The sequence below is a fragment of the Alexandromys fortis genome, unplaced genomic scaffold, assembly GCF_014885135.2.
Source record: "Alexandromys fortis isolate MF-2015 unplaced genomic scaffold, M_Fortis_MF-2015_v1.1 scaffold_0, whole genome shotgun sequence".
In the NCBI taxonomy this organism is placed as follows: Eukaryota; Metazoa; Chordata; class Mammalia; order Rodentia; family Cricetidae; genus Alexandromys; species Alexandromys fortis.
Genome location: NW_026067949.1, coordinates 29,001,728 through 29,054,924, shown reverse-complemented (window position 1 = coordinate 29,054,924; position 53,197 = coordinate 29,001,728). Strand labels below are relative to the sequence as shown.

The 53,197-nt window shown below is 46.1% G+C and overlaps 1 long non-coding RNA gene across 1 annotated transcript; it reads left to right on the top strand.

Annotated features, from left to right (window-relative positions):
- Positions 1-4,500: 4,500 nt before the first annotated feature.
- Positions 4,501-13,101, top strand: LOC126506200 (uncharacterized). The gene is made up of 3 exons (XR_007593148.1): positions 4,501-5,113; positions 10,556-10,659; positions 11,211-13,101. It is a non-coding gene; the product is annotated as an uncharacterized lncRNA (long non-coding RNA).
- Positions 13,102-53,197: the final 40,096 nt, after the last annotated feature.

Sequence of the window (53,197 nt, the reverse complement as noted above, 5' to 3'; positions counted from 1 at the left end):
TCTCCCCACAGGCTTGAGAGCAAGGGAGTCACCAAACTGTGGGCTCACAGAGACCTTTTCTCTCTGCAAGTGGATTCTCTCCAGGAGTGTCCTGCAGGAACAGAAGAAAGCTAAATCAGGCAGTGTCCTCCCAAAGAGGCAGAGAATGTCTGAAAAAAAAGAAAGGAATCGACCATGCCTTTCTTACAAGCACTTACAGCTCCTTTCGTTCCAGTTCCTAGCTGATTGGGCAGTTACTTAATCATTAGCTTTGATTGCTCGCCTTTATTTGGCTTGAGGATTTTCTAATTGTTGTTTGCTCTCGTTGTTTGCCTAATATGTTGAGAGTGTTTTCTTGTGGCACTAGATGATCCTTTCCCATGTTTTTAATGTGTGTAGTAATTCCATGGCATAGTAACATATAATTTACTCAATTATTCCCCCCCCCCCCCACACACACACACTTTGAAGTCTATTTACACGACTTTATTTACGGCGATGCATTTCCGAACTAGAAAACACTAACCCTTCTCTGTCGCCATGCAGATCATTCAAATCAAAATCCACAGGTCTCCCAGCTCCACCAGCGAATGAAACCCATCCTCCTCCACATGCTGCGGAAGAAGAAGGGGAGGAGGCTTGGGTGGAGAACACAACCGAGGAAGCTCGGAGGTGCAGAAGGAACGAAATCAATGAGCATGCGAAAGTTCTGACTCTCCAGGGTGATTTGGAAAGAACTGTAGAAGAGCGTGCCAATGTCCTGTTGATTTCGCTAAGAAAACGACGTTAATTCATCTGATAAAGAAATCATTGCTGAGGAAAAGAGGCTAGATGTAGAGGCCGGCACGGGTCCTCTTGTTTTGATTGACATTCTCTTTAATGAGAAGCTAAGAGCAAATCAAGACACACAGGCACCATTTCCTAAGATTTTTGTCATAACGATGAAAGGCTCAGTGGTGTAATGTTATTTCAATTGTATTTTAATAATTAAATTTTGCCTGAAGATCAGAGACTAAAACAGCCCCACTGGTCAGCCTTACAGCCAGGCAGTGGTAACACACACCTTTAATCCCAGTAGCCACAATAGTTGCTATAGAAACCAGGCAGTGCACCAGGCAGTGGTGGCGCACGCCTTTAATCCCAGCACTCAGGAGGCAGAGGCAGGCGGATCTCTGTGAGTTCGAGGCCAGCCTGGTCTACAAGAGCTAGTTCCAGGACAGGAACCCAAAGCTACGGAGAAACCCTGTCTCAAAAAAATCCCCCCCCCCAAAAAAAAATGGAGCCCAGAATAGGGCAAGGTGAGAATTCCAAGCAGACAGAGGAGGAGACAATAGGTAGAGTCAAAGAGAAGCCATGTTGCTGCCGCAGGAGACAGATTCCAGACACCGGTACCAGTAAACCCTGAGCCTTGTGGTAAAATATAAAATAATATAAATGGGATAATTTAAGATATAAGAGCTAGCTAGAAAGACGCCTAAGCTATTGGCCAAGCAGTGTTGTAAATAAAACAACTTCTATGTGATTATTTTGGGTCTGGGCAGCTGGGAAACGAATGAGCAGTCTCCACCAACACCCTGCCCTTTGTAGTCTCTTCCCCTTCCTCCCCCTCTTCCTCTCTGTTTTTTGAGATGAGGTCTCAGTATGTACTGGCTGGCCTAGAACTCTTCATGTTGCCCTGGCTAGCCTTGAACTTGCAATATACTTGCCTCAACTTCCCAAATACTGGGATTATGGGCATACACCACCACCCCACATCTATCTTTTTTTTTTGTAATATTTATTTATTATGTATACAATATTCTGTCTGTGTGTATGTCTGCAGGCTAGAAGAGGGCACCAGACCTCATTACAGATGGTTGTGAGCCACCATGTCGTTGCGGGGAATTGAACTCAGGACTTTTGGAAGAGCAGGCAATGCTCTTAACCACTGAGCCATCTCTCCAGCCCCCCCCCCCCCCACATCTATCTTAAGCTACCAGTTCTACCATCTCCTCCAAAGAGGGTGGGTCAGTGCAGGTCGCTAGGAAACAGGCCAAGGCAGAATTAGAAGTGGTAGAGATCTTTAGGGACAATATCCGTGAGAGGGGTGGAGCAGAAGTAAGGGCAGAGCCTGTGTATGTGTTGAGTGTGGGGGTGGGGGTGTTCAACCATAATGCCGAATGACTAAACAGACTGAATGAAGCCTCTGACCTTCATGACCTCTGAGTGCTCTGCAAAACTGAGCAGGAGAGTGGCCTCGCTCTAGGAAGAGCCGTCTTTGCCTTTTCATGAGTGCCACTCTCTAGGCTCAAGCGAGCCCACGGTGAGTCTGAAGTGGGAGCCAGAGGCTGTAGGTGGATCTGAGTCCTTGTAAGTGTCTTGGAGGCACAGCAAGGGCACACTGCTGTGATGACCTCACTGGATGGTGAACACATAGCGCCCCCTAGCGGGTGTCTATGTAAGGACACCTAGAGAGCCCCCTAGCGCATGACTGAGTGAGGCATACCTAGAGAGCATGTCAATTTACTACATACTTATAAAGGTTCAGGACATGGAATATTTCAAATTACATTTCTCTTGAATCAGCACCAAAACGTCTTTAGTTTCTATGTTTCTCAGTGTCATAGTTAGGACTTTATTGACGTGAAGAGACACCACGACCAGGCAACTCTTAGAAAAGAAAACATTGCATTGAGACTGGCTGGCAGTTTCAGAGACTTAGTCCATTATCATCAAGATGGGAAGCATGGCAGCGTGCAGGCAGACTTGGTGCTGGAGAAGGAACTGAGAGCTCTACATCTGGATACACAGGCAGCAGGAAAAGACAGTGACACTGGGCCTGGCTTGAGCATTTGAAACCTCCAAACCCACCCCCAGTGACACACTTCTTCCACCAAGGCCACACCTCCTAATAATAGTGCCACTCCCTGTGGGCCTATGGGGGCCATTTTTATCCAAACCACCCCACTCAGTTTTCAGTATAAATTATTTCTGATACAAATCACAGACCCAACAGCAACCTTTAAAGATGCAGCCAAACAATTCTCAAATACTCTTTGAAACTAAGATGGGGGATTTAACTTGAAGAACATTATAGCAGATGCCGCGTTTATTGTTGACTCTGTATTAGGGAACACCTGATGTCTCACACAATGAAGGCCCTGTGACGTAGAAACATGAGGATGTTACCAGAGCCATTTAGACAGAGGTGAAGATCACAAAGCCTCGCACAGCTTCAGGGGGTAGTGGTAGACACTTGTGCTCCAGATAACCTCACTATGCAGTTTCTTCCCAGTAGATCTTCAGCTGGTGTGATACAATTCACAAGGAGGCGTTCCAGGGGGCCACTCTCTCTACTCCCAGCAGCAAGACGCAGGGGCACAAACACAATAATCTTTGAAGAAAGCTTGTGGTTAAACTGAAGAAATGTCTAAATCTGGCGGAGAGGGACATCACTAGGGCAAACCTTACTTTCAGGACCTGCCCAGGGCCGGTTCCTGCCTGCAGTGTCTGGGTTCAGTGTTACACAAGGAGTACAAAGCACCTTTCTTTAGCCTGGCCTTTTTCATCTGCACTTGCTCTCCAGAGACCGCCATCTCCCGGGCTTGATGGAGGTGGGTCTTGTATCTTATCTGTTGCTTTCATTGGCTAATAATAAAGAAACTGCCTCGGCCCTCATAGGACAGAAAATTAGGTAGGTGGAGTAAACAGGAGAGAATGCTGGGGAAAAGAAGCTGAGTGAGTGAGTCGCCATGATGCTCCCACTCCAGACAGACGCAGGTTAAGATCCTCTCTGGTAAGCCAGCTCATGGGCTACACAGAATATTAGAAATGGGTTAGAACAATATGTAAGAGCTAGCCAATAAGAAACTGGATCTAGCCGGGCCAGGCAGTGTTTGAAAGAATACAGTTTCCGTGTAATTATTTCTGGGTATAAACTAGCCATGCGGGCGGCCGGGTGCCGGGGACGCAGCCCTGCCGCTCCTATTTCAACACGGGCTATCACTTCAATGTTTAATTTCAAACTAAGCTTTTCTTGATTTTGAAATTTTTTAAATTATTGATTTTTTTTTTATCCTATAAGATTCTAAGCCACCACTTTTGTGCCAGCTGCCCTCATACACAACGGCACACACCCCATTATACCTCCTCCCTTTTGGTATAGCTGATCAGTTCTCCCATAAAAATGCTTCGTGACATTTTGGAATTAGGATTAATGATACGTTATTGCATTCAACATGCGTCCCTGTGATGTGGAGATGACTCACAATTCCCGCATCTGGGTCTTGACTCACTTATACCAACAGCATCCGACAAGGAATGTGGTCAAGCGTGTCTGCCGACTTGTCTTAACTTTATGAGTCTGCAACAGTCATCATCCCACCATGCGGCTCTCGGCACAATTCATTCAGACTGATACATTATTGGAATGGAAAAAGCCCTTCTCGCAATTATTGTTCGTTGCCAGGTTTGGCTGTGTGTAAAAGAATGAGCTCCCACAGTTCCAGCTCCCAGGGATCCGGCACCCTCTTCTGAACTACAGTCTCACATGCAAATAACCACACATGGATATACACACTCATACTTAGAACAGAATCTAAAAGTCATATCATGACTATACTATGGCTGAGAGCAAAATGCACATGAAGTTTTAGGGTGAGGCATTCGAGCTCATGGTTTACTTCTCTGACCCACATCTTTCAGACAGAAGTTGGACAAACCTTGCTCATTCTTTTTGCCAGCTATGGAACCTCCATAGTTAAGAAAGCGTTTGAAGGGACACAGACCACAAAGCCCTCTGAGTGCTGGCCCACAATGTGAGCCGAAGCAAAATACATGAAACAATAAATCAGAGAGCTATGCATAAGTGAGGCTTGTGAGAATGGGAGATGGCCTCCGGGTCTGGGAGATCTCAGGGCAGGCAATGCCTACCAGGCCAGAGCCATGGAACAGCAATGCAGAGGGGATCTCGGGAAGACAATGAAATCTGGCTGATGGCTCAGCGAGGAAACAAAATCCAAAACAATGGAGGAAGCGAAGAAAGGCTCAGAGGGCACCGATGCTGGAGGCAGAGGGGAGAGAAATGGAGAGGGGCTGGCCGAAGGATGTTCCAGATGGCAGGTGACCCCTTGAGAAGCAATGATTCCAGGGAAAGGTGAGTCTATTGTTTGGAGGTCAAGGATCAATGTGTTTCAGAAGCAGGGCTCCCCACGCAAGTAGGCACAGACACCCATAGGGTCCCTCAAACCAATGACAAAGAATGGTAAGTGTACCTGCCACACCACAGGGGGACGGGGTGTTAACTGAGCAGGGCCGTGAGCGCAGGTGGGAAATAACCTTGGCAAGTTCAAACCAGTTCTGCACCAGAGCCGCCCGCTGTGCTTCAGGCTTGCTAGTTCCCTCTCTCCCCTACCTCTTCTCCCCACAAGTACCTCCTCCTTCCCTCCTGTCTACACCCTAGCTTCCCTAGCTTCGTTACTGTAGGGAAGTGTGTGCCAACTCGCCAAAGGGTGGGTAGCTCTTGCTGGGTGGAAACAGAAGTTCCCCTCTGCCCAGCATTTGGTGCCTTACCTTGTAAGCAAGTGCGGTGAAACCACCAAACTAGACCATTCCGTAAGTACATTCCGTAAGTGAGGGCTGCCTCACGGGAGCAGAGAACAGCAGCAGGGCAGGAATGCCAGTAGATTTGATATGACAGACAGTGAGGTGGGGGTTTGCTCATGCAGATGGTTTGGCTTAACTGGGAACTAGGAGCAGAGATCGGAAAGAGTGGCTTTCCCGTCAAACAGAAACCTGCATCACAGGGCTTCTGAGAAGGCCAACTGTAGCTTCCTGTTCAGCGGGTAAGAACTCTTCTGTTTACCTGGTGAGAACCCAGCCCGAGTTGGGCCTAGACCCTCATCTCAGGATATTGTCAGCAGCACTACCATCTTGGGGTCCAAGGACTTGAGTTTGGATACCAGTCTGAGTTACTTTTCTATTGCTATGAAAAGATATCATGACCTAGGCAATTTATAAAGGAAAATATTTAATTGGAGGCTTGCTTACAGTTTCAGAGGGTGAGTCTATGATCACGGCAGGGAGCAGAGCAGTAGACAGGCAGGCATGGTGCTGGAGATGTAGCTGAGAGATTTTGATTATTTGATTTACGAGCATTGGGCAGAGAGAGTGAGAGACTGAGCTGGGCTGGGCCCATACCCAGTGACACACCTCCTCCAACCAGGCCACACCTCCTAATCCTTCCAAAACAGTTCTGCCAACTGGTGCCCAGACATTCAAATGAATGTAAAGGGGCATTCTCATTCAAGTCACAACCCCCAACACCCACATAAAAAGCCAAGAACACCCTGCACCTAAGTCAGAGTATTGGGGAAGTAGAGACAAAAGGGTCCATGACTTGCTGGCTGGGCAGTCTGGAGGACTCCAGTGAGGGATGCTTCCTCAAAGGATAAGGTGGAGATGGGCAACAAGATGCTTCATCAGCTAAAGGTATTTACGGTGCAAACTGACAGCCTGAGTTTGATTCCTGGAGGTGAAAGATGAGAACCAACACCAATTATCCTCTGACCTTCACCCAGGCTCCCTGGGGCATGAGCACCTCTCCCTTCCCCCAGCACACACATACACAATAACAATAAATATAGTTTGAAAAGTTAGGAGAAAAGTGAAAGAAGACAAACATCATTGACATCTGACCTCTGATGCATACTCGGGGCCACACACACACAAATGTAGCCCTTAAAGACTTCTAAGAGTTGAACGGGAGCAGTACCTTAGCTATACAACAACTGATGTCTGAATAGCTGGGTGCGAGCATTCGTTCACCATCAGTTTCTGTCCTAGAAAACAGCAGGGCTCACTCGCCCTTGGACAGTGGTACCAAGGGCAAAACTAGAAGTGGGGAAATGGTGAATAAAACAGACCGACCACTCCTTCCCAAGCCATCCACCCATCCTGGGGAGACTTGAACAAGGTGATCTGACAGGCAGTAAGCCCGCCCTGGTCAAGGAGGATTGAGAGCTCTGTGGCATCGGTGAACTCAGTGTGACTGGTTTCTAAGGCCAGCTCCAACAAGAGGCTCATTGTAAGGGAGGGGCTCTGACTATCCCAACCAGCCCAGTGTGGGGGTGGAACATAGCAGCCCAGCCAACGCCTGTGTTCTGCTTCTCCAGTCCCAGGTGTGTTGTCCTGGAGACACTGGTGTGGCAGGGAGAATCCTGGCACCTCCCTCCAGAGAGATCTGAGATGCAAAGCAGGCTCCTGGAGGCAGGAATGGATTTGCATAGGAGCTCAGGGCCTTCTGGAGAAGGAGGGTGGGGAACACATGCTTTTAGAGAGCTGGAGCTGCAGACCTGGCCGGTGGCAATGTAGTCCTTTCCGAGTGACAATGGCATTTAAGAATATGAAGCAGATCATAGCAAAAGAAAGCCTTTTTATTTAGAAATAAATCTAATAAATCTAGGCAAGTTTTTTTTTTTTAACAATAAAGAATCCCAAGGACCTACTGTTGTCTGTGCTCATGAATATGTAGGACCCAGCCACGACAAGCTAGATAGAGGCCTGAGTCTCAGTAGTTTTCCCTGAGGCAATACCTGGTTGCAAGAAAGACCACAAACTGAGACCACCAGGGACCACCCAGGAACAGACCATCCAAAGGAAATTTCTAACATTTCAACCATTGTAGATAGGATCACCTGCCAGCACACACCCAATCGCTTTTCACCAAGACACCCCTAGACAAATGTCAGCTAATCAGGGGTCCTGAACCTTAGAAATCCCTCACCCCTACCTTTGCTACTACAAAAACCCAACCCTAACGGAGTTCAGGACTCTCAGATCACTCCAATACATTAAACACATAGAGAGACCGAGTTTGCAAGCCTGCGTAAGAATAAAGGCTCTTTGCTTTACATACAGGACTTGACCTCCTAGTTGGTTTTAGGGGGACTCTGTGATCTGGGCATACAAATACATGCTTGTAATATTAATTTAACAATACTGAACCCATGATCATGACCACGGAGCAAGGCTGTGAGGAGGAAACTGAATTTGGGGACCTGCAGTGTTTCTGTCGCTGCAGCCACTTGGGGATCCACCGCATTTTTACTTTTACCATTACAGCATGGTTTACACATAATTACAACAAGCTCGCGTTTAAAGCTCTGGTGTGACCTCTCCCAACTTCAGTATAGCACAGTGGTTGTCAACCTTCCCAATGCTGCTTTAATACAGCTCCTCTTACAGTGATGCCCCCCATAATAAAGTTATTTCCGTTGTACTTCATAGCTTATTTTGCAACTGTTATGAATCATGATTGAATAGTTATGTTTTAGGCGGTCTTCGGCAAGTCCTGTTAAAGGGTCGGGTTTTTTTTTTTGTTGTTGTTGTTGTTTTACCCCCAAATGGGTCATGACCCACAGGTTGAGAACCACTGGTTTAGCGCATACCCCACATATAAGGTCAACTGTGTTAGGTTTAAATGGCATCTTAGAAATTTACTCATCAGGTGTCCTGGGCTTCTTAATGTACCCAAGGTCAAATCATTACCGGAGCAAAAGTAAGCCAGTCTCTTGTTTCTAATGTACATTGTTGCAGGGAGGGAGTGGCTAACCCTGAGTTCTCTGTTTTCCACACAGACAGAAAGAATAGGGTCCTAGTTGTTCCTCCTGGGGAACAGAGGAATTGCAGCCAGCGGTGGAAGATCTCCCATGGTGCCTCTACTGGGGGCCCCAGCCATGTTCACATGGCCATGTATTTACATGAAGTTTTCAAAAATAAAATATTTTAACCACATTCGATTCAGACATCAACTTCCCTTCACATTCTCTCATATCAAGGTCACTGGAGTAATTGCAGAACAGTTTGGGAATTTTGAGATGAAGAAATTGATTGAAGAATGCTTTAGCTGTAATTTGGAAATTTGTGGGGGGAGGGGGTCATAAATCAGATTAGAAGCCACGGGTATTATTTCTCATCATTTTACTCAAGAGATGAGATTTTTATATGACTAAAAAAAAAAAAAGAAAAAGAAAAAAAGACCAGTGGGACATAAAGTGAAATGATTACCGTGAAGAATCGGGGCAAGAGCGATTAGTCCAGAGAAATCAGTCTGACAAGAAGAAGCAGATTATAAATGAAGAATTTCAGATCACCCTAAAGGCAATAATTAACCAAGAAGAAAATAAACTTCAAGTAGAAAGTAACGCATAGATTTTTGACTGTTGGATAATCCCATTAGTGCAAAAGCGTAAATCAACAGAACACTGAGATAATATTTAAATTTTATGCTAATTTTGCACGGCTCCGTGGATAACGACACTTGCCTCTGAGCCCAAGAACCCAGAGTCCACAGGGCGGAAGGACTGACTCCACTAACCATCCTCTCACCTCCGCAGACATGCCAGGATATGTGTCTACCCACACACAGGTGCTGTCCCCAAACTAAAACAAACACATGCTACAATTAAACAAATAACAATAATACGTAAATTTTACCACGAGAAAGGTATTGGCATGGACTAGCTCATAGGTACACCTGGCTTAGTGTTCAGGATTAGGTACTGCACAAGAAGACCAGACAGGGCCGGAGAGATGGCTCAGTGGTTAGGAGCATTGCCTGCTCTTCCAAAGGTCCTGAGTTCAATTCCCGGCAACCACATGGTGGCTCACAACCATCTGTAAAGAGGTCTGCTGCCCTCTTCTGGCTGCAGACATGCACACAGACAGAGTATTGTATGTATAATAAATAAATTAAAAAAAAAAAAGAAGAAGACCAGACAGCATCCTAGAGTCTTATGTGGATGACAGCCATGTCCGCAAATTGGACCACAAACCTCTAAATATACATGCTACTGATGAATTAATCTGGGGGAGGATTATCTTCAATTTTAAATGGCAAACAAGTTTTGATGAACCAAGACAGAAGAAAATCTAAATTGACTGACTTCCTATTCTTGCTGTAAAATAGTTGCTATATCATTTTTAAAGATTTATTTTATGTTTAAGTATGTATGTGAACATGCACACTTGTGAGTGCAGATGCCTGAAGAATCCAGAAGAGGGCGTCATCAAATCTCCTGGAGCTGGAGTTACAGGCCGTTATGAGTCCTCCAATTTAGGTTCTGGGAACAGAACTCTCAGGGCTCTTAACCACTGAGCCATCTCTCCAGCCTGGATATTATCTTCTAAATGAAGAGACAAAGAAGTTTTAATATGGGGGAAAGATAGTTAGGTGTATGAGACAGTTCATCTGTTTAAAATGGTCTCTCTGAGCTATTTGTGGTAGTTACCAGTCTTTGGAAATGTATAACTTACTGTAATTTCCTTTTCTTACTCTGAAATGTTTTCTCCACACCTGGTTTTGTATTTGTGGTTGAGAGAGGAGAGATAGAGAGAGAGAGAGAGAGAGAGAGAGAGAGAGAGAGAGAGAGAGAGAGAGAGAGAGAGAGAGAGATTGAGAGCACCCTTAGAACTGAGTGAGCCACAAATTCCTCAAAGTCTGAGCCTGCCCCGGAGTATCAATGATCATACTGTAGCTCCTAAAAATGAAACCACTGTGGTCACCAGGACCTAAGTGATACTGAATGCTGGCCAGCAGGTGGCAGTGTGGTACAGCAAGTCCAAATAACAGGACGCTTTGTAGTGGAAAGTGTAGTCAAGATGAAAGACTACTTACTTATTATCTATCTACGTGCTTTTGAGGTAAGACTTTTTTTCAATATAGTCCTGGTTGTTCTAGAACTCACTATGTAGACCAGGCTGTTCTTGAACTCATAGATACCCTCCTGCCTCTACCTTCCAAGTGCTAGTATCAAAGGCGTGAGCCACTGTGCCCCAGTGAAAGGTTATTTTTTGTTTGTTTTTGTTTTTTGAGACAGGGTGTCTCTGTATAAAAGCCCTAGCTCTCCTGGAACTAGCTCTTATAGAGCAGGCTGGTCTCGAACTCACAGAGATCCACCTACCTCTGCCTCCCTGGTGTTGGGATTTAAGGCATGTGCCACCATTGCCCGGATATTTTTAATAGTACCTTGTACTGGATGCTTCACTTTTGGCTTTGGATATATTTTAGGATAAGGTAGGAACTGTGCCTGTAACTCTCCTGTGCAGTTAGGATGCTGTGCTCATGAAACAGCCTGCCAACCTTCACCCATGGTGCAATTGGCTGCTTTTTCTCAGTAGGCACACTTGGCTTTGGCCATGTCTGATAACATCAAGTGATTTTAAAAGAAATCTTCTTCCTTATTACTCCTCAGGAGAGATCACTGTCCTTGCATCTAAGGACAGCTTCTTGCTGATCTTCAAAAGCAAATACTCATTTGCAGAGTCTGTTACATACAACACTAAAAGCACATCCTGCTGATGAACAGTCTGAATCACTACAGTGACCTGTGCAGTGGCAATACAAGGGTCAATTCCAGGCTACACCCCCAGGACCTTCTCAACACGGAGGCACAGAATCCAGAAAACCTGAAGTATCGACAGTAAGAGCTGACGCGACCACGGGGCTGCACAGTGTACCACCACGTCTTATGCAACTGGATTGACTTGGATGATGCTCATGGGTGATGCCATTTCCTGCCTTGTGTGAAGATGAAGAAACCAGGTCACAGTTATTATGTAACTTACTGGTGGTGTTTAGATCCTCAGTGTCCCTCAAAGGTCCCAGGCCAGGGCACTGTTGAGAGGTGTGAGGAAATTAGGTTGCTGAGTGAGGAGGTCCAGGAAACGTGAGCCCATTTCCCTGTCAACCAAAGGTCAGAGAGCCGGGACTTCCTCTAGTTTCTTCAAGGTTATCGTGTTTCCGCCTCAAACAAAGATCCTACCTAGAGTTAGAGCGGAGAGTTCCGTTCTCTCAAGGTTATTGTCATTAGGGGCGGCTCATAGCCAGCCTTTGTGCTTCAGGAATAGAGAAGTAGATGTGTTCTTACCTCAAACAAAAAGTCTAAGGATCCCACTAAGTTCCAGTTCCCTTAAGGAGATAACTCTGGATTCCACCCAGAGAGTGGTTTGCCTACTGTTTTGGTCTAGGGTGTGAGCGTGACTTATTTTGTTCTAACAACAGACCGTTTAACTATGGTGGCCCGCGACCTTCAATTGGTATGTTCAGTTCCTTGTTTCATGGTAAGTTAACGCAGTTTTTTGTCTTACTCCTACCTTTTGGAGTCAGGGGTATTTTAAGCAGTTAGAAATTAAGTAAGGGTGAATTTCAGTACTCACTAGAGTTCCCTCCTGATGCTATCCTATATTTTTCTCTGTTTTATTATTTTCATTCCTGTCTTTATATTCTTCGCTATATTTCTAAATCCCCACACCTCTACCCTGGCAAGAAGTATTTTTGTCAGGACTGGTCCCCAACAACTGAGGCATGCTGTTTAAGGGCATAACGAGGGGCTCCCTCCGTCCCCTCTCCTGGCAATGAGGTGAGTGGTTTTGCTCTGCCACCCTCTTTCCTCTGCTTAGTCTTCACACTGCAGCCACACTATCCTGACTCACCAGGAGCTCAGAAGCAAAAGCTGGGGCTGGTGAGATCAATAAGTGTTTGTCATGTGAGCGCGAGGACCCAAGTTCAATCCCCAGAACCCAAGTTTAGCACCCAAGTTTAAAAAGAAAGATGGACATTTAGTAGCTTAATATCTAATACGGCATTGATGCCAGGGGACAGGAAGAGCCTGAGGCTTGCCCAGTCTAGCCGAATCAGTGAGCTCCTGATTCACTGAAAAACCCTGTCTCCAAAAATAAGGTGGGAAGCAATTAAGGAAGAGACACACACACACAACATACACACAATACACACACATACCTACATACATGCAGACACATGCACATACCCCAGACCTGACCAACCAATCACGAACTGAAGCAAGCAAACAAAATAAACCTAGGAGCCAAAAAAAGGCCTTTTTGTCTGTGTAAACTGGTTATTTTAGATGTCACAGGGCTGGAAACCTGAATTCACGGTTTCAGTGGCTGAGTTCAGCTGGGCTATGTTTGTCTGTCACAGAGCTGCCTAGCTGTTCTGCCTTCTGCTGCAAGCCCAGTCTGCTGCCTGGCTTCCATCTTGAGAGCATCACTAGTTAGTAGGCCGTGCCCACGAATGAGAGCTGTGCAGCAGTCTAGTCTTTAAACAACGGGGGGGGGGGGGAAGGGGGGCAGGACTGTTTGCACCACCCACCCCACCCACTGAGATCACTACACTGCCCCCGAGAGAAGAGAAAGATCTCTGTGCTGAACCTGAGACTCTTCTTGCCCACTGCTCCCCTCTTCTGGGCAAGCTCTCTGAGACCAGAGCGCACTAGTTATCCTTGCCCAGAGCTCACCACAGCTTCAGCCTGCGAGCTCCCAGGAAGCCTAGCTCGGGGAGGTCTCCAGGTACCTCCCATCAGCTACCCTGTCCCACCAGCTACCTCTTCCCATCAGCCACCTGTTCCCATCAGCCACCTCTTCCCATCAGGCACCTCCACCTCTCCAGGTCTCGTCCCTGGCCTTATAGTGCCCACCCCCATCAACGCTTCTTCTTCAGAGTCCCCTTGCTCTGTCTCTCTTCTCTCTCGCCTCCTCTGGGTCACTCCTCTCTCTTTCTCGTCTTTCTAGCCTCAGTTGCTCCTCAGAGCCTGGAAATCCCGCACTGTGTTGTTCCAGTCGCTCTTCTTTTCTCCCCTCATTTTTCTTACGCTCCACCACACATCCATCTCGCGTTGACGCTCATCTTTCCTACGCTCCATCACGCATCCATCTCGTGTTGACTTATTCGCTCGCCGAGTCCACAAACTGTTACCACCCACATTCGCTTCTTGATTTGCCCATTTTGGTGATGGCAGTGCCATGCTTCGACGCTGAAAAGCAGCGCACCACCTACACCCGTCCTTTCCCTGGACACCATGCCATCAGCAAGGGGTGGGGACATTTCTTCCACTACCCCCGGGCCCCGTTAGCGTGTATTCACTGCCAGTCTCCTGACTCAACCTCCTGATCCTCTACATTAGCTCTGAACACCTTTTCCTGTCTCTAGCCTTACAACCCCACTACCCCACTACCCCACTACTCCATCTGCCCCCAGCTTCCTCCCCATCACACTTTTCTTCCTAATACACGGGGTGAGCAATCCCTGACTCTGAGATCCTAAGAGGCTTCCCTGGTAAACCATGTTCTGGTAATGATGCCACTTAAGGGCTGCCCAGCCTTTATTGTTTCTAGGCTCGCCTCTGCCTATAGCGTCCACTCTGTTCCTTCACTCGGACTTAGAACACTTGAGGGACGCCCGGGTACCTTTATCACAGCTAGACAGTGGAGAGAACCTAAGCCTGTTAGTGACCACCTGTGGGTCTGTATCTTACTCTGTCAACAGCGGTGCCCTCTCCCTGTCCTTGCTTCCTTGACCTGTGAAATGGCCACAACAGCCTTTTCTGAAGGAAGGTTTGCTGCGCACCTTGTGCCCCCCGACTGCGCTCTATGCGCTAGAACCCAGTTCTCGAGCTTCGGGCAAGGGTCTGGAGGTTGAGGAAACACACGCAGAGACAGACCGACACACGGACCTTCAATCGCTGGTACAAAAGCCTTTCTTTAGTAGCACCTCGGAGGCTTAAGCGCCCTGCAGTCAATGGCCAACAGGTGAAAATCCCATCCTCTGATCCTCTAGGCAAAGCACAGCTTCTACTAACTTCAATTAGAAGGCTCTAGACAGGGAAAAGCAGCTGAAGGCCAGGACTCAATTGCTCCCAACAAGGTTAGTCACCAAACAAACATTTCCAGAGTGTCTGCTGATCACGAAGCCTTGCCTGCTAGGACTGGATAAATATTTGTTTCTTCTGCCGTGATTCCTCCACACCCACGGCCTCTCCTTTCAAATGCTCCCTCTCCCTCAGCAGAGTAACACATCCCTCGAAAACAATCCTTCCAAGGGGGCTGAAAAGTTCCTGGTGACATCATGAAAGCCTCCCCACCTCTCAAGGCCAGGCTCAGCACTTCCACACTGAGTACCCGGAACCAGAATTATCAGAGAATTGTCTTACCTTCCTGCTGGATCTGTTTCCTCCTGTGGAGTGGAACATTGTTGAAGTAGACCAAGAAGTTGGGAGGCGGAGGCAGGGGGATCATGAGTTTCATGTCAGCCTGGGCTTACCTTGATGTAATAAAACCTTTTGAACTCCATTCTCTTCTAGAGAAGGTAGCTTTGAAACCCACTGCGCTTTTGTTGTACTTGTAAGGAGACTAGTGGAAGTAGCTGGCCAGAAAGTGGCCATTGTCTGTGCTTGCTCATTATTTTAATGAAGCTTTCTCCAAGGTGGCTAGCCACACTAGTTTCTGCTGATGCTACTTTCATCTCCACTTCTTTCTTTTTCTATTTGTCTCCCCTCACTACAGTGCAAACGTCCAAAGGCTGAAAGTGTGTCTGACTTACTGTTGTGTTATCGAAGCCTAAAGCAATATGTAATATTTGTTGGTTCGGGGTTAGGGAGATGATTGAGTGGTTAAGAGCAGTGGCTGCTCTTCCAGAGGACCTGAGTTTGATTCCCAGCACCCACATGGTGTCTTACAACTATCTGTAATCCAGGGAAACTGGGGCCCTCTTCTGGCTTCTGGGGGCACCAGGCATACACATAGTACACAGACATGTATGCAGGAAAACACCCACACCACACACGAAGTAAAATAGTAATAATAAATACTTGACTAAGTTTCAAACAAATTAATATATGATGCCTTTTAATGTTTAGTAGACTATAAGTCATGAAAACATTGTGCTTACCAAGATGCTTAGAAAATTAATGGAATTGGGGCTGGAGAGATGGCTCAGTTGTTAAAGGCTAGGTTCACAACCAAGAATATAAGAAATCAATGGAACTGCAATTTGATGGTCTAGTATTTGCTCATCGCTCCAGTTGCTCAAATCCTCATGTCAAGTGTCTGTTTGAGCTTTTGAGCCTTACTCTACACTTGTGCAGAGTACGGGTTTCACCTTTTCCTTCCTTGCTTGAAGACAGTACCTATTTCTACTGCAAAAAGTAAGCAACCTAACTGGTGTGGGAGTTCCTTCTGTCTGTGTGTTGCTTTCTTCGTTAATGAATAAAGAAACTGCCTTGGCGTGTTGATAGGGCAGAACTTAAGTAGGCAGAGAAAACTAAACTACTAAATGCTCGGAGAAAGAAAGGTGGAATCAGGGAGAAGCCATGGAGCTGCTGCCAGAGTCAGACATGCCAAAACTTTTCCGGTAAGCCACTGCCACGTGGCAATACACAGATTAATAGAAATGGGTTAACTAATATGTAAGAGTTAGCCAGTGAAAAGCTAGAGCTAATGGGTCAAGCAGTGATTTTATTAATACAATTTCTGTGCAATTATTTTGGTTCTGGGCAGCCAGGACCAGCCTCCACCACTTAACAGGGCTCTTCTTGGCTTCCCTTTCCCATTTGAGCTGTCACCATACTCAAAGATGCTGCGCCATCCCTCAAACTGTTGCATGTCTGCACTTTCTCCTTTCTAGAATTCTCTTTCCAGCCTTTGTGCCTGAGTCCTAGCACATATGCCATGTCTTCTTCTCAGGAAACTTTCTTGACTATATTCCGCAAACTGTCTTCCATGACACCTTGGGTGCGCTCTTCTAGGGGATCCTAATGAAAACAAGACAGACCCTGTGCAAAGTATCAAGGGCAGGGTCACTGAATGTGGGCTTGCTTTCTTGAAGGAAAGTCACACTGTATGCACAGTTGCAAACAAATAGATCTCTAGAATGTCACCATCCCACTTTAGAACATATATATCCCACAGGCCAACTTAGAGTTCTGTGGCTGTGTAAAAGTATGTTTCAGAATTGTTTCAGAACATTCTTGTTTTCTGAGCTCACCCATGCATGTGGCAGGGGGGGGGGGAGGGGGGCAGACATGCTTACCTGCCTTTCGCATAGCATTACCCTAAGGAAGCCCTCTACCTTCATTCCCAGAACAAGGTCAGTTTCCCTGTGACCAGTCAGCAGATGCAGAAGACAAAGCTATGTGCTAAAAAACAAGAGATGGCTCTTTCTTGCCTTTTTTTTTTTTTTAATTAGCCCAGAAGGAGGAGGGAGAAAGAGGTGAAGGGTGAGAGAGTTAAAATATCCTGAGATCTGGAGAAGAGGCAGGGCGGGCTGGAGATGGGTTCCCAGAAGAATCAATTGTTGCCACATCTGTCAGAGGCACCACAAAATGGTCTTGGTTTTTAATGAAAAGAATGAGCAGGCCCGGGCTGTTTTCTAATCACTCTCGGAGTCCCGTGGGCCGCAGAATGGACACACCTGGAAACATCTCACTAAGTGAAAGAAGCCGGTCACAGTGGTCACAGTGGTCACAGTCACCTTTATCTTGAAATCCTATTTACAGACAATGAAATGGCCAGAGCAGGCAAAGCCAGAGAGACAAAAAGAAAGACTTGGATAGCCATGGGGATGGATAATAGCTGGTAGGAAGTATCTTCTCTTTGTGGTCACTGTTAGAGTTACATTGCCATGTGATGGCACACACACACACACACACACACACACACACACACACAAACACAGGAAGATCAATGCTAGCCTGGGCTGTTTTTAGTGAATCTGAGATCAGTCTGTGCTACAGAGAGAGATCTTGTCCAAAAAAAAAAAAAAAAAAGCAGAGTTGTACACTCAAGGTGAATTTTATACCATGTAAATCGCATCTCAATAGAGCTGTGTTTCTTTTGTGTTACTGTTCTGAGTTGGTGCAAAATGATGGAATCTTTATAAAACCAAGAATTTGTGTAGGCATGGCTGATTTTTCTCAAGGAACTCACAACTGATGAGATAATGAATAATCTGCTTGTATATGAAATGCTAGAGAACATGCAAGTTACGCCATGGGGGAGAGGAGAAAATGCACCAAGAAAATGTCTCCATTCATGAGGAAACCACTCCTAACATTTTTATTATCATACAAAAAACTAGGTACAACTTAAAAACCCAGTGTAAGAAGTGATTAAATTGTGGCACATTCTTCTATGTGGAAAAAAGTGTTGGTGAGAATCTGGAATAACGTGAGGAAAAGACCATGAAATCCCCTAAATGGTCCAAGGAGATAGGAAAAGTGTTTGCCTACTCTGACTCCAGCATCACCAAACGCACCTATGTGCGAGTTCAGAAAAGACTAGAGGCAAAAGCTCAGAGACACAGGCAGCACTGCAGGCTGAGCAGGCATGCAGACCTCGCTCCTTGTGCCTTGAAATGTTTGTATTTTCACTGTGAGCAGAAAGGACCTGCCTATCATAAAGAATAATTTAAGAAGTACAAGTGGCAGCTAAGGACTACGTGGTTGCATGGGTAAAGTAATGGCCTAGCTTGAACCAAGCCCTGGGTCCCATCCCCAGCAATGAATATTCTTGCCTGGTCACGGTCACACAGGCCTGCAACCCAGAACTCAGGAACTGGATGCGAGAGAATCAGAAAGAAGTTCCAGGTCAGGCTAGGACTGTAGCTCAGTGGTAGAGTGCTTGCCTACCATACAGGACATCCTAGGTTCAATATTCCATCCTGGAAAAAAGTTCAAAGTCCTCCATGGCTGTATAGGGAGTTCGGGGGCAGCCTGGATTACATGAGCCCCTGTCTCAACATTAAAATAAACAAAAATAAAAGATACACAAGAGTATATAATCAAGTAAGATATTCTTGTTCCTGTACTCGTCCCTTAGTTCTTGGTTCTCCGGCCCCAGAGGCAATCAGGCATTTGCATGGAAAATCAGCGAGCACACCAGGGCAGCAGGCCTCCAGTATCCCACGGCTAGGATGGTTGCCTGGGTTAGCAACTGCCACAGGACAGAAGGAAAGAAAATGGTGCTTGTAGCTTCCTCTCCTCCCAAGCAGTGCACCCAAAGGATCATACACAGCGCATGACTTCCCCGAGCACAAGGCCCACGCTGGTATGTCGGGGCTCCTTTGATCCTGTAGGCTTTTTTCCACTTTTCTCTCTAATCCTAAAATCTCTTTAGCTGGAACTTTTATGCGTCACCGAAGATAAAAGGCTGAAAATGCCAGCGCTGGGTGGACTGGGCATGGAAAATCCACTGCGCTCAGAACAAGACCAGTTGGGATCTGCCGTTGCCAGGCTGACTTTGGGATCCGAGCTTATCCACCTGCTGCGTTTCTCCCTCTAAATCAACTAACTTTCTTCTTCTTAAATATGTTTTAAAGAGAATTTTTTAAAAAAATTGCCTGGTAGTTTTGCTTGTTTTTTGCTGTTATTTTGTTTGTGATGGTGAAATCATATTTGGTGCCCAGGGTCTCATGCAGGCCAGGCAAGCACTCTACTGCTGATCTACAACCCCAGCCCATGAGGGTTTTTTTTTTTTTAAATAGATTTGAGGGGCTGGAGAGATGGCTCAGTGGTTAAGAGCATTGCCTGCTCTTCCAAAGGTCCTGAGTTCAATTCCCAGCAACTACATGGTGGCTCACAACCATCTGTAATAAGGTCTGGTGCCCTCTTCTGGCCTTCGGCATACACACAGATAGACTATTGTATACATAATAAATAATAAATATTTAAAAAAATAGATTTGAATATAGCACTTAGCATTTAAAAACACGTCCATGCCCCTCTAAACAACACAGAGTAAATGGGGTGGCCCAAGTGACAACTGTGACCACTGACTCAGTCCCCAAGCACCAACCGCACACTGCCCACCTCACTCACTCTGTCTGTCTGCTTGTGTACTCACCATTTTTCTAGAAGCCACTGGAATCCACACTACTTTTGGTTGCTAAGTTCACCTCCCAAAAATACAAATCTGCTATTACTCCCCTGGCAAATCTCTTGTTCACCGCTCACTGCCCTAGGTCTGTTCACAGAAAGACATCCGAAGCCCTTTAATTTGGCAATCAAACTTCTGTGACAGGACCACAGCCTCTTTTGGTCACTGTTGATTTGTTGAGCATCTACGATGTGTTTCTCACAGCTTGGTCACTTTTGCCTGGAACGCATCTTAACCCCTGCCAGGCCTCGACCCCAGAACTAGCTGGAGTCCTTCCCCACTCTGTCCCTTTGTGCACGCTCTTCTCTTCCTCCCCACTCCAGCACAGTTCCTATCCCACCACCTCCATCCGCCAACCCGCAGCGAACACATGCTTTAATGCTAATATCCTGTCTTCCACACAGCTATCCCACATCCGTGTGGACCAGACAAAGTCTCTCCATCTTAGGCCCTCTGTAGCCTTTGAACACCTAACTGTGTCAGAGAATAAAATATTATATTCATATCTGTCTTGATGCCTTTACAAAATGAGTGTGTTCCTGAAAGTGAGCTTGCCTGACCAGCCTCCCCAACCTTAGCCCATGTCCAACCCCATCCCTCACATCATTTAATGGTGTTTTTTGGACTCAGCATCTAGACTGTATCCTAGCAACAGCCTACCCATTCCCCAACAGCTCACGCCTTAAAAACACAAGTAGCTCCAGGAACAGGCATGCATTGGGCTGTCACTCATGCAGGGGTACATGAGGAGGTTTTCCAAGTTGGTCCAGCTCCAAGCCCCTCCCCATGCTGTTATTCCATTCCAGCCACATAAGGGAGCTAGGAGGGGTGTATCCAGAGACATCAGAAGGAAAGCAGGGAAAATTAAAAGATGGATAAATCTTATCTGTACTAACAAGTTAAAACTTGTGCTCAGTGTAAAAGATGCCAAGAGGTGGGTCCCGAGTGAGTTAACATAAAAACAAGCTCATGAAAACAAGCAAAACATTCCCGGATGCCCCTGGGGAGATGGCACCATTGTCCTGAACTTGTGAGGTGACAAAGAGGCCTCAGGGTGTTATGTGTACTTATTTCTGGGGCTTTTAGCCCTGTTCAATGTCTACTCTTTGTATTTACTTCTCAGCTTAAAGTCGTAAGACTCTTACCAGGAGAGATGCTTCAGTGGTTAAGAGCATTTGCTGCTCTTCCAGGACCAGCTTGTTCCCCAGCACCTATTTCAGGGGGATTACAGACACCTGTAACTCTAGCTCCAGGGGATCTAGAGGCCCTCTTCTGACCTCTGAGGTACACAATCACACATACACACAAATAAAAGCAATCAAAGTTAAGCCTTGAAGAACAGCAGTATATAGCTCAGCTCTAATTGGGCCTCAATAAGGTGACATCACATTTACTCAGGGCTTCCTATATGTGCACCAGCCTCACAGTGGGACAAACATCCCAGAACTCAGGGGCAGAACAACATAAAGCAAAGCCAGACTTGATCTCTCCCCCTTCTCTCTTGTCCTCCCTCCCTCCTTTCGTTCATTTTTTTGGGGGGAAAGTTCTCGATATGTACCTCCAGCTAGTTTGAACTCACTCGCTAAGTAGCCCAGGCTAGCCTCAAACTTCCAATCCCCCTGCCTCAGCCTCCTAGTGCTGAGATGACCATTTTGCACCACCGTGCCCACCAACATCCTCATCCTTATGAATGACGGCCAGTCACCGAGTCTCATTTTCCTTCAAGTCTCTGTGGCTCTGATTTCTCCTACCTCAACAGCTCCTTAAGCTTGCTCCTCCAGTAAGGATGTGGTTGATGCAGAGACAGGAATCCTCTCCTTGCTCCTTAACATGGGTGAAACAGAATAGGATTTCCTGAAAGAATACAAAACACCGAAGTGGCACAGTGGATGAGAGACAGAACAGGTAAGAAATAGTTTTGTCCAGCATCCCTTTACTCGGGTCAGCATGTGGGGTGGGGGAGGGTCTCTGTCACACTGGGGAGGGGGAGTTCTCTGTCACACTGGGGAGGGGGATTCTCTGTCACACTGGGGAGGGGGACTCTCTGTCACACTGGGGAGAGGGATTCTCTGTCACACTGGGGAGGTGCTGTGCAGAAGCACTGAGAGGAGAACCCCTCTCCCTCAGTTGTGACTCCTCCAGCACAGATCTGCTGGCCTTCCTGCTTCCCTGGATGTCCCCCTACAGCAGGAACTGTCTCGTACAGATTATGGAGAGGTGATGGAGTCAGAGTCCCTGGCCAGCTCTGTTCCCCTCTCTGAGTCCCAGTCCTATCTTACTCTAACTGCTATCTGAGATCACTGCTCTCTGGTTCCACGGGGCTGGGTGGAACCTCCTCCTTCTTGACCCTTTATCTGTGCTCACATGGAGGATGATGTGTGAAGACCCCCTTCCCTTTGTCTTTAGTTCTCTTCATACCTGTCATAGAGTCCAAGAAAAAGAAAGGCTCCCAACATGTTAGCCTACCTTTTTCCCATATGATGCTGAAACAGAGACATTTCGCCTGGTTGAGGACACATGCCCACACATGTGGGACCTCCTCACACGTATCACACAAAGCACAGTGCTCCCCTCAGTGGGGAATGAGACATGGCTTATTCAGTAACCAACTATGAGTAACTGTAGCCCAGGGATACAAATTCAGGTTGTCCCAAATAACGCATTCCAATGTGGGAAGTTTATAATGAAAGTTTTATAGTTACAGAACAAAAGGATGTCATCAATCAAGGTGCAAGATGAGGAAAACATGGGGTAGGTGGATCACGACACAATGAAGTGAAGAAACCTGCTATAGTCCTTAGATGCTACCTGGTGACAGGTTTTCCTCTTCAGCTGGTGGCAGTTAGTGGCCTGTTAATACATTTCGAGAGTTTTCACCTAATGATGACCAGGACCCTAAACCCAGAGGTGGGCAATGGATGGCTAGTACCAAATCTAAAGCGAGCCCAAGACAATTTGACTTTGCGTCTACATTATTTGGGTTGTCTATAGTCACAAAATTCTAATCAGCCAATGAGCCTTGCAGAATCTTTAACATAAACATGGTGCTTCTTCTTTCTGGGAACTTCGGTTCACGCATGTATCTGTGACTCTATCTTTATATCCAATACCTTATACAAAACTATCTCTGTAACATCCACAGAACACACGCTACACAAGAAAGTCATTCAAGTGCAGGGTAGCAGCAATAGTTCCAACAGCTGAGGAGCAGTGACCCAAATATCGTCACCAATAGCTAAAGAAAATCTTCCAGCAAGTCCTGGAGCGAGGCCTGGCTCTGGGCAGAAGATACATACCTCTGGGAGCAAAGGTAGAGAGGAGCTACACACACACAGTCACGCACGCACGCATGCACACATGCACGCATACACGCATGCGCGCACACACACAATTACAAACTAGCCATTACAGTGAACTATAAAAACTGACCTCTGGAAATAAGTAAGAAAATATTGAGAAAATAGGAACAGCGATATCAGAAAATGTTCCCAAAGTCATGGGTGCCTTAGGTTGTAGAGGTAAGATCCAAATCTCGTTTCCCCTCTTGGGAAATGCCAGGGGCATGACTAGAGTTCAGGCATCATGGTCTCTTCGGTCCCATCTGGATAGCACAGATCCTACATTCCTTCAAGGGCAAGGACAGGAAGGGAAGCGGGTGGGGGGAAAGCACTGACTCACGCCTCCCCGCCTCCCCGTGCTTCTCCAGCAAATGCATCCATTCATTTGCATGGGTACAAACTTACTTTCAGCATCCAAGATTGTATCCCCAGAGAGCAGTGGGAGGCCTCCTCCCACGCGGACTCACATCTGCTCTTCTGCTGCCAGCGAATGCGTGGCTGCGAGATCAGAAGATAAAGATGTAAATGTCCCGAAATTACGACCAGACTCGGACAACAGAAGGCATTCAAGTGTCAGACAAGAGGAGGAAATGAAAGCATACAGAACTGAGTCTGCCACCAAATACGTGTCACATACATCCCAGAAGAGCCTGCCCAAACGTCCTTTACAGATGCTGCAGAAACGGAGTGGGAAGGTGGCTGTCAGTATAGTGCTTGCTGTACAAGCAGGAGGACCTGAGTGTGAGCCCCAAATCCTTGTAAAAAAAAAAATAAAAAGTAAAAAAGTAAGACATAGGCTTGTAATTCCAATGCTGGGGGGGGGGGGGACGCAGAAGCAGGAGGCCCCTTTAAGGTTCGTTAAGCGAATTGGCAAAGCTCTAGCAAGGGTCAGAGGACACCTCCCTGTTTCAAAAAGTAAGACTCAGAGGGTAAAGGCAATTACCACCAAACCTGGTGATCTGAGCTCCCTTCTCAGGACTCACATGCTGTGAGAGGACCAATTCTTACCTTTAAACTTGGGCGCCATGACATCACACACACTTACATACACACACACACACACACACACACACACACACACACACACACACACCTACAAGAGCAGTCATCCATGGGAGTCACATGAACCCCACAAGCCTGGGCCCTGTTGCAAATCCCGATGACACTGAGATCGTGAGGGCTTAACCCTGTCCTGTTTAGCCACAAGGCATTATGGGATGGATCCCTGTGGCGGATAAGCTCCTCCAACTCTGAGAGACTCCAAGGTAACAGAGATGAAGAAGTAAAGCAAAGGTCAGGAGCTAATAGTTTTTCGCCCACTTCAGGATCCACCTTTGTTCTCACCACGACCATCTGCTCAGGGTTTAATAGCCAGGGCAGAGAAAATGGCAGATTAGAACACGGGGTAGATCAGACTTGTCACTTAAGTTTGAAAGGTGCCATTGCCACCTGACCCGTGATTTTAAGTTGCAAAGCATAAGAAACATCGGACAAACGTTTAGCCCGTGTTAAAATATTTGCGGGAACACAAAGAGAGCTGCTTTTGTAAACTTGGCTCCTGTTCAGGCACTAGCCGAGGGCTCAGAAAGGCTTCATTTGGCAGGACACACATTTGATTGTCAAACATTAGAAGCACTTAAGAAATTAAGTACATTTTATGTGTACATGAAGCTGAAAATGTTTAAGGGACTTTAATTAAATTTGTGAGTGGAACCAATGTTCACGGGAATTGAGTCTGTTCAAATGGGCTTCCTTCAACACGTGTCTAAAGACGAAGAAAGAGGAAGCTTACTCCACCAGCTCTGTAAAGAAATCAGATAAGACTTCTGAATTCAGCATAGCAACCTGAAAACTCAGATTTTGCATTGTAAAATTAAATATTCATAACTTTAAATACAACATAACCGTCCCAAAGCAGGTATGTGCAAATAAAAAGGCTCCTCTTCAAACATTAAAAAAAAAAAAACCCTGGCGACAGGTCATGTGACTAGGAATGCTTTCAGAATGTGTGTATGTATGGCAGATGTCAATGTTGTGTGCTTTTCTCTCTCTTCGCCTTATTTTTGTTTTAAGATTTTATTTTATGTATATGTATTTTTATTTTAAGTATATGGGTAAGTTTTGTCTGAGTCTTAGCTACTTTTCTAACACTGTGATCAGTCATCATGACCAAGGCAACTTACATAAGAAAGCCTTTAATTAGGGACTCAGGGTGGCAAAGGGCTCATGTTTGTGACCATCGGGGCAGGGAGTATGGCGGCAGGCACTGGAGCAGTAGCTGAGAGCTTACAGCTCAAGATGTGTGCAGAGAAAGTTACCTAGAATGGCATGTGGTTTTGCAACCTCAAACCCATCTCCTCCAACAAGGCCACACCTTCCTAATCCTTCTCAAACAGTTCTGTCTACTGGGGCCCAAATATTCAAGTATCGGAGCCTGTGAGGTGGCCTCTATCATTCCAGTTACCACAGCTTGTATGCCTGTGCCTGCAGAGAACAGGAAAAGGCATCCGATCCTCTGGAGCGAGAGTTACGGGAGATTGTGAGCCACCATGTGGGTGCAGAGAACTGAGCCCTGGGTCCCCGGTGAGGTCACTAGTTGGACTTATCAGCTCACCATCTCTCTTGCCCCAGCCATCTTACCAGCTTCTATATCTGTTATTTGAAACAGGATTAAGAGAAGGTCAGTTTTATAATAGAGGATGGCTTAAACGAGGAAAGCCCCCATAGGCTCGTAGGTCTGCATGCATAGTCCCCAGCTGAACTAGGTGTAAGATCAGGAGGTGTGGCCCTGTTGGACAAGGTACGTCACTGAGATTGGGCTTTGAGGTTTAAAAGCCTTTGACAGGTCCAGCCCATCACACGCACACACATACACACACACACACACTGCCCAAGAATCAGAATGTAAAGTTCTTAGCTACTGCTGTAGTACCATGCCTGTCTGCTCCCTGCCATGATGATAATAGACCAAGTCTTCGAAACTGTGAGCCAGCCCCCAAATAAATGCTTTCTTTGATAAGAGTTGCTTTGGTCATGGAGTTTCTTCCTACAGCAATAGAACAGTAGCTAAGACATAATACAAGTACACATTAGAAAGAAAATATATATATATATATTTATATAGTTTTACTGTGTAGCTCTGGCTGCCCCGAACACATGTAGATCAGGCTGGCCTTGAACTCACAGTGAGTTTGCCTTTCGTGTCCCCAGTGCTGGGATTAAGCTTCAAGGACGAAGAATAGAAAGAGGAGGAAGACAAAAAACCCTATTGTTGTGTAGCCAGAAAGCTTCAGACTCTAAAAGGATCTCATGATTTCCAAGGAGTCATCTGTCGGCCTCAGCAAATCTTCTTATGGAAGAAAGTGCCAGAATTGATACACACACACACACACACACACACACACACACGGTGATTGCCCTAAAGTATATGACTATATTCACCAGCAATTTAAAAGAGGAGAAAAGGAAGAAGGGAGGAGGGAAAGGTAGATTGTTGAAAAGAACTGTATTCTTTGATGATGGGGTGGAGAGAAGGAACTCCTATGAGCTACATGTGAAGGCAGGAACCTCAAATTGGTCTGTGTGTTACAGAACATACAAAAGCACACAGCCTCCTCTTCCCATACAACAGCCAACCACAAAGCAAAAACCAACAAAAATTCACAGCTTCATGTCTCAGGACTCACTTCTTCCTGCTGGGTGCCAATGTCAGCCCGAAACCCATAAAAGAATTATTGGAAGCAGTAGCCAGGAAAGAAATGCCTGAGAGAAACAGCTTCTGGAAATGGACTTTGGCACCAAGTGGCCAATACTGTCGCTTTCAGCGAACAAGTATTTCCAGTATGATATACAGTGTTCTAGAATGCGAGAGGAGCTATCTCATTTGCCTTATGGAGCTAACGTGACTGACTGCTCACCCCAACACAGCCAGAACAAAAGGAGAAAACTGGGAAAAGGTTGTTTTCTCTGGAGAGCCTTTTGGCCACTGCTTAGCCTGATTGAACACGCAGGTACCCTCTGACTCAGCTGTTCAGTGCCCAGCACAGAACCTGAGGACATTTCCACACAGTCCCAGGAGGGCAATGCCCACTGCAGCAGGGAGGACGGCCACTTAACATTTGCCCAGGCACAGCATTTTGCAGCAGCAGGTCAAGGTCACTGGTCAGACACACGACAAAACACATACAATTTCAAATGTGTTCTTAACGACAAAGCAAGAAACATAAAAGTATTACTATGCTTTATTTAGGCTCACTGAGGTCTCATGCGGCTGGTGTTTTGAAAGTTTGGCCCCCAGCTGGGCACTATTGAAAGATGGTGGAAACCTTTAAGAGGTAGGGACTTGTGGGAGGAGCTAGGACACTGGGGGCTCTCCCTTAAAGTGATAATGGGAACCCAGTGTCTTCTCTCCTCTCTTTTGTGTCTCAACTATAAAGCAAACCACTCACTCCACTTGCCATGGTTGACCTCTTAGCCAGAAAAGCTTGGGACTGAAGCTTCCAAAGCTGGAAGCCTAGACTAACTTTTGATCTTTGTAAGTTGATTACCTCAGGCATGTGTTACAGTAACAGAAAGCTACTCTTAGGAGCAGAAAACATAGTATCATTTAAATGGAAAACAGCACATTGCTCAAACCAAGAATCTACATTTTATAAATAGGCACATTCATTACAAAAGTTCATGCTTGGAAGCATATCATAATCACTGTTCTATTGTTATAAAGAGACACCATGACTCAGGCAACTCTAAAAAAAGGAAATCATTTAACTGGGGTTTGCTTCTAGATTCAGAGGCTTAGTCTATTATCATCATAGCAGGGAGCATTGGGGGCAAACATGGAAATGGAGCAGTAGCTAGTCCTATAACCTGATCTGAAGGCCACAGGAAGAACAGAGAACTGGACCCAGCATGGCCTTTGGAAACCTCAAAGCCCACCCTGAGCAACACAATTCCTCCAACAAAACCACGCCCTCCTAATCCTTCTCAAATGGGGACACTCCCTGATGCCTAAGCATTCAAATATATTGGGGGGCATTCTTATTCAAACCACCACAGAGCCATAGGATTAGGTTCCAGGACAAAGAAAACAAAGCGTGCAGGGCTGTGTTCTCACTTCAACGGCTGCAGCAGCAAGGCCCCTGCTTGCCTCTGTAGGTCCCACCATCCCTGCAAATCAGTTTTGATGGGTATGACAGTATGACAGGCCCCTCAGACCTTAGCACAACTGACACCATGATGGACGTATCATTCGGGCCTCGGGACCCAGAACATAGACAACAACACCTGCCAAAATGAGAATAAAAACCTCATCCATCAAAGCCCCTTGTTCTGGGAAAGTCCCTAAATGTGCTAGCCCTGCCTTTTGGCTTCTGTAGGTCTGTTTCTGGATTACTCTTCTTGCTAACTGAGGTTTCAACCCAGGATGTGATTTTGGTGCTTAAAATTTGACCCCGAGAAAGGCTCAGGACTGCACTCGGGTCCTCAACACCCAGTGTAGTCACCAGTCAGCTAATAAAGACTTTCTATTGGCTTGAACCCAATAGTGGTCTTCTCTAGTGGAGGCCTCACAACAGCGGAACACACCAGTAATCGCAGACCGTGAGCGGGAGAACCGCGGTGATCAGGAGTCCAAGGTCGTCCTTGGCTTTGTACAGTGTCCATACCAATCGGAACTACGTGAGACCCCTGCCTCAAAACTGTGAGTTTCAAACACTCTTGAGTCCTCCAAGTGAGGGGTCAGAAAGCCAGCCTGTGGGGTTTCCGAAAGCAGCTGGCCAGTGGAGTCTTGCTTCTTTGGCCCGCGTACTGAGGACAGAGACCTTCCCTATGAAGGGCGACCACAGTCACCTTCTGGTCTGGGTCCAGGTTGGTGGATTCACACACAGGAGGCTGAGCCCAGATCCTCTCCTGACATGCCCATCCCAGCAGATCAGAGCTACCAGGGAGCCTAGTGGCAGGGGCCCCGAAAGCAGGGTAAGATTCCCTAAGCTCCCGGCTACCAAGACAACAGTGCGAGTGGGCGTGGCCTCGTTAAAAATGAGGACAAGCCTATGGGAGTAGTTGACTATACTTTCTGAGTCTTAGACATGAAGTATGTGGACCTTCCCTTTGTATTTATGTCTGCGGGGGCGGGGGGGTCCTCAGATAGGGGCAGTTCTGGCCTAATGGCTCTTCTGAGAAAAAACATTCAATTACTTCCATTATGCTGTTCCCCCAACTGCTCTCCTGTAGTCCAAATGAATGTCATTCATTTTCTCAAGACCATTTTCCAGTAGCCATTCAAGCCTCAAGATGCCCAGGAAGGACAGGCTCAGGTATTCATGCCCCCAGGGTCCCAGAACTACCCCGTGTGAGCTTTGATTCCTCCGTAGCAGAAGTTCCCTCGCTTCTCTTCCTTTGCCGTGGCCCCCAGCTGCAGAGAACACGCATGCGCCGAGTGGCGCTCGTCTAGCGTTCCCGTACTGGAATCCAAGCCTGTACAAATATTTTCTTATCCCAGCAAATCTGTTCTCTGACTCACTCTGCTCTGTTCTGTGTCCCCGGATGCTGACCCTGGGGGGCCACCTTGACCAAGCAAGCCTTCGGCATTGGAAAGAACATGCAGGGACGGAAAAGCCAGGTGATGCTTTTCACCTGTATCACGCGGTATCAGTCACATCACTGAGGGACCGCGGGATGGATGAGCCTTTCACAGTGGCAGCGCCTGCAGGTTCGCACTTGGCAAGTGTTACCCAGAGGGGTGCTTCTAATGAAGACATCAGAAAAGACAGCGTCCTTACCGTTTCCCCTTCAGAACCCGTGATGGAAAGAGATGGGTCTATTGCAGCTTAAGATTCAAATACTCCCCCGCTGAACCAGGATCCTGCAGGGGGTTATTTGAGACAAAATTACCCATATGGCAACTGTGAAGTTATCTCACGCAGAACACAGGGCCAGGCCATTCTCTCCTGTAAGGCCACCCCTGGAGGGAGTGAACAGTACAAATTCTGACTTATTCAGGCAAGAGGTTATCTACAGCAAGCAGAGACAGAAGTGACCAGTGACCGGGGCAGGGAAGAAAACACCCTTTTCTAGATAGGTCTCGGGGATAGCTGGCACAAATCCAACACATTTGGAACCTTTCAGTAGGAAGTGGCCTACAACCTGGGGAAGGGAGAGTGAGTGGGGCTAGGCGGGAGCTTGAACTCATTCTCAGACCTCAGAAAACCATCTTCAGAATGTATACACACTGGGAAGAAAGAGTCCAAAGCTTAAGCTACAATCCAACCCTGCCATCCAAATACAGTGGTAGCAATAGGGGACACCACAGAGAAGGATCTCACGGGGTCAGTCACTGACAAAGCCGCAGCCAGAGGTCCACATCGTAGGTCAATGAAGTGTGTCTACGGGATCATTTAGGAACCACTAAGTAATAGTCTGAAAGGGATTGATTTCCGGTAACAATAATTTGAGTTAAAGATCATCTATGTATCCGTTTCTGTAGCCACAAGAAACAATCTGAGGCTGGGTAATGTATAAAGAAAACAGGTTTATTTAGCTCATAGAAGGTCCAAGGTCAGTCAGCCCTATCTATTCAGGCCCCCTGGAGAGCCTCGTGGCAGGTATGAGTGGGTGTCAGAGGAAGAGATCTCATGACAAAAGGGAGTCAGAGAGCTAACTTAAGAGTCCAGTGTGCCCTCATTCCTAACAACTCACTCTCACAGGGACAAAGAGGATCACAGGACAACTACTTTCATCTCTGAGAACAGAGACACCCAGGAACCAAACATCCTTGGGGGAGAAGCCATAGCAGACAGGCTGTGTTAGCTGGGTTGATGGAAAAAGAGCTATGTCCTATCTTGTGCTGCTCAGGTAACTTCGAAAATTCAGCTTTAAAGACCACTGTCCATCGCATGGTCATCTTTCAGCCAAGGCTCAGCTAGTGCGATTCTAAAATGGGTCGGGGCGGCACTTTAAAACTCTGTTCCCCAGCCAGGCAGTGGTGGCGCACGTCTTTAATCCCAGCACTCAGGAAGCAGAGGCAGGTGGACCTCTGTGTGTTCGAGGCCAGCCTGGTCTACAGAGCTAGTTCCAGGACAGTCAGGACTACATAGAGAAAGCCTGTCTTGAAAAACCAAACCAACAACTCTGCCCCCATATCTGAGAAGTGGAATGAGTCGATACTCCCAGCAGGCAGTTTGAAGCTGTGTTATAAATGGAAAAGAGCCCTTGCTATGAGAATTTCTCTAACCATCTCGTGTTCCCAAGACACGACAACAGTCAAGTGCATTGTCTGAACTTGATCAACGTTCTTTGCTTACAAAACTCCCTTCACAGCCCATTCGGGCCAACAGTTAAAAACAGGTCACGATGAGCAAAGTACGTGGACTTCCCACAGGGCAGGGAACCCTGATTACTCTTTGGACTGACGAGGGAGGGGGACTTGCTTGAGAGAGGGGGAGGGATATGGGAGGCGGCGGTGGGGAAGAGACAGAAATCTTTAATAAATAAATATATAAATTAAAAAAAAACAGGTCACGAATCATCTATCTGCACAGAATGGGAGACAGGTAATTATATCTGGCAATAAGAGCGAGAAATAGCCAGTCATTAGACTCTGGGAGCTATTTCTGTAGCCTCAAACTACAGGACCTGTGTGACACATTCAGGCCACTCGTGAATAGGCAGCAGAGGGAGGAAAATTCATTCCTAAAGTAGAAGTTAGGAAGATTCATGCTCAGAATCAGCCCCAGGATGGGGGTGGGGGAGCTGTCAGTGCCCAGCAAACACCCAAGCAGTACCCAGCAAGTTCCTTCACCAGTCTGGAATTCTGAACAGAATTCTGTGTAAGTTCCCGACTCCAGTTTCTCTTTATAACAGATGCAGAATTCATTCACCACTTGGGAACAACATAAAAACCAAGCAAGCAAAAAATTCCTAGACGCTGTCATACATAGGCTTTGCCCAAAACAAACCTTGTGATGTCCATCAGAATGTGTTAGGGATGCAGATGTCCCCACCTCAGGACCCCTGAGTCAGATGCTACAGTTCTGGTGGGGACACCAGGCCATTAGAGAGTTCCCAAGAGATTCTGGTGTGTTCTGAAGTGTGGCCATCTGGACTGGTGACTAGTTATTGGGACGGATTGTAATGAGCAGCGGAGCTAAGGAGTTGGCTCCGTGGGTAAAGACACTCACCGCACAAGCCTGACAGCCTAATCTGGTCCCCATGATCCACATGGCAGAAGGACAGACCAACTCACACAGTTGTCCTCTAGCCTCCACATGCATGCCATGCCACTCACATGCCTACACACAGATATGCACATACACACAAAATAAAGAGAATGCAATAAAAATAATAAACAATTTTTAAAAGTTGTACATAATCTCATAAATTAATATCCTTCATTGATTCTTACAGGAATAAAATAAATAATTGTGTCCATTTGTGTAGATTATTTTCTTCTTGAGTAGTCTTCATCAGAAATATTTATTAGATTTAAACTGATCTTTTTAGTACAGTTATCATGCAAATTATTATTTTTTGTGGGGAACTATTGAAGTATAGTCATGAATAAAAGGAGAAATAAATTCCATGAGTTCAACTACTTACATAAGCATAATCTATAGATATTATATGTAGGATAATTGAAACAAAAAATTCAGCAATATGAATTAGTACCGTCCATGAGTAAATGTGTCTAGACATGATTCCATTGTACATTTCACTTTGCATGTGTCAACCAGCACACCAAATGAAGGTTTGCCCAGCTACAGTAGGAAATTAGAAGCTCTTCTATCATATGGATAAGCTCTCACTTAAATGATGTTTGTCATTTTCTACCTTTGATGTGCCAAAAGCAAGGGAAGACTTCCTTTTACATTCATTGCTATTATTTCGGTCTCTGGATATGAGTGTTTTGCCCACATGTATGTCTGTGCATTCTGTGTACGACTCCTAGAGGCCCGAAGAAGGGCATTCAGTCCTCTGGGACTGGAGCTCAAATGACTGTGAGCCACCACCATGGCTGCTGTGGATCCATCCCAGGTCCTCTGGAAAACTAGCCCATGTTCTTAACCACTACGTCATCTCTCCAGCCCCCAAGGAAAGACTTCTTTAAAAGTTAAAAACTCCGACAGGCAGTGGTAGTTCAGGCCTTTAATGCCAGCAGAGACAGGTGGATCTTTGTGAGTTCAAGGCCAGCCTGGTCTACAGAGCGAGTTTCAAGACAGGCTCCAAAGCCACAGAGAAACCCTGTCTTGAAACAAACAAACGAGCAAAAAGGCCGCTTAAAATTCCAAGTCCGTTCTACCCTTGAAGTCAACAGCAACTGTGTTTGCCTGTATAAGATGTGCACAAGATCAAGCCAATCAACATTCCAGCATGGCTGGGAAGGGTGTTGAGACCTCATCCGAGCTGAAGAATTACTGACAATTGGTGGCTGCTTAGGGAGAGAGAAGTTATCTTTAGAGGCGTGGTCCCTGTTCGGTTGTTTGTGCTCTAGGGAATGGTCTCACTCTCATTCAAACATAGGGAGCACTGATTGGACTCAGGTTTTTTGTTTGTTTGTTTGGTTGGTTGGTTGATTGGTTGGTTTTTGAGACAAGGTTTCTCTGTGTAGCCCTCGCTGTCCTGGAACTAGTTTTGTAGACCAGGCTGGCCACGAACTCACGGAGATCCTCCTGCCTCTGCCCCCCAGCTGCTGTGATTAAAGGCATGCATTGCCACCATCCAGCTCAGTGGATTATTTAAAAGAGAAAAAGTATGAAATTAAGAAGGAGACATGGGAGGACTTTAGAGGTGGGGAGTGGGTATGATTTAAAAATACACCACATTTACATGTTAAATTACCAAAAAATAAAAACTATTATTTTTTTTAAATTAAATAAAAAACTTCAAATTCTAGGCTTCTTGGAGATACTGCCCATTAATTCTGAAGGATGAAACTCCATCCTTGCTTATGTAGAGAGATGCGGTCATGATTTAGAATCTTTGGAAAGCCTCTCCTTCTCAACATCTACTCACTGTTCCCAGCTTACAGACTCCAATTCCACGGCTCAGAGGGGCTTTCACTTTAAGTCTGTATTCCTTAATTTTGAGAGAGGGTGTGTGTGGTCAGGAGTCCCACTGTTGTGGTCCGAGGCTCCGTATCAACCCAAGCAGGCACAAGAGTTTTCTTAAAGCAAGATTGCTTGCAGGACAGCACTGCAGAAACTGGGCCATCGGTGCTGCAGGACCAGGAATCAGGAGCCTTGCTTCTCCTGGCGGCCCCGAGCAGGGCCAGAAATGGGATCACAAGTGTAAAAAGATCACAAACATTTGTTACCACATTATCATTTTCACCCATCAGGAGTCAAAGACTAGGGTCTTTCCTAGTGTGTTCCATCCTTGTCAACTGACACAAAAGGGAAGCTTTTCAGTCCAAGCAATCAGATTCACTTGTTCTTTCTATTGTTAGGAACAGCTATCATATTTTAGAGAACTAAGTACCATAACAGATCGTTTCCATTGTTTAAGGAGGAAGCTGGTCAGTCACTGGAAAGTCCTCACCTCTCCTAGGACTTGGGAACCTGGGCTATGTTCCACCCTACAGGTAAAATGAAGTCTGAAGTCAAAACGCCAGTACTCAGGCCAAGGTGCTTTTCTTTGTTCCCAACACCACAGGCTGGCCTTTGACGACTTCCCCAGCAGGGCATGAACCACTAAAGAAGGGACACATCACAGGCAGAACGGAATTTGACCCTTGGAAGGGTGGGATGAATGGAAACACACCCAATCTTTGTTTTTAATATACTTCCAAGACCTAAAGTCATTTGATTCCGGGCCATAAAAATCCGATTACGAGTAGCTTAACTGGTTGAACAAATTAGCGAGTGATATCTGACATTTCCAAGTTTAACTTATTTGCCTATTTCCAAATATGTCAGCTGGGTGTTTTCAGTGTGCAAAAGTGTGCCCGAATGGAAGGTTTCTAATGAAATCCGGAGTTGTTAGCTTTTGCTACATCTGTAAGAAAGCTGGGGTGTAAAGACACATCTTGGCGTGTCTCCTGTAAGCAGTGTGCAGATCACCTAATTAATCTTTGCAAAATCCCTGACTGGTGGGGTTTGTTGATTCATTCAGTAGGTGAGGTAGGCAGGCCTTAGGGAAGTTCAGGAAGTCTCTCAAATGGGAGTGGCAAAGCAGGAGTGGGCTGTTATCGGACTCCCAAGACTGCAGGCTTCTGTAGTTCAGAGGATTGGGAGACCACCAGCTGAATGGAGCCGCCAGGCGAGCCTGTTTTTCCGCTGCCCACACAGATCATCTGGAGTGCCGATGTGTCCTTAAGCAGCCGACACATCCTGAGTTCTTGGTGTGCCGTTCTATTTGGGGGATTCTCCAGCCAAAAAAAGCTCCAGGGCGCAGGACAGTCGCTCAACCCAGAGAGGGTCTGTTCAGTAGCTGAACGGTATGGAGCGGTGACTGCACTGTAGCTCAGCTAACTAGAAATGAAAGTCCTCACAAACACAACTCCTCCCAACATACTAGCGCCAGGCGCGGCCCTGGGAAGTGCCAAGACGCCACCCCCAGTGATGTGTCCCCGTACATGTGATTCCAATTCCTTTTATACAGTTTGAAAATAAAACTCGCTGGTCACAGAAGCAGGGCTGTGACAGGGGTGCGTGCGGTCAGCCACGGGACCTTTTCCCTGGATACAGTGAACAAGCGCAGAGTAAAGCCAGGCAGAGGTCTATCCTAGAGTCTAACGCACGGTTAAAGGAAGAGAGAAATTCTAAGTTGGGAGGCTGTGTCTTGCGAGCTGCCTGCTGCCATCTTTCTGGGCTAAGCCTGTCTACAAAATGAAGCCAGAAACGAGAATCGGCCTAGAGACCCAGTGGGTCAGAGAGGCACCTGTCACAGATTCAGGCGTCAGGGGTTCCACGCCTGCCCCCAGGAGTCGCCCCAGGGAATCTCGGGTGCAGGCAGACTATTTGCCTTTGGTTTGAAGACACTACTAGGCTTTCTGTGTCTTGGCATCCACAGGGCTTTGAGTACTGCTGCCAGGAACTGAGAATTCCTTAGGTTTCAGTCAAGGTCTCCAGGAACTCCATACCTGATTTAGTTCGCAACTTCCCGCAATGAGCTTCTTGCACTTGACCCACATTGCCACTCATTAGAGCCATCTATTGATTCATAAAGAAATAAAACACCCTGAAGAACAAGGTTCTGATTAAGGCGCCTACGGATAGTGTTTAAATAGTGCACCACGCAGCCCTGGAGGTAGCCCAGTGGGCGGAGTACTTGGCTAGCCCGTGCAAGATCCTGGGTTCCACCCCAGCTAGATCTCGCCTCTGCAGGGCCCTCGCTGGGTTTGAAATGGCCTGGTTTCGCTCGTAACAGCACGCTTTTGCCCTTGCTTTTATAGAACACGAGCTGACTGCTCATTTGGCCGGTGTCTTTAGAGTCCTCCAGAGCCGCACTGTGGTCATGACGCTTTGGGGGCGGTGCTATGCGGGGTAGGATATTGAGCTGCGCTCCACCTGTTAGACGCCAGCAGCACGTCTCTGTTGGTGACTAATGAAAAGGTCTCCTGACATCGCCAAATAGTCCCTAAAGGACACATTGCCTTCAGTTGAAAACCTTTTTTCTAGACCAGTCACAGAGTTTGGTCATTTGGTCACTAGAGGCTCCTTTGACCTCTACTATCTTCCTTAAAAATCACTTGCTAGTCCTCCATATTTAGAACTGATGTTAATAATAAGAACACTTCTCTAGTAACTAATAAAGTTGTGCTGCTGTTAGACAAGCTTCAACCATTCATATTTATGTGCATAAATGCAGAGAGAGGGGTGGATTTATGCTAGGGCATCTTTGGGGGCCTTCATTCCCACAATTCTGCTGATTAGACTATTCCACATTTTGTAATCGCCGCGATCATAATCAATAGAACAAAAGCATCAATCAGGCTCTGATTCAATGGCTATCTCACCCGCAGACCGGACGCTGCCTGCTCCCGTGTCTATTCTGTGCAGTCCAGCATTGCAGCTCTCAGTGTGAGCTCAACCTCTGCAGGTCACCAGATTTAGCAAATAAAAGCACAGGATGTTCAGTTAAACCTGAGTATCCAATAAACACGAATAATCATTTGCTACAACCCAAATGTTTTTAACATCCTGTAAACATGCAGGACAGTCCCAGCAACAATAACAAAAAAATCCTCCAGGCCACATCTATTCTATGATATGCTCTATCTTGTGTCTGGAAATCCTGTCTCTGAGTCTATTCTTCCTTAAGTGCTGATTGCTTGAATTTCACTAGAATTCCCTCCCACATGTCTTAAAGCCCCAAGGATGCTCCCTTGTCCAGAGTTGCCCTGTGGGCCTCTACTCGACACATTCTGTTTCTCAGTCAGCCGGAACCCAGCCAGGAAAACACAACTGAAGCGCTAGGTATGGATATTTCCTACATAAAGTACACATTTCAGTGAAGGTGACTGGCTCTGAGCAAACCAAAGGTAGTTTTTGTCCCTGAACAAAAGGAACTTCACGCCTATAAAATATCTGAAATATAAGTATTTTACACATTCAGTCCCTGGCCAAATTCTTTTCCCCTTAATCGGAAAGATCTTTAGTTTTCCTTTGTTTCAAAATGTCCAGTAAGTTTCTGTTGTCAGCTTACTGCAATGGTGAGCCGGGTGGAAAAATGTAATTCAGCGAAAGTTTGTTAATCCTGGACCTGCTTTTCTAGAGACTGGGGGATGATGGGTCAGGCAATCTTCCTGACAGTAGGAAGGAAAATGGCTACCTGTGTGCTTTAGAAAGCACTATCATGACCTTGTGTGCTCATGCCTTAGGTCATAAAAGCTAGCAATAAATATCACTTGCATGCTCGAAATACAGAGTCCAAGAGTTACCACCACACATTTACCCTCTCCTGTTTCAGACTTACTCATTTTATTTTATGTGTATGGAGGTTTTGCCTGTGTGCACGTCTGTGCATTATGGGTGCAGAGTGCCCTCAGAGGTCACAAGTGGGCCTTGCATCCCCTGGAACCAGAGTTATAGACAGCTGTGAGCCACTACATGGGTGCTAGGAACCAAACCGCAGTTCCCTGGGAGAGCAGGGAACTTGACTCTCTGGCGCTATGGACGTCCTCTCCATGAGTGGGAAGGACCTCCAGCCATGGCAGTCCAAACCAGTACTCCTCCACCTCGTGATGCTGCCTCCCTAGCAACCCGAAGTTTTCAGACCAAGCTTCTAACTCTTAGGTACCAGTGTGTTCTGAGCATTCACAGCTCAGGCAAAAGAAGACACCAGAGAGAGACGGAGATGAGAGAGATGACATCTTCACGTTTGTATTGACGATGATAATTGTCTGTATGTGAGGGGATGTGCTAACTCAGTATGCACACAGGGTCTAACTGGGAAACTGGCATTTCTCTCCTAAACACTCATCATTTCTCTGTATTAGGAACCTTTAAACTCCTCTCTTTTATTCAGATTGAAGAATTTGCTTGTCATTGCCGTGAGTGAATGTGTATAAAAGCAGGTGTGCGTGCCCTGACACGCACACGGAGATCAGAGAACAGCCTTTAGGAGTTGGTCTCTCGCCTTCCACTTGGTTGGGGCGTGGCTCCCCTTGCCGCGCTGCTGCAGAGCTACCTCAAGCTAGCTGGCCTGAGCTTCGGGCAGCTCTCCTGTCTCCGCTTCCCATCTCACTGGAGGGATGCTGGGTTTAGAGATGTGCACTACTGCGTTCTGATTTTTATGTGGGTTCCAGGCCATCAGGTGAGCATGGCAAGCAATTCTAGCTGCTGAGCCATCTCCTCTGACTCTCTAGTCTTTTCTCATTTTAAAATGTAGTAAATTTGTGCAACCATTACTGGCTGAAACTCCAATAGGGGGGCTTGCCTATCACACACCAGGCCCTGGGTTCTATCCACAGCACCGCACTAAAACAACCCAGGTCTACTCCTGGGTGACTGACTGCCCTTTGCCGCCACTGCCCCCTGTCTTCCCACACCCTTTCTTCTTCCTGGGAAGGACGGACACCACTCCCTCCCTCAGGAAAGCAACTTGAAGATAAGTGCTGGTTTTACTGCCTTGCTAATCTTGATGGCGTTGGACTACACTGGTTTATATTCAAGGCAAATTCCGCCCTGAAAAGGACTCTCTTCATTCATACAGTGGATACAAATGAAGTTACACAGCAGAGTCTTCAGGATAATTTAAAATGTTTTGCCAGACCTCTTATCAAATCTGATTTTATCCTCACTATTTTTACCTTTTAACGTGGCAAGCAAGGATGTGGATCAGGCGTCCCCAGGCCTCTCTGTGATTTTGTTTTCCGTTTACACACGCTATCCTTTTTGCTTAATGGTTTCTTTATGGGAAATCTTCTGGGGTCATTTATTTTATGGAAGTTAAATTAATTCAAACCAGAGGATATTATGGAAAGGGAATTATGTTAATATTGCCGAGCACTGTTCGAAAAGCACAAAACAAGACCAAAGAAACCATCATCAACCGGGCTGGGTTTTGGAATGGCCTATACTCAGGATGCTCTAACGTGATAGGAAAGCCACACAAAGATTCTTGACGTGCAGCTCCAACGAAGTTCCCATGGCAATCTTGTGTTGGCTGTCATGCCGTGATGCTTCCCCTGGGATGGACAAACCATGCTGGGCATACGTCTAATACAAACTGTTAGGAATAATTCTTAAGATGAACCTCTTTGCCGACGCAAATAATTCCAATCAGACCAAATTAGACTGAATCAATGCCCATGTTTACTGCAGCGCCCCCGGGTGGCCTGAAAAGCATGATGGGGAAAGAGAGAAACAGGGATGGGGGGCCCACGAAAAACCCAAAGACCACGTGTTCTTTTTCTCGGTGGTAATCTAAATGTGGTCCTGACCCAGAGGGGTCAGCACTTGGCAGACTTTTCTGGAAGTTGAGTCCGGACGAAGGCCTGGGGGCGGTTACAAGGGGGGGGGAGACTTGAGATGGAACTTTCTGCTCCATTGGCACCCCAAGGATGAATGCCAGGGGCTGGGGTGACCTTCCAACCCAAACACAAACAACTTTTTTTTTTAATACAAAGCCCTTGTGGGTTGTTGTGGTTTTAGTGCTGAAGACTGATCCCTGAATCTCCCCCATAGTGAGAGGAGTTCCTCCCCTGAACTGCACCCCAACATCTCACCTCCAAAAGGCTTTCACAAGAACAGCAAATTCAGGCCCATGGCCGATGACCCACACCGCTATGGTAGCACAGATCACAGAGACTGCAGCACAGAGAGCCGATGACTCGTCCTAACCCACAGAAGACTCTTGGCCATAAGGACCAGAGAGCAGACAGCCCAAGTCTCCAGGCAGCATGCTTTCCATGACACCGTGAGACTATAAATAAGTAGACACCACAGTCCCAAGATGCAATTGGATCCCGATGTCTTCCCTCCTGCACAGAACTGTGATGAGTGGAAACAGAGAGAAGAAACCAGGAGGTGGTGAGCCCAGCCTTGATGGTGGCAAAGGCTTTCCAGTTTTCTACACATGTCACGGGGAGTCTGTCTTTCCACTGTGTTCCTTCTAGCAGTAAATCCTGCTGGAAAAGATTTTTAGATTGATTTATCAAGCATCCTCCAGAAGAGTCCCTTTAGACTTTCTCCGCCAGACCTTCAAGGACATCTTATTCATTGTGACAAGATTATGCTGATACATATAGATTATACTCAAGGACAGCCAGTCAGAGAGGTGTCTGGTGGGACAATCTGTGGGGAATGATCCAACATCCCTGGAAATATGATAAGATGAATGTAATTAACAGTAGTTCCCTCCGGCACCAGTGCAGCTCAGTCAGGGAAGCGCTCACACTCTGAGCAGCACGGACTTATAAATTGTGGAGCAATGCTTTAGAAAACCCAAGGCTATCACAGAAAAAAAAATCCCAAAACACCAGAGAAGAGCCAGAGACCTCCCTCATGCAAACAGACCGTCGGAGCTTGCTGGATGCTGTGTAAAGGGGAACCACGGGAGCTGAGGCGGTAGCTCGCTTTGTAGAACGCTCATCCAGCATGCACACAGCCTTGGGTCCAATCCCAGCACTATAGAAACTGAACACAGTGACATCACCTGTGGTTCTAGCTTTGGTGAGATGGACACAGATGGATGAGAAGCTCGGGGTCATCTTCTGCTACATAGGGAGTTTGAGGTCAACTAAGGTTACACAAGACCCTGTATCAAACAAGAAAAAAGAGGATGTACAATGAGGGCAGGGTAGAAAGTTCTGGAAGAATGCCAGGTCTTTATAGTGCCCACCTGTGTGCGCTCACTGTAAAGCATCCTCTCCCATGGCAGCTCCTTCAAGGGGGGTGATAGCTGATAGCAGGGTCGGTAAGAGCCACGTGGAGCTGCTGGCGTCCTTTCCTGCCTCATCCACTGACTGTTCTAGGTGTGTCACCGCTGCTGCTTCCTTCTGCCTCTCAACAGGCCCCCCCCCCCCCCCCCCCCGTCAAGGCTTTTCTTATAACCATAATCCAATCAAACTGTTCCGTTTTAAATAATTCTTCCAAAACTCGGGTTGAAATTTAACTGCATTATGCCAATATTAAAGATGGGAGTAATAAGCAAGGCTTAGGTCGTGCAGGGCACCGACATCACGAATGACAAGGCCATTATCTTGGGAGTGGATTGATAACCACAGTTGATAAAAAACGAACTAGTTCTTAAAATAAAAATGACTTTGGCCTGATTTCCATGGAATGGCCAGCCCCTTGCTCTTAGACCTCCTTCCTGGACGCTAGAACTGTGACTCTGATAAGCTTCTGAGATTCACAGTTATCCCAGAACGTGACAGAAAATGTACTAAGGCTCGACTATGCAAACCAACTTCCAGTTAGCTGAGCGGACACTGCCTGGAGTCCTCTCAGCTCCACACAGAGACAGAGAGTGTGAGACTCAGCGCAGCATTTTGCTGAACACCGTAGAATAGAGTGTAGGACACACGAGGCTCTGGGTACAATGGGTGATTGCTGTGATGCCTCCTAAGGACAGGTGACCACCTCTTTCAGGGCTTCTGCTGTGTGTGGAGAAGTGGCTGCTTTGACCAGACCTGCATGACCTGCTGGGGACAGGTCGGGAAAGGCAGAAAGGTCTCCTCAATTCCTTCTTCTTGTCTTTGCCTGAGGCAGGAAACAACTTTCTCACAGAGTCTGAGAACTGCTCATAGCACAAGACTTTGAAGAGAATTCTGCAACCACTCTGGAACTGTGAGTTAGCCTTGGGTCAGCTGTCTCACCGTGAACTGTTTTGGCTCCACTACCTACCAACTGTAAGGGTTCATACATTTCTATGTTTGTATAAAACTCTGTGTTCAAACGCAGTCACTGCAGCATGAGCAAAAAACTGAGTGGGGACAATCTTCACATTGGTCTGCGGGACCTGGTTTACAAAAGAGAGAACTGGGTGAAACGAAGAGACGGGGATGGAGGAAACTCTTCGTGTACACATGGGAAGAAATCACTGAACATAAGAGAAAGTTGGTAGAATGGGGGAGAGGGAGAAAGAGAAGAAGGAACAAGGGGGGAGAGAAAGAAAAGGAAGGAAGGAAAAGGAGGGGAGGGAGAGGAGAAAAGGAGACAGAGGCAGAACAGTTTTCACAGTCCACTGGGTTTTGTATAGGAGGAAGTTTATTGCATAGATTTAGTTTTGCTTGGATGCCCATAAACTGTGAAGGCAAAGAAGAAATCATTATGGGGTGCAGTGGTTTGAATGAGAATGGCTTCCATGTGATGGTGGAAGATACAAAATAATCCCACACTAGTTCAGAATTACATATAATAAAGGGTTATTTATATAGGGAAAACTTACAGATCACTGTCCTAAATCACAATCCTCTGTACGAATGGGGAACAGGAACAGAGTCTATCAGTCGGAAATGAGAGTCAGAAGCAAGAGAGTGAGCACAAGCTTTACAGCTGTTTTTATAGTATAAAAGACCACGCCCAAGTGGGCTGGTATCTTAAAGGCTATTGGCTGAAGGAGTGGAAGGAGTTCCCACAGCATCCACAGGTTCCTGTATTGGAATGTTTGGCCCCCAGTTGGTAGACTGTTTTGGAAGGGTTAGGAGGTGTGGCCTTGTTGGAGTTATCTGTTACTGGGGGTGGACTTTGAGTTTCAAGAACCCTCTCTCTGCCTAATGCCTGCAGGTCAGGATGTAAGCTCTCAGCTACTGCTCCAGTGCCATGCCTGACTCCCTGTCTCCATGCTTCCTGAGAGGCCACGGCCTCACCCTGTAAAACCATAAGCAAGTCCCCAATCAAATGTCTTCTTCCATAAGTTGTCTCAGTCATGATTTCTTGTCGCAGAACTAGAACAGTGACTAAGACACGGGGGACGGTGACAGACAGCAGCGTGGTGGGGAAGGCTGGGACTTTTCAGCTCAATGTCTTTATATTTGACTTTGAGTCAGATCAATCTAGTGCCTACTCAAAATAAACAAAACTTGACTGAAAAAAAAAAAACGGCTTAGTGGGTAAAGACAGTTACCACCAAGCCTGACAGCCTAAATAGTGTTAGCACTCACATGGTAGGAGAGAACGAATTCACAGTAGATGTCCCTTGGCTTCTATATGCACACTGTGGCACATATGTGCACATGCACGCACACGCACACACACACACTAAATAGATAGTAAAATGTAACCAAAATAAGATAAAAAAAATTAAACTAATTCTGTTTACATTTTAAAAGAAGAAGAGTAGGTCAGACACAGGCCTCTAATATCAGCACCTGGAGTTGTGGCAAGAGAATTATGAGTTCAAGACCAACCTGGGCAATGTAGCAAGACCTTACCCTCCACCACTAACAACAAAGAATGAAACAAAGGAAGGAAGGAGGAAGAATTTGGAGAAATATCACATTATTAACTACTTTAGCTACTCTTCTCATCACTCTGGGAAAATATCTGGCTAAGCCACTTAAGGGAGGAGTCTTTTTGGTTTCCAATTTAAGGGAACAGTTCCATCGTGGTGGGAAGGCATAAGAGCAGGAGGGGTCTGTGGCAGCAGAGCCAGCTCACATCTGGATGTATCCATAAACAGAAACAGGATCAGGCTGTAGACTCTCCAGGGATCCACTCTCTCAGGTAGACTCCACCTCCTAAAGTCTCCACAACACCTGAAAACAGTACACCCAGCTGGGGACCAAGTGTTCAAACACATCAACCTGTGGTGACATTTCACCACAGTCTGTCCCTGGTCACTATGGGCTTATGACATCACACAACACCAGAAATCTGTCCAGGCACCAAGCTACCACAACTGAGTGATTTTTGTGCACCATTTTTCAGAAGCACATGTAAGTAACTGAAGATGGCTGGGATTCTGACCTGGCAAGCAGCCAGATGCCATCTTCCTGTATTCAGCTTCCAACCTTTCACAACTGTGACATGAAATATGTCTATGGGTCATCCCCCCACCACAAAAGAAGTTACGCTGTCTCCTGCTCCTCTCCTGTAGTGGGCACTTGTGTCTTGTCTGGACCCTAGTGTGCCAGCTCCGGCTGTCACCAGCAACCAAGCCTGCCCTGTCTCTCCAGAACCATGGTGGTAAACATGAGCTACCTTCCCTGGCATCCCACTGAAGACAATCAGCTGGTGGAAGAGTATTTTGTGAGCAGGGAGGAGGTGACACACACCTTTAATCCCAGCCCTCGGGAGGCAGAGGCAGGTGGATTTCTGTGAGTTTGAGGCTGACCTGGTCTACAGAGCAAGTTCCAGGATGGCCAGAGCTGTTACAGAGAAAAACTCTGTAGAGAAGAAGAAGAAGAAGAAGAAGAAGAAGAAGAAGAAGAAGAAGAAGAAGAAGAAGAAGAAGAAGAAGAAGAAGAAGAAGAAGAAGAAGAAGAAGAAGAAGAAGAAGAAGAAGAAGAAGAAGAAGAAGAAGAAGAAGAAGAAGAAGAAGAAGAAGAAGAAAGAGTACTTTGTGGTATAATTCTCCAGAGGCCCCCCAGGAACCAGGCCACGGCTTTATTTTGCTCCTTTTAACACTCTGGTCTATTTGTCCCTCCTCTCACTTTGGGAGCACATCTTCAATGAGTCACACACGTCTGCCTCCAGTGTCAGGGAAGGACGGCAAATAAACCCTCACTGACATCAACAGTAAGTAAAGGCACACCCAAGACTGCAAGGGGGGCGGGGAGGGAACAAGGTGTGCAAGAAGGCAGTCGTGCCTCAGTGGCGTGGAAGGAAGTTTTCACCACCATCAGTGTAACTGCTATGCTTTGCTGCCCCCCACTGAGAGACCCTGTCACTCAAGTCTGTTGGGAGCACAAAGGACCTGAGCTCACAGACAACATAATGGAAACCAGGAATGGCAAACAGGGTTGTCTTTCCAAAGGAAAAGGTGTTTAGTCTGTTTTCCACCCAGAAGGCTGGGCATGGAGGTGGCCGAACGCTTAGGTGATCCTATGCTACCCCTAACGCTAGGCCACACCAAGAATTGGAGGTGGCTAATAGCCTAAGTAACCTTCGCGTTATCTGTGTAGCCAGGGCTCCCCTAAGCTCCTACAACCTGGACCAGGGGTGGCTAATCGCACAAGTGACCTATGTGATGATACCTGTCTGACAGAGACCACAGTAGATTCTCCCCTAGGCCCTTAAGAGAACACATCTAGCCTAGCTCTAGAGCCATCTTCATGGAAGACGTGCCATGTACTTTGAGAGGCGTTTTGATGTGGTTATGCTTCCTTGTGCACAGGGAATTGTGTTAGACCAAAAAACTTTCCCCAAATTGCACAGCACTTAATACACCTACAATAAACTGCCCAGTGTCCGACTCTAGGACCAACAGCAGCTACTGAGTCGAGTTGAACTGGACTTCCTTCTTGCCTCATGTGGATCCTTACGCTGCTGGCTCCGGGGGTCACTGTGACCTCCACATATGTCCATGGTGACGTACTGGCTAAGGTGAACTAGTTTTCTTTCCTTATAAATCTAGATCATTCTCCCTCCTTCTTTCCCTTTACACTCTTTAAGACAGGCTCTCCCTTCCTTAGCCCAGGCTATCCTTGAACCCAGTCTCCTCCTGCCACTCAAGCGCTGGGATTACACGTACAAGACACCACATCCCACCTGGCAACCTTCTCTATAAATAGAAGCCGAGGCATCCTAACAATGCCTGTGTAATATATACATAGCTCAGGCATCTGGCACTTTTTCATAAATCCTGCAAGTCCTGCGTTGCCGTGAATCACATTGCAGCCTTTTCTTGGGTAATGATTAAACGTCATGCGTGCAATCCAAAATCTCAGGGAAGAAATATTGGACTCCAGGCTCCCTTCACTTCCCACAATGCAATATGAATGTGCAAAGTTTTAAAAATAGGACTCACATATCCAGAATCATTGGGTTTGAAAATTTAAAAAAAAAAAGAACTTTTCAGTATAAACATGTAGTGTGGTTGTAAAAATTATTTTTATTTTCTATTTTCATGGTTACTGTTGAAGGTGTCCTATTTACTGTTATCTCAATTGTTTTTAAATATGAAGAGCTAGTACTATATCTTAAATTATAGAAAGATTGGGTGAGTACAAACGCTGTTTATAGAAAAATGCCAATTGCCAAAATTCCTTATGAGAACTACTTATTTGTATGAATAACAAGCGACAATCTTGAACCAGGAATTGTGGGTCGATTCCCACCTTGTTTTCTTTTGCTTTGTTTCGGCAGGATGTTCCTACGAAGCTTGGACTGGACTTTAACTTGTGATCCTCCTGCCTCGGCCTCCTGAGTGCTAGGATTAGAGGCACACACTTCCTTGACAGGGCTGCTATATTTCTACGTAAATGCAAACTACAGCATCCTGCTATTTATATATAGCTCAAACCTCCTGAGCATTGATTGTTTTTAACCCTGCGTTATTACCTCATGTGCTTCTGTGTGCTCCCTTGGGCTCTCCAAGTAGGTCAGGCCATTGTAGAGCTGCTGTGGGCAAAAGAGGGCAGTCTGCTTGTTAAGGGACTGAAAGTCAAGCCTGTGAAATACAGACACGAGCGGCATGAAGGTCATTTTATTATGAAGTTGTTCTGGGTGTTCTTTTCAGTGGGATGTATGGAGATGGCTGTGGGTACCTAGAGGAGTAATAGGAATCGCAGTTCAGTGGGCTGGACAAGCCCAATTTTGAAAGGTATGTTCTCTTATTTATAAAATTTGCCTAGGATGGATGATGCTTTGAAAAGATCTGGGGAAAAATTCTCTCTCTCTCTCTCTCTCTCTCTCTCTCTCTCTCTCTCTCTCTATCGCTCTGTGTGTGTGTGTGTGTGTGGTGAGTGTGTGCTTGTGTGTGCACTCTGTGTGTGTGCATGCTCCTCCCCACCATGTGTCTGCATGTGTTTTGTTTCTTCAAAGACAATGCTCTCCCCCCCCCCGCACCCCACCCCCCTGAAAATCCCTGATTTAGAGTCAAAATTTCCATTCCTCAGGGACTTATGATCTGTTTAGAGACCTTTTTCTTTAGAAAACCAAACCTGTCTGCAGGTGACCTTCTCAGCAGATAGGCTAGAATGTGCTTGATCTTGGAAGCTTCCAGTTCTGACTGCTCACCACCTCCTCGGTGTGTCTATTTCATAATGTCCACAGCAGGGTTTGTGCTTTGTCCATTTCAGTATCCTCATGTCTAGCTAGACCTGAGCCTTTTTTTTTTTTTTTTTTTTTGGTTTTTCGAGACAGGGTTTCTCTGTGGTTTTGGAGCCTGTCCTGGAACTAGCTCTTGTAGACCAGGCTGGTCTCGAACTCACAGAGATCCGCCTGCCCTTGCCTCCCGAGTGCTGGGATTAAAGGCGTGCGCCACCACCGCCCGGCCTGAGCCCAACATCTTGTATGTGCCCAGGAAATGCTGATGGCCAACGAATCACAGATCCAAGTTCTGGTCCCACCTTATTCCATCACGGAACATTAAAAACAAAGCCATCTGTCTCATTAAGAAAACAAATAATGAAAGTTCCGGTGAGGATGTCAATAAATCAAACATTTATACCCTGCTGGAGGGAATACAAACTAGTCAAACCATTATGGAAATCAGTATTGAGGTTCCTCAAAAAATTAAAAGCACATTTGCCATGTGACCCAGATATGCAAACCTGGGTATTTACCTAAAGGACCCAAGTCAACACGTCACAGAGACACCTGCACACAGGGTTTACTACTCCAGCACAATGTACAATAGATAATTCATGGCACCAACCAAGTGTCCATCAACAAGGAATTAACAAAGAAAATGTGGTACATACATACTAGGGGTGGCAGTACAAGCCTGTAATCTCAGTGCGTGGGAAGGAGAGGCAGGGGGATCATGAGCTCAGGGTCATTCTTGGCTAAAGTGAACTGAAGGCAAGCTTGGGCTACAGACCCTGCCAAAACACAAATGAGGCATATATATATATATATATAACAGAATTTATGACATCTGTAAAGAACAAAGTCATGTGGTTTTTAGAAAAATGGATGTAACCGGACCTGATCATATTAAGTGAACAAAACCAGTCTCAGAAAGACAGACATGTCATTTCTTTCATTTGTGCTTTCTATACTTTTTGTGTTAATAGACCCATCAAGTCATATATGTACATGCCATGAAAATACAAGAAAAGCTGTCTAGAGGAACAAAGGAGCCGGACAAGAGGTCAGAGATAGAACAGAGGACAGAGTAAGGGAGCCAAGTCTGTCCTCGAACTACACATCACGCTTGTGTGAAAGTGTCCTCCAACACAGCACAGACTGCGATTACATCTGGTGTAAAACAAAGGAATATCCTTGGTACCATGAACTGCTGTGCAATACACCTCCAACTGCACCTGGGAGCCCAGTCACTGAATTCCATCTGTTTTGCTGGTGACAACGATAGCATTCCTAAATCATCACATGTCAGATTTAAGGTTCTGTGTGGAAAATTTCTTACATTTTTTAAACTTTTCTAAGGAGGTGAATTCCAGCTCAGTGTTCACAGTAATGAAGTGACATCTGAAGACTCTAAACTGAATATTATCTTTAGCTACGTGGAGTTTTTAATGGGACACTAGCCCAAAAGCTACACCAATCAGAGAAAGTGTTGTTGGACATTACTGCTGTCCCTAAAACCTAACTTGATGAAGGTCTCAACATGGCACATGGTAAAACTCAAAACTGAATCCCAAGGCACAGGCCACTGCCACGGCTACTATCAACTCACAGGAAAACCCAGGAAGTCACACTGATTGTATCTTTTATGTCAACTGAACACAGGCTAGAATCATCCATTTTAGCAGCGAGAACCTTAACAATGATTCCAGCTGACACGTTTATCACTACCTGCCAAGAACTGTTTCAATGGCCTTTATATGTACTAACTCATTTTCCTGATGATTATCTTGTGTAATAGGCTCACCAGCATTACGTCTATCCTACACAGTGGAAGAAACTGAGGCACAGATGGAAACATTTTGTCTAAGAACCACAGTAAAATAAACGGCAGAATCCACACCCTTTCTATGTCCCAGTACTGTTGTCTCTTCACCTCTGACCTCTAATTGTGAGCTGCGTGACCTGGATCCTGGGAACCGAACTTGGGTCTTCAGCAAGAACAGTATGTGCTCTTGACCTCTGAGTCATGTCTCAGCCCTAAAAAGCAGTCTTCTTTTGGGTTAACCAGCTTAATAAATAAGTATCTAATGGGATCCAAAATTCAGTTCTTCTGTTTTTGTTTTTTTCTTGAGATAGAGCCTCACTATGCAGCCAAAGCTAGCCTTGAATTCATGGCTACTCTGCCAGCATGGTCTCCTGAGAGCTGAGATTACGAGCATTCATCACCACTTTGGGCTTTCCAGAGTTTAGTCTCGTACATTCTCTTTGGTTTCAATGCTGATAAACTTAGAAGGAAATTGCAAATGTCATTACCTTCATTCCTAAATACTTAAGCATGCAATTTTATAAAAAAAGTATAATCTACATAATGAAAATAAATACTACCGTGCCTAAAGAGCCATCGTCATTTTAATGAATTTTATAGCATTTACGACTCAAGCAATATTCCACATTGCATCATTGTCTCCCAAATATCACAACTATTTAAAGCAGAGAAATTAGGGTCCAATGGAGACAGTGGGTTGCACCAGATAGTTGTCACTTAATGCTGTTCTTAAGATTTGTTTTTTCTGTGTATTGCGTGTGTATGTGTGTGTGTGTCCCTGAAGGTGCCTGGGATACCTGCTCACCCTATGGAGCTCGAGTTACAAGCAGTTGGGAGCCGCCTAATGTGGATGCTAGGATTAGAACATCCTCTGGAAGAGCGGTAAGTGCTCTCAACTGCTAAGCCAGCTCTCCAGCTCCGGCCTTTCATTCTTTCCCTATGAAAAAGTCACTGTTTCTATGATGGTAATTCACTGAGGGCTCAAGAGTTGTCCCTGGAGAGCCTCCCTTTCAGGTTTGCTCTCGGCTTGGCCATGTACTCACTGCACCTCATTATCCACCTTTCAGGGAGCCTTTTCGAACCTAACAGAGATCGAAAATATAGTTGGCCTCTACAGGGCACAGTTAATCTATACGGGGACTGATAAAATGGGCCTTGTTGAAACTAAAGCGCCTCTTCTACAAAGATACTCTCAAGAGAATGAATTGACAGGATACAAATAGGAAGAAAAATATTTGCTAGTCACATCTGATAAAGGAACATTATTTTTAAAAGGTTTACCAAAAGCCAGACATGGTGATACATGCTTTAATCCCAGCACTCAGGCAGCAAAGGCAGGCAGATCTCTATGAACTGGCATCAGCCTGGGTTACATAGAGAGTTCCATGCTAGTCAGGGCTACATAATGAGTCACTATGTCAAAAGAAAAAAATTTTTTTAAACCTCAGTGGCATATGCCTTTAATCCCAGCACTCTGTAGGCAGAGACAGGTTGGTCTCTGTGAGTTCGAGACCAACATGGTCTACATAGCAAGTTCCAGGATAGCCACAACTATACAAAGAAACCCTGGCTCGAAAAACCAAGAACCAATTTGGGAAGGAGTGCTCCATGGTTAGGAGCTTGCTCAGCACATGGGAAACCCCGGGTTCCATCTCTCACATCCTTTAAAAGGATAAAACGGAGCAAAGTCTTGACTAGACAGCTCGCTGAAGAACACAAACAGATGGGAAGTAAGTGTGTGAAGTAATACTCCACCTTCCGTGTCTTCAGGGAGTCAAAACTAGAACAAAGAGACGCTAGTGGACGCATTAGGAAAGCCAGAACTCACAACAATGACAACATCAAATGCTGCCAAAGAAGTGACTCGAAAGGAACGCATGCATCAAGGGCGGAAATATAACAGCTCGGACACTCTGGGTTTCTCTCAAAGCTCAACAGAGCCAGCTGTCTTGTTTCTTTGTGTTCACCCAAAGGAAGCGAGAACTTGCATCCTTATCAGAGCTACAAAGATGTTTCTGGCACGTTCACTCCAAGCTAGAGCGAGTATGATGATCTTCAGCAGGCAGGTGATGGATAAATAAACTGGGTACATCTAGATAAGGGATTACCGCTGCTCAGGATGTGTGAGAGAGAGTGTGTGTGTGTGTGTGTGTGTGTGTGTGTGAGAGAGAGAGAGAGAGAGAGAGAGCGAGAGCGAGAGAGAGAGAGCTGTGTTCGTGTGTGAGCTATTGAGGAAAACATCTGGCATTGATCCCTGACCTCCTCCTCCTCCACATGTACATGCATACATGTGCACACCCACCTGCATAAGTATGTGTGTATACATGATCATATAAACACATAAAGATAGAAGCAGGAAGGAAGGTAGGGAGGAAGGAAGGAAGAGAAAGGAACAAAGGACTGTCTATTGTGAACAACCTGAATTTAAAGCCCAAAACCCATTTAAATGGCCAGATTCAGTGGTGGGTATCAGCCAGGGATCCCCATTTATCATTCCGATAAAGGAGCACTGAGAGAAGTCAAGAATGAATTACTGAGCATTCTGGGAAAGATCAATCAGTCGATCAAATCTATAAACCAGGAAAGCATCCTAGGGTTGGGGGGAGAGTCTGTGAAGGTTAGAAAGGAGAACAAACAGCAGCTGATGACTAAGGAACACGCTTCAGTCATCTCTGGCGCTAACTCATCTGAGGAACTCTTGTGTGAATAGCGAGTATCTCGACGAGGCCAAAAATAACAGCTGCAGTGAATGCCATCCCGAGAGGACTGGGGGCCGTGGCAGGAGACAGCTTCATGAAGCAGACTCCACCAGGCAAAACCAAATTCCTGTTTTTGTCTTCAAGGCTTTGTGACATAAAGTGGGACCATGGCACACGCTCTGATTGGAGAACACAGTCTAGCCACATTGAGGCATATCAAAGCAGGGTTTAGTTGCCCCGGCAACCAGCAATACAGGACCCATGAATCATCAGTCCGACTTGTTCCTGACTTGCAGTCATGAAAGACTTTCAAATCTTCAAAGACTTGAATGTTCCATAAATGCTCAGGATATAGTCCTGCAGAGAAAGACCTTATTCAACAGAGCCAAATACAAAACGTTCCTATAGCGTTATTGAAGAGGATGTGGTAACCAAAGACCCTCCCAGTATCCTGTCTTGGACTGTGGGCACATTACAGCTGGGGGATTTCTGTTCACTAGGATAGTAAGGACGACAATGTTTTTATGTCTCTAAAGGAAATGGGCATGTTCAGAGACCCCACCCAGAAATTCAATCTCAAACATTTGGTAGAGTCTCATTGGGTAGTGGAGGCATACCCCTTCAATCCCAGCACTCATGTGAAGACCCAAAACTGTGAGCCTATTCCACCTTGTCTGAAGGTCAGAGAGTTTTAGCTCGCTCAAAGCTGTTGACAACTGCTGTAGCTACACACCCTGACTTAGGGTGTGGTTACTTGGTGTTTAGGACGTTAAGACGACCTGTAGAGGTAGATCCACTCCACCCTGACCAACATTCAGAGAATTCAAGCATATTTCTGCTCCTTCTTTTGAATTAAGAGGTTTGACCTTGGGAATGGCTGCCTTCAGGATACTTGGTCTAGGGTGGGTTCACTGCCTAAACAACAGAATGCTTTTCTCAAGAAGCAATGGCTTGATGTCTCAAAATATTGAAGCAAGTAACTGTTCTGGATGTCCTTTATATCATGTTAAAGCAGTATTTTGCCTTCTTTCCCCCCCCCCCCCCCCCGGCCTGGGGGTGCACATCGGCCCG